This window comes from Arachis hypogaea, chromosome 2, assembly GCF_003086295.3.
Source record: "Arachis hypogaea cultivar Tifrunner chromosome 2, arahy.Tifrunner.gnm2.J5K5, whole genome shotgun sequence".
NCBI lineage: Eukaryota > Viridiplantae > Streptophyta > Magnoliopsida > Fabales > Fabaceae > Arachis > Arachis hypogaea.
In genome coordinates, this window is record NC_092037.1 from 57,072,937 (window position 1) to 57,145,025 (window position 72,089).

Genomic DNA, 72,089 nt, shown 5'->3' on the forward strand with positions numbered 1-72,089 from the left:
ACGTTCAAATACATCCTGGTAGCAGTGGAGTATGTCTCCAAATGGGTAGAAGCAATAGCCACCACCACATGTGATACCAACGTGGTCTTGCAATTCCTCAAGAAGAACATCTTCACTAGATTTGGAGTGCCCAAAGGACTTATAAGTGATGGGGGAAGCCACTTTTGCAACAAGCAACTCAATTCTTTGCTCCACAAATATGGTGTTACTCACAAAGTGGCCACACCATATCACCCTCAAACCAATGGGCAAGCTGAACTTGCCAACAAAGAGCTAAAAAGGATCTTGGAGAAAACTGTGGGAACAACAAGAAAGGATTGGGTTAGGAAGCTGGATGATGCACTTTGGGCATATAGGACAGCCTTCAAGACACCCATAGGAAAATCTCCATTTCAGCTGGTGTATGGAAAAGCATGCCACCTCCCTGTAGAGCTTGAACATAAGGCCTTTTGGGCCACCAAACTTCTGAATTTAGATGCTCAAGCAGCAGGAGAGAAGAGGCTGCTACAACTCAATGAACTTGAAGAGTTCAGGTTGGAGGCATATGACAATGCCAAGATATACAAAGAGAGAGAAAAGAGATGGCATGATAAGAGGATCTCTCAAAGAACATTTGAACCAGGCCAAAAGGTGTTGCTATTCAATTCAAGATTGAAGATCTTCCCTGGGAAGCTGAGGTCTAGATGGACTGGTCCATACACCATCACCAAAGTATCACCTCATGGCTATGTTGAATTACTTGATGAAGCCTCAAAGCAAACCTTCACAGCTAATGGACATAGGGTGAAGCACGATTTTGGTGGCCCTTGGAGCAAGGAAGAGAGTGTGCAACTCTTAACATGAGCAAAGAAGTTGCAATGTCGAGCTAAGGACAATAAACAAAGCGCTTCATGGGAGGCAACCCATGCACAGGGAGTCTTTTATTTTCATGTTTTAGTAACCAATAATGATCAAGTAGACTAGTACATGGTGTATGCAAGGCACTAAGTTTGGTGTGGCCAATCTTGAAGAAATGGCAAATGTGTGTTCTACAACACTTAGCCACAAACTAAGTTTGGTGTCCATACATACACGAAAATGCTAGGCTATGAAAGTATTGTCATCTACTTTAGTTAAAAAAAAAAAAAAAAGAAGAAGAAAACGTGAAATAGCATCTAATGTAGGTAAATTACTAAGTTTGAGGTGGCTATCTTTGGAATTAATTCCATAGAACATTTAGTCACAAACTAAGTTTGGTGTCTTTACTTGCATTATTAATGCTAAAAAAAAAAATAGATTAGGGAATCTAATTTAGTCAATTTTGCATAGGAATTTCATCATAAGCTTTTAGCTATTAATGTCACTTTAAGAATCTTAAGCTTTTGGCATTTTGTTGCAGGAAAGAAAGAAAGAAGTGATGGGGAATCTTGGAAGCATATAATGAAAGAAAGAAAGAAATGATGGGGAATCTTGGAGGAAGGTCACGGATACACAAGGAAGGGAAGTCACATGAGTTTTGAACTTTATGCATGGGAAAAACAAATCAACATGCATTGGGCACAAGGAAGCATGCCATGACCGAGCCTTAAATGCCTTCCCACCAACTTTCACTTTAAATACTTCAACCACATTCATCAAACCTCATTCTTCATCACTCATTCCTCTACCCCCATAACCTCATTTCATTACCCGAACTCACACTCAACCTCCAACCTATTCCATGCTTCACAAATTCTAGCCTTGAACCTCACCTCTACCCAACAAAACTCTTGGAGCATCACATCTCTCACATAACCGAAACAGTCAACCTCCTTCACCATCATTTTCTATTTTCTATAAGTCACCGTGCTCATCTTATACCTCTCTCATTCACAATCATTTTCCTTGTGCTTGAGGACAAGCATTCATCTAAGTTTGGTGTTGGGGAGATTCAACCTTGCAAGTGAATCTCAATGGCCTCATCATCAAGGGATAGGAGAGAAGATGAATTTGATGAAAGAAGATTCAAATCCAAACACAATGAGCGGATCTTTAGTTGGATGTCAAGCAAAGATGTTGTTCCAGAGCTACCATTCAAGCTTAAAAAAGATGAATATCCTGAAATACAAAAAATAATCAGAAAAAGGGGATGGGAGCTTCTCTGTGACCAACTTCAAGAAGTGAGCATGCTTCTCATCCATGAATTCTTCACTAATGTGATAAGAGAATATGATGATGAAGAACCTTACATGAGTTATGTAAGAGGTGTGACTGTTGATTTTAGCCCGGACACCATCAACAGGGTGCTAAAAGTCAAGGCAAAACAGTTCAAACGACCTAGCTATGAAGAAAGGGTTGAAAATGACCCAAGATATGTGGATGTGGTGAGTGACTTATGCAGAATAGGCACGGATTGGGTATTGGATTCACATGGCCGACCACTCAAACTTCGGAGAGGTGATCTCATACCTCAAGCAAAAGGATGGCATGACATAGTGAGGAGGTCATTGATCTCTACTTCAAATAACTCTGAGGTAACGGTGAATAGAGCTATAATGATCCATTGCATAATGAAAGGAGGGGAAATCAATGTTGGAGACATTATAGCCAAGAACATCATTGAAATAGCTCAAAAGGTCAAACAGGACAGCTGGCTAGGATATCCTAGTACTATTCTGCGCCTATGTGAAGAAGCTGGAGTGCCTCTGGGAGAATTTGAAGAAACTGATGTGGTCTCTGTTGGGAAACCTCTTACCAAAGAAAGGTTGGAGTTCATCACCACAACCCAATTGGAAAGGCAACCTTTAGCAAGAAGGAAGAAAAGGAAAGAAGTAAGACAAGAGGAGGAGCCTCAAGAAATGGATGAATCCCACACCTTGAACATGAACCAACTCCAAGCCGCCTTGGAAGGAATTTCTGGGCAATATTCACAAATTCAAAGAAGCCAAGAGGAACAAGCACAACAACAAAGGGACCTTTGGCAGTTGATGGACCAACAAAGAGGGGTTCAAGTTCAATGGATGAACCAACAAAATGAGTACCAAGCACACATGATGGAGTTACAACAAGAACAATATGCCAAGATGCAGGAAGCCATCAACAATTCAACTATGGAACATGAAAAAGCCATGGAGAAAGTGATACGAGAACAAGCTCAACTAAGGATAGAGCAAGCTCAGCAAAGAGAACTTCTCCATAGGTTGGATGCTAGACATGAAACACTCTACAGAGATTTCAATGAAAATAGAATGTTCAGGGAAGCCAGGCACAAGGACAGACTTGACTATGATATATGCACCCAAGAAACGCTCAGTTACCTCTGTTCCACTCCCCCATTACTCAATCCACAAATCAAAACCTTCAATGAAGCTCGCAAGATATTTGAAGAGCAGGAACTAGCAAGGGTGAGATTCAATCAACAGAGGCTACAGGAGACAATGATAAGCTCAGGAATTTGGCAAAAAGAAGATCCAAAGGGGAATTCAACAACAAAGCAACAAGGAGAGCTAAGAAGTAAAAAGAAAGAAGATCCAAAGGGAGATTCAACAACAAAGCAACAAGGAGAGTTAAGAAGCAAAAAGAAACAAGATCCAAAGGGCAAAGGAAAGCAAGGAGAATCAAGCAAAGGAAAAGGGACATGAAGACTAAAGGTGGTGAAGTTCCTATGTTTTTTCTTTATGTTTTATTAAATAAAGAAGATGTATGTCTGAAATATGGTATACCTTCTAGGATGCATTTTCTTTTTGAAGCATTGTCTTTTATGTTGCCCATTCCATGCATCACCACTCACAGATTTGGAATGGTTGCTTGTCTTTAATACTTTTACTTGTCATTGGAATAAAAGATGTAGTTTGAGCAAGAACAGAGAGAAATCTAGCTAAAAAAGGATCATGTTACCCCATAGGAAAAGTGCTAGTATATTTATTGTGAAAGAATCAAGGTTCAATGAACTCAAAAGAATGCTTGCTATACAAGACTAGTTTGGTTAAGGATCACAATGACTTTAACAGTAAAAGCACAAATAACCTTGACAATAAAGAAAATAGAGTACAAAGAATGAAAGGCTAGGCATCAATGACAAAATTTGGATATGTGTCTGTGGTGATTGATGTTAAGAGACATACTTGGGCTAGTAAATCCGAGGGGTGCTTCATCACCCGGTAACTTGAGTTAACTAACTCGGGATTATCGATTGAAAACCCACAATCAAGAGTAGCTCTATAACAGAACATTTAGCAACCCAAAGAGGTGCTGGACACCACTATCCAAACAAAGTTTCAATGTTATATGCCTGTGACTGAATGTGTTAAGGAAAGAGGCTTGGGTGAGTAAATCTTTAAGAGTGTCTCAACACTTAACAACTTGAACCAACTGGTTTGGGATTGTTGATTGAAAGCTTATGCTAAAGAGCCGCCTTAAGACAAGATTTCGAGCTTAATTGAAAAAAAAAGGGAAAGAAAAAAGAAGGAAAAAGAAATAAGCAGAAAAAAATTGGTTCAAGGATCATGTGCTAAGGTATGAAAGAAGTCTAGTGAAGTTAACCAATTTAGTAGTGAAGCAAGCATTTTAATTGAAAAAGTTGAATAGTTGTGTTCAATTACAATGAATTAATGACCACACAAGTGAGGATGACATGCTCAATGAGAAATTACTCTCTGGAAGAACATTCAAGTCTTACATCTTAAATTCTTGTGACAAAGTCCTTTATATTTTGCTTGAGGACAAGCAATACTTTAAGTTTGGTGTTGTGATGCAAGTGCATATTTGCTTTATTAGTTAGTTAGTTTAGATAGTTTTAGCTTAAATTCACTTATTTTCTCTAAATAAACAAGTCCTTTTATGAGTTTTGTTTCCATGCATGATGATATCAATGAACATGTTAATTCTAGCCAAATTCATGCAAATGATTTAAGGAATGCATATATGAATGAGTATGAATGAATATCATGAAATTTATTGCTTGAATTGGTAAGACTTTGAAGCTATTTCCCTTGTTGATGATAGGTGATGAAACAAGGATGCATGGAAGCAAGAATGACACAAGCAAGGCAAGCTTGGCCCTGGAGGCAACCAAGGAGCAAAGTTGGCGTTGCCAACTTGAGATCCACGTTGCCAACGCCACAACACAAGGCAAGCTTGGCCCTGGAGGCAACCAAGGAGCAAAGTTGGCGTTGCCAACTTGAGATCCACGTTGCCAACGCCACAACACAAGGCAAGCTTGGCCCTGGAGGCAACCAAGGAGCAAAGTTGGCGTTGCCAACTTGAGATCCACGTTGCCAACGCCACAACACAAGGCAAGCTTGGCCCTGGAGGCAACCAAGGAGCAAAGTTGGCGTTGCCAACTTGAAGCTGGCGTTGCCAACGCTACACACAACCATGCCAAGCAAGCTTGGCAACCCTGGAAGCAAAGTTGGCGTTGCCAACTCTATAACCAAGTTGCCAACGCCCACACAAGCAAGGAACTTAAGCCATGAAGGAGTGTCGAGGGCGTTGCCAACGCCAAGAACTATGGGCATTGTTGAAGGCAACGCCACACACACAAGCTTGGCCCTGGAGCAAGCTCAACCACGTTGCCAACTTGAAGAGGGCGTTGCCAACGCCACACAACCAAGCAACTTTGGCACCATAGGAAGCAAGCTCAACCACGTTGCCAACTCTAAATGGGCATTGCCAACGCCACACAAGAATGCTTGGCTAGGCACCAAGTCTTGGTGCCAGCCAGGTTGCTAACGCCAAATGATGCTGCCAGCCAGGTTACCAACGCCAAATGGTGCTGCCAGCCAGGTTGCTAACGCCAAATGGTGCTGCCAGCCAGGTTGCTAACGCCAAATGGTGCTGCCAGCGAAGTTGCCAACGCCAGAATCAAGTTGCCAATGCCAAGCCTTGCCAACCAAGTTGCTAACGTCCACAAGTGCACCAACCAACGTTGCCAACGCCCATAAGTGCACCAACCACGTTGCCAACGCCCAATGGCCTTGCCATGCACGTTGCCAACGCCAGAAAGCAAGCATGGAGCCTTGAGAAGGGCTCGGGCACGTTGCCAACGTGCTAAAGAGAAGGAGTTATTCACAACAACGCCAGGAAATTGTGGTGCACGTTGCTAACTTGAAATGTATGGGCGTTATTCACAACAACTCCAACAAGGCAGCCTGACCATGTCCTCTTCAATGGAAGATATCTTGAGCTACAGAGATCCAAATTGAGTGCTTCCAGTTGCATTAAAAAGCTGACATTCAGAGCTTTCCAACCATATATAATAGTCTATGGTGGAGCACAAAATTGAAGCCAAACCAGAGTCATCTTTAAGCCCTAAAAACAAGAACATGAAGTGAAATTCAAGAAGGCTAGAGATTAGCCTTGGGGTGTAGCTCAAGCACGTTGCCAACGTGCCACAAGGGGGGCGTGTTTTGCAACAACGCCAGCCCCAAGTCCTTGCCTTGGGAGAGTAAGGCACGGGCACGTTGCCAACTTGGGGTTGAAGGTGCGTTATTCATAACAACTTGGCAACAACTTGGCAGCTTGACCTTACCTTCTTTGAGGAACCATAACTTGAGCTAGGAAAGTCCAATTGAGGTGATTCCAGTGGCATTAGAAAATAGACATCAAGAGCTTTCCAATGATGTATAGTAGTTCATATTGAAGCAGAAGGTTGACACTCAAATTTTGGGCTACATTTAGCATGAAAGTAGAGCTAAGAAGAGGAGAAGCAAGTTGTTGGCAACAACTTGGGCTAGCAACGCCCAAGTCTCATACTTCACTTCCAGGAAAATGTCAAGCACGTTGCCAACGTGCATTTGGCCTGGAGTTAGTGCCAATAACGCCAAGCCAATGGGCCAGAAACATGATGAATGAACTCTTCCTTTCCAAGTCTAGCAACACTTCCAATTGAGCCAAGAATTCAACAATGAGAAAGCCCACATTGCTAACCCAAATTGGAGATCTCTGAAGAAGTTTTGGGAGTAGTATAAATAGAAGAGATTGATGTACTTGTAGAGGACTTTTGGACTTTTACACTTTTACTTTACTTTTTACACTTAGTCATTTTTACACTTTTTAGCACTGGTATTTGGAAACTCTTTTGGTACTTCCGAGAGAAGATCCAGAGAGCTAATTTTGGTTCATCTTGGAACTTCTCTTCTTCATTTTTCTGAATCTTCAAGCATTTACTTATTCTTCTTCATCTCTCTTTGCAATTTAGTTTAACTTTGAGTGATGGCAATTGTTGTTGAAATTGGAGCTATGATTCACTAAACCCCATTCATTAGGGGGAAGAGCTCTGTTGGTTGGAATGAATTGGTGAACCCATCTTCTCTTTCTCAATTTTAGTGGTTGATCTAAAGAGGGAACTCTTGTTCTTCAAAGATTCAACCACCATCGAGAGAGGGGTTAATCTATATGAATTATGTGGTGAATTTGATGAATGAGCCACATAATTCAGTTTAGAGTTCAACCTTTCATGATTTCCTCATTCAATATACCTTGGTTAGTATGTGAGATGTAACTCTCCTTGGTTGAGATTTTGGACATTGTGTGGCTGGATTAAAATTGAGCTTCATCTCTTCTCATGAACAATTAGATCACGAGAGTGGCAATTGGCTATGTTGAGAGAGATTGAATCACCAAGAGATTGGGATTCAATCACCCACTTGCCATAGATCTATACCCATGATTGAGAAGGATTTGACTAACATCAATTCATGAAAATTAACATCTCTAATCCCTAATGATCCTCTCTATCATTAATTCTCGTTTCTCTTGCTCTAGTTATTTGATTACCCATTTCCCAATCCCTTTCTACATTCTGTCTATTTACTACTCTTGTTATTTACATTCTGTTCATCTACTTCTTGCAATTTACTTTTGTGTTTAATTCCTTGCCATTTATCTTTAATGTTATTTAAGTTTCTTGCAATTTAAGTTTCAGTTATTTACTTCCATTTTATTTCTATATTCTTGTTCTTAATTGCCATTTAAATTCCTGTAATTATGCTCAAAAGTCACATTGCTCATAAAATCAAAATCATGTTCGCTTGACTAGACTTACCATTTAACTAAAGTTGCTCAATCTACCAATCCTCGTGGGATCGACCTCACTCTTAGTGAGTCTTACTACTTGATACGATCCGGTATACTTGCCGGTAAATACGTGAATTATAATTTTTACGTATCAGTGGGTCTCAAGGCTTGGCTTCCTCATGGTTCTTTGTTCGAACCTTGTGGCATGCATGGGTGACCTTTTTTTCTTGATTTCTTTCCTTGAGATGCCCGATTCTGCTCTCCACAAGGGCAGGGCAGAGTTTGCTTCTCTTGGCTCCAAGGCACTATTTTGTGCTCTGCCCTTGGAGTGGGCAGGGCAGGGTTGCCTATGCTTGCTTGGTCACCTAATGTTGCTCTCCTAGAGGGCAGTCTGCCCTTGTGGAGGGCAAGGTTGCCTCCCTCATTAGTTGCGACACGCTTCTCTCCTTTTTTGCCACGCTTTCCTTTTCTTGTGTCACGCTTCTTAGGCCACGCTTTTCATTTTCTTTTCTTTTCTTCACCTATAATAAACCAAACAACCACTCAAAGTATCACTAAATTCAAGAGGCTTATAAATCAATTAAAATGCAATTAAAATTAGCTCAAACCTCAATGATTAACATTAAATTCATGGTGGTTGCTTGATTTAAAGAAGTTATGCATTTTCACTCCAAATCACTTACTTAGGATGCAAGAAAGTGCATAAATGCTAACAAAACAAGTGAAATTAGCTTGAAAAATGGGTATATGATGACTTGTCATCAAGAAGCATCTCCATTGGAGCAAATAACTTTGAGCTTAAGCCTCAATTAGTTTCTCTAATGCAGCAGAACTGCAAGTTTCATGGACTTCCATCAGAAGATCCTCATCAGTTCTTAGCTAAATTCTTGCAGATATGTGATACTGTTAAGACCAATGGGGTTGATCTCTAGGTCTTCAGACTTATGTTTTTCCCCTTTGCTGTAAGAGACAGAGCTAGGACATGGTTGGACTCACAACCTAAATAAAGCCTAAACTCTTGGGAAAAGTTGGTCAATGCCTTCTTGACCAAATTCTTTCCACCTCAAAAGATGAGCAAGCTCAGAGTTGACGTCCAAACCTTCAGATAGAAAGAAGGTGAACCCCTCTATGAAGCTTGGGAGAGATACAAGCAATTAACCAAAAGGTGTCCTTCTGACATGTTTACAGAATGGAGCATCATATGTATATTCTATGATGGTCTGTCTAAAATGTCAAAAATGTTATTGGACCTTTTTGCTGGTGGATCCCTTCATCTAAAAACACTTGTAGAAGCCCAAGAACTCATTGAGATGGTTGCAAATAACCAGTACACATACACTTCTGAAAGAAATCCTATGAATAATGGGACGACTCAAAAGAGAGGAGTTCTTGAGATTGATACTCTGAAAGCCATATTGGCTCAGAACAAAATATTGACTCAGTATGTCAATCTGATTTCTCAGAATCTGACTGGATTGTAAGCTGCATCCGGTAGTGCTAAAGACGCCTCCTATGAAGGAGAAGCTTATGACCCTGAAAAACCTACAATGGAAGAAGTGAATTACATGGGAGAACCCTATGGAAACACCTATAATCCTTCATGGAGAAATCATCCAAATTTCTCATGGAAGGATCAACAGAAACCTCAACAAGGATTCAACAACAATAAGGGTGGGAGAAATAGGTTTGGCAACAACAAACCTTTTCCATCATCTTCTCTACAATAGACAGAGAATTTTGAGCAGAGCCTCTCTGGCTTAGCAAGCATAGTCTCTGATCTATCTAAGGCCACTCAGTTTCATGAATGAAACAAGGTCCTCTATCAGAAATTTGGAGGCACAAGTGGGTCAGCTGAGTAAAAGAGTTACTAAAACTCCTCCAAGTACTCTCCCAAGCAATACAGAAGAGAATCTAAAAAGAGAGTGCAAGGCCATAACCATACCTGGCGTGGCCGAACATGGAAAAGAGGAAGAGGCAGTGGTTCCCAATGAGGAAGACCTTAATGGACGTCCACTAACCACTAGAGAGTTCACTCATGAGGAACCAAAGGAATTTGAGGCTCATGCAGAGACCATAGAGATTTCACTAAATTTCCTATTACCATTCATGAGCTCTGATGAATATTCTTCTTCTGAAGAAGATGAAGTTATTGCTGAAGAGCAAGTTGCTCAGTATTTAGGAGCAATCATGAAGCTGAATGCCAAGTTATTTGGTAATGAGACTTGGAAGGATGAACCTCCATTGCTCATTAATGAACTAAACGCCTTGGTTCAGCTGAAGATACCTCAAAAGAAACCGGATCTCAGAAGGTTCTTAATACCTTGCACCATTGGCACCATGACCTTTGAGAAGGCTCTGTGTGACTTGGGGTTAGGTATCAACCTTATGCCACTCTCTGTAATGGAGAAACTAGGAATCTTTGAGGTACAAGCTGCAAGAATCTCATTAGAGATGGCAGACAGATCGATGAAAAAGGCTTATGGACTTGTAACGGATGTCATAGTGAAGGTTGAAGGCCTTTACATCCCTGCTAACATCATAATCCTAGACACTAGGAAGGATAAGGACGAATCCATCATCCTTGGAAGACCCTTCCTAGCCACATCAAAGGCTGTAATTAATGTGGACAGAGGATAGTTAGTCCTTCAATTAAATGAGGACTACCTTTTGTTTAAGGCTCAAGGATCTTCCTCTGTAAACATGGAGAAGAAGCATGAAAGGCTTCATCCAATTCTCTCCATACAGAGTCAAGCAGAGCGCCCATAATCAAACTCTAAGTTTGGTGTTGGGAGGCCACAATCATGATCTGAACAATTGTGAAGCTCTGAAAAGAGCTCACTGTCAAGCTATTGACATTAAAGAAGCGCTTATTGCGAGGCAACCCAATTTTATTTATTTATCTATGTTAGTTTATGTTTTCTTTAGGATGATGATCATGTAGAGCCACAAAAACAACTTCAAAAATTAAAGCAAAATAAAAAAAACATCAAAAATCCTTGGAAGACGAGCTTACTGGCGTTTAAATGCCAGTAAGGATACCAAAATGGGTGTTTAATGCCCAGCCTAGCACCATTCTGAGCGTTAAACGCCAGAACTGGCAGGTAAACTGGCGTTTAAACGCTAGTAAGGGTAGAAAAATGAGCGTTTAAACGCCCAGCCTGACACAATTCTAGGCGTTAAACGCCAGAACTGGCAGGTAGACTGGCGTTTAATGCCAGAAAAAGGCAGCAGCCTGGCGTTTAAATGCCAAGAATGGCACACAGAGGGCGTTTAACGCCAAGGAGGTGCAGGGTTAAAAAATCCTTGACAACTCAGAATCTGTGGACCCCACAGGATCCCCATCTACCCTACCTCACTCTCTCTCCTCTTCACACCTATCTATAACACTCTACCTAAAACACCACCCACCAATCAAATCTTACCCTATTCCCTATATTCTCTTTACCACTCACATCCATCCCCTAATTCCCAAAAACCCATCATAAAACCCCACCTACCTCACCATTCAAATTCAAACCATTTCCTTCCCAAACCCACCCAACTTCACACGAACCCACCCCTCCTCTTACCCTATATATACCCCCACTTATTCCTCCACTTTTACACATCACAAACTTTTTCCCCCTTGGCCAAAACCCTCTCACGCCTCCATCTCCCACTTCTCTTTTTCTTCTACTCTTTTCTTTCTTCTTTTTCTTGAGGACGAGCAAACCTCTTAAGTTTGGTGTGGAAAAAAGCCTTGCTTTTTAATTTTCCATAACCATTAATGGAACCTAAGGCCTGAGAAACCTCAAGGAAGAGGAAAGGGAAGGCATTTGCTTTCACCTCCGAGTCATGGGAGATGGAAAGATTCATCTCAAAAGCCTATCAAGACCACTTCTATGAAGTTGTGGCCAAGAAAAAGGTGATCCCCGAGGTCCCCTTCAAGGTCAAAACGAGCGAATATCCGGAGATCCGACATGAGATTAGGAGAAAAGGATGGGAAGCTCTCACCAATCCCATTCAACAAGTCAGAATCTTAATGGTTTAAGAGTTCTATGCTAATGCATGGATCACTAATAACCATGACCAAAGTATGAACCCGGACCCAAAGAATTGGCTCACAATGGTCCAAGGGAAATACTTAGATGTCAGTCCAGAAAATGTGAGATTGGCGTTCAACTTGCCAATCATGAGAGGAGATTCTCATCCTTTCACTAGAAGAGTCAACTTTGATCAAAGGTTGGACCAAGTTCTCAAGGACATCTGTGTGGAAGGAGCTAAATGGAAGAGAGATTCCAAACGCAAGTCGGTTCAACTAAGAAGGCCGGACCTTAAGCCTGTGGCTAGAGGATGGTTGGAGTTCCTCTAACGCTCTATCATTCCTACTAGCAATCGATCCGAAGTAACTGTGGATCGGGCTATCATGATCCATAGTATCATGATTGGAGAGGAAGTGGAAGTTCATGAGATCATACCTCTAGAACTATACAAGGTGGCTGACAAGCCCTCCACTTTGGCAAGGTTAGCCTTTCCTCGTCTCATCTGTTACCTATGCAATTTAGCTGGAATTGTCATAGAGGAAGACATCCTCATTAAAGAGGACAAACGCATCACTAAAAAGAGGATGGAGCAAACAAGAGAGCCCATTCATGGACCTCAATAAGTGCATGAGGAAGTCCCCATCAAGAAATCCCTGAGATGCCTCAAGGAATGCATTTTCCTCCACACAACTATTGGGAGCAACTCAACACCTCTTTAGGGGATTTGAGTTCCAATATAGAGCAACTAAGGGTGGAGCACCAAAGAGCCATGAGGGAGGAGCAACAAAGGCAAGGAAGACACATTGAGGAGCTTAAGCACTCCATAGGATCTTCAAGAGGAAGAACTAGCCGCCATCACTAAGGTGGACCCGTTCTTTAATTTTCTTGTTATTTGTTTTTTTTGTTTTTCATTTCTTATGCTTTATGTTTTGTCTATGTTTGTGTCTTTATTACATGATCATCAGTGTCTGGTGTCAATGCCTTGAAGTTATGAATGTCCCATAAATCCTTCACCTTTCTTAAATGAAAAATGTTTCTAATTGCAAAAGAACAAGAAGTACATAAATTTCGAATTCTATCTTAAAATTAGTTTAATTATTTTGATGTTGTGGCAATACTTTTTGTTTTCTGAATGAATGCTTAAACAGTGCATATTTTTTTATAGTGAAGTTTATGAATGTTAAAATTGTTGGCTCTTGAAAGAATAATGAAAAAAGAAAAATGTTATTGATAATCTAAAAAATCATAAAATTGATTCTTGAAGTAAGAAAAAGCAGTGAAAAAGAAAAGCTTGCGAAAAAAATGCAAAAAATAAAGCAAAAAAAAGAAAGAAAGAAAAAGCAAGCAGAAAAAGCCAATAGCCCTTTAAACCAAAAGGCAAGGGTAAAAAGGATCCAAGGCTTTGAGCATTAATGGATAGGAGGGCCCAAATGAATAAAATCCTAGCCTAAGCGACTAAATCAAGCTGTCCCTAACCATGTGCTTGTGTCATGAAGGTCCAAGTGAAAAGCTTGAGACTGAGTGGTTAAAGTCATGATCCAAAGCAAAAGAGTGTGCTTAAGAACTCTGGACACCTCTAATTGGGGACTCTAGCAAAGCTGAGTCACAATCTGAAAAGGTTCACCCAGTTATGTGTCTGTGGCATTTATGTATCCGGTGGTAATACTGGAAAACAAGATGCTTAGCGTCACAGCCAAGACTCATAAGTAGCTATGTTCAAGAATCAACATACTAAACTAGGAGAATCAATAACACTATCTTAATTCTGAGTTCCTATAGATGCCAATCATTCTGAATTTCAAAGGATAAAGCGAGATACCAAAATTGTTCAGAAGCAAAAAGCTACAAGTCCTGCTCATCTAATTAGAACTAAGCTTCATTGATATTTTTAGATTTATTGTATATTTGATGCGCGTGCGTCATTGCATACTTTTAGTAGTCATATCGGTAGATTTCTGTTTAGTTTTCGTACAAATTTTGCCAAAATATGAGTAATAGCATGAAAAATCTCTGCATGAAACAAAATCTCAAGCATATGTGAATTTTAGCTAATATACAAGTTAAATATGATAAAATAGATCATACTAAGTGAAGTTTTGATTTTGAGTATTATTAGCACACTTAACATATAAAGATCATCTTGTATGTTACCTTGATGCACTTTGTTTGTTTGATTTCAGGCAAAAAAAAAAAAGCAGAGAAGAGCCACGTTAGTGGCTACGTTAATCTAATTAACGTGACCACTAACGTGGAAGGAAGGAAAATTGGAACGTTAGTGGGAACGTTAATGGCATCAACTTTGAAGAAGGAGCAGCGTTAGTGGCAAAAGTGAGTGCCAATAACGCTAGCGAATGCCAAGAAGACCCACGTTAGCTTCCATGTTAGTTACATTAACGTGGGAACTAACGTGGAGGGAAAGGGAGACGCCAACGTTAGTGGAAAAGGTGAACGCCACTAACGCTAGCGAAGCAAAGGAAGACCCACGTTAATGGCCACATTAGTTACACTAACGTGGACACTAACGTGGGTAAAAGTCTCACCTGGCAACCTGACCATGCCTTCTTCAAACAAGAATAACTTGAGCCACAAAGCTCCAAATGAGGTGATTCCAGTGGCATTGGAAAGTAGGATTCCAGAGATTTTCAAGAATATAGGTACTACATGGTGGACACTAAATTTGAGGGAGAAAACCTGCCCCAAAAGTGCAAGGATGAATATGGTATCAACCTGTAGTAAGGCCATCTGACCTCTTCACCTTCCAAGAAGTGTAACTCGAGCTGTAGAGCTCCAAATGATGCGCTTCTAAAAGCTTTGGAAAGTAGACATCCAGGGCTTTCCAACAATATATAATAGTATGGGGTGGACATTAAGTTTGAGCTCCAGAACCTGGCAATATTAAGCCCTGATCGTTAGCGTTATCGTGACTCACCTTTTCCAGTAACGCTAGCGACTATGCCAGCGACCTTGTCCACTTCAAAGGAGCATAACTTGAGTTATTGAGGTCCAATTGAGGTGATTCTAATTGTGTTAGAAAGCTGACATTTAGAGCTTTCCAAAGATATATAATAGTCTGTAGTGGGCATGAAATTGGAGCACAAACAAGAGGCATCTTTTAAACCCCAAAAACACCAACTGGGTAGCAAGTGCAACGTTAGCCACAATAGCTTTAGCACTAACGCCACACTTGTAGCGTTAGTGTGGCTAACGGCAGCATTAATGCTAAGCACCTGGACCTCAACTTGATTCACTTCTCTCTCAAGTCCACTTCAAAGCTCAAGCAAGCAAGTCCACAATTGTCAACCAATCAAGGGCACAAGAAACATCTAGAATAGGAATTTTCATTTAATTGTAATTTGCTTTTAATTTCATTTTTGTAATTTAGGAGAGCTTATATAAAGGCTTTAGTCTTTACATTCAATTCATCCTGGAATAGAGAATTGAAGGAAGGGGGAGAGAGTGAAGACCAATTCGAATTTCTTTGAATTGGCACACTCCAAGGGGAGTGGGTCTTCAGACCCCTCCCTCAACCACTCTTCTTCCTTTTCTCTTCTTTTCTTCCTTAGGAGTAGTTTCATTTTAGTTGTAATTTTTATTTATGAATTTTAAAGTTTCAATTTTAGTTTTAATCTTCATCTTTACTTTTCTGCACTTTCTTTCTTTTCTATTTTGGTAGAGCAATGATCAACTAACTCTTTTCATTAGGTTAGAGAGCTCTATTGTGATTCAATAGATCAATTGTAGTTCTTATTCTTCTTCTTCTTTCTTTTCTCTTGATTTTACTAGAAAGCTTTCAATCTTAGTCTAATTGGTTAGTTGTCTTGGAAAAGAAACTCTCCATAATTGGATCTCCTCTGAGCCTTGGAAAAGGGATGAGGAGATCATGCTAGAAATGCTCTCTCACATTGGATTAGGTTGGGGGTTGGGCGGATATAGTAACATGTAATCCTCCCAATACTTTGATCTATGAATGTGTGTGGTATAATCAGTGACCAAACTTCATCTCTTCCCATGAGCAATTAAATCAAGGAATTGAGAAATTGTTCAAGCTTAGAGAGATTGGATTGCCAAGGAAGTGGGATCCAATCACTTAAGATTTCCAAGGATATCAATGAATGCATTGATTGAGGAAGAGATGAGAATGAACTTGATCCGGAGGATTGCAATATCTCTTGATCCCAATGTTCATTTTATTTTTAGTTCTTACATTTACTTTTCTTGCCATTTACTTTTCTGCACTTTATCTCTTTCTTTACTTTTGTGCAATTTACATTTCCTTGTTACTTATCACTCCAATATAATTTGTCTAACTAGGATAATCAATTAACCATTGATTGTTTAATTCGTTAATCCCAGTGGATTCGACCTCACTCTATTGTGAGTTTTTACTTGACGACAATTCGGTATACTTGCCGAAGGAAGATTTGTTGAGAGACAAGTTTCCATGCATCAATATTCTCTTCTTTTTATCCTATTTTGTTTTCAGTTACTTGGGGACAAGTAACAATTTAAGTTTTGTGTTGTGATGAGCGGATAATTTATACACTTTTTGGCATTGTTTTTAGGTAGTTTTTAGTATGTTTTAGTTACTTTTTAATATATTTTTATTAGTTTTTATGAAAAAATCACATTTCTAGACTTTACTATGAGTTTTTGTGTTTTTCTATGATTTCAGGTATTTTCTGGCTGAAATTGAGGGACCTGAGCAAAAATCTGATTCAGAGGCTGAGAAAGGACTGCAGATGATGTTGGATTCTGACCTCTCTACCCTCGAAGTGGCTTTTCTGGAGCTACAAAAGCCCAATTGGCATGCTCTTAATTGCGTTGGAAAGTAGACATCTTGGGCTTTCCAGCAATGTATAATAGTCCATACTTTGCCTGAGATTTAATGGCCCAAACTGGCGTCCAAACGCCCACCAGAGACCCTTTTCTGGAGTAAAACGCCAGAACTGGCACCAAAGCTGGCGTTTAACTCCAAGGATGGCCTATACACGTGAAAGCTTCAAGGCTCAGCCTAAACACACACCAAGTGGGCCCCGGAAGTGGATTTCTGCACTATCTACTCATTTTCTGTAAACCTAGTTTACTATTTTAGTATAAATAGCACTTTTTATTATTGTATTTAGAGTCTTTGACCTTTTGGAAGTTCTTCGAACCCATTTTAGAGGCTGGCCATTCGGCCATGCCTAGACCTTTTGTTCTTATGTATTTTCAACGGTGGAGTTTCTACACCTCATAGATTAAGGTGAGGAGCTCTGCTGTAACTCGAGTATTAATGCAAGTATTATTGTTTTTCTATTCAATTCATGCCTACTTCTCCTCCAAGATATACTCTTGTACTTAATTCAGTTAAGTTAGAATGAAGGGGTGACCCGTGACAATCACTCAATCTTCGTCACTCGCTTAGCCAAGATCCGCGTGCCTGACAACCACAAAGCGGTCTACATGATGTTCAACATAGTTATTGGATGATAGATGGAGTATATTATCTTTGGTCTCTAACCCACGGATCTGAATCACCTTGCCTGACAACAGAGCATTCGAATCCGTGACGTTAGAACCTTCGTGGTATAAGCTAGAACCAATTGGCAGCATTCTTGAGATCTAGAAAGTCTAAACTTTGTCTGTGGTATTTCGAGTAGGATCTGGGATGGGATGACTATGACGAGCTTCAAACTCGTGAATGTTGGGCGTAGTGACAGTGTGCAAAAGAATAAATATATTATATTCCGACACGATCGTGAACCGACAGCTGATTAGCCATGCAGGAAACTGTAGAGGACATGTTTTCACCGAGAGGACGAATGGTAGCCATTGACAACGGTGATCCACCAACATATAGCTTGCTATGGAAGGGAGTACGCATGATTAGATGAGGACAGTAGGAAAGCAGAGGTTCAGAGCCAACAAAACATTTCCAAATGCTTATTTGAAATTCTCACCAAGGAACTACATAAGTGACTTTATTTTATCTTATGTTTTATTGTTCTTTTTACTATCAAACCTCATAATCATTTGAATCCGCCTGACTGAGATTTACAAGATGACCATAGCTTGCTTCAAACCAACAATCTCCGTGGGATCAACCCTTACTCACGTAAGGTATTACATGGACGACCCAGTGTACTTGCTGGTCAGCTATGCGGAGTTGTGAAAAGTGTGAATCACAATTTCGCATACCAATGACCGCCTTGTATTCGCTTGGAACCTTAAGCGTCCGCTCCCAATGGATTGTCCTTTTCCCAAATTTCTTATATCGAAACTCGGCTTTTTGGTTAACCAAAACATTTGGGTTACTACTTGGGCAATCCATGAAGTAAGGTCTAGATGGACAAGTTGTGGGTTGCACAATCGGTGAAGTGACCGGTGCCTTACCCTTCTTCCGCATCTTAAAATGAAAGCAAAAGATTTTCAAGATCATAGGGCAAAAACAACTTTAGATCAATGAGGAAGCACTAATAAAGTCAAGAAAATTGAATTCTTAATTGGAAGCGTGAAAACAGTGTGATCCACGAGAAAGACGGTGTGTGTATTCCAATGGTGCGCGCGGTTGGAAGACACACACCGGCCGGTTACAACGGCCATCACACTTTAACCAAACAAAGCTCAATGCTTCTTAATTAGGTGCTTAAGTTGTAAATGCCAACAATGCAACTTCAAGCAAGCACCAAATGATTCGAATTCTTTGAGTGGAATGGTCATTGAGGTTGTCGGTGTAAAAGCTCATTAGCAAAAGAAGTTGTACAACAACAATAACGATTCACCCAAAGTGACTTGCGAATTGTTCATTTTCAAGAAGTGGTAATCACATGTATAATGTTCTTGATTTAAAGCCAAAAGATGTTTGATCAAGACATCATTTATAATTCAACATTTGTAAAGTGACCACTTAGTCAAAATTTCAAGATGAACAATGAAACTTGAGTTCCACAAACATAATGCATTTATAACCAAAATCATCCAACAACAAACTACACAAGTCATGAAACGTTTGGGTGTTTGGAACTCCAAGCATACCAACAAGGAAATGCATTGGTAAATCCAACTTGACTATCTTCAAAAGTCATAATTGAAGTTGCACAAGATGATTTATAATTCTTGCTTGCCATCTCTTGATTTTTCATGAGTTTCTCCATCATCATCTCCAAGTTGGAGATTCTTTGGGATTCTGGGTGTGGTTGTGATTGTGTGTGGGATGTTGATGGTTGGTGGAAGTTGGTAAGGGTGTTTGAAGGGTTGTTTTGTGGGTAGTATGTGGATGTAGGGTTATTGTTTTGTGGTTTTCTGTACGGATTATTGTTAGTGGAGTGATGGTTTTGATTGCTTGTGTTGCAAAAATTGTTGGGGTTAGAATTCCTCTGCCATTGGTTCTAATTTTCTCCCCATCTCAAGTTGGGATGGTTTCTCCATGAGGAGTTGTATGTGTTCCCATGGAAGTCATTTTGGCCAGAACCTAGGTTGTGCATATATTGGACTTGCTCAGGCTGTTGCACAGTATTGTATCCTTCATAGCACTCTTCATTTTGCCCCCATACAATTGGAGGTTGGCTTGTTGTACTCATTGCAGCCAATTGCAATCCATCCATCCTGTTTGACATCATCTCCATTGTTATTGAAGTTGCTGGTGCATTAGCTTGTTCTAGTCTAGGATGGCATCCACACCCTCAAGCTCATAGACACCTCTTTTGGGAGCTGCTTGTCTTTTCGAGGAGTAAAAGTATTGATTGTTGGCCACCATATCTATGAGATCATTCGCCTCCTCTGGAGTCTTCATCATTTGCATGGATAGACCTTCATAGAAGTTTTAGAGCTTCACCCATTCACTAAACATGTCAGAATGACACTTTCTGATTAATGCCTTGTACCTTTCCCAAGCCTCATATAAGGACTCTCCCTCTAGTTATCTGAAAGTTTGTACTTCAGTTTTTAGCTTGATGATTCTCTGAGGGTTCTCTGAAAGGGTAGAACTTGGCTAAGAACCTGTTAACCAAGTCCTCCCAATTGGTGATGCTTTCCTTTGGGAAGGTTTCTAACCATTGAGTGGCCTTGTCCCTCAGAAAGAAGAGAAAGAGCAATAGCTTGTAAATGTCTAGGTGCACTCTATTAGTTTTGACATTGTCACAAATCCTTAAGAAAACAGAGAGATGTTGATTTGGGTCCCCTGAATTACTTCCTCCATATTGGCAATTGTTTTAAACCAATGTGATGAGTTGAGGTTTGAGCTCAAAGTTGTGAGCATGAACATTGGGAGTAAGGATACTGCTCCCACAATTCCTTAGATTAGGGATGGTGTAGGAGGTTAGCACCCTCCTTGAAGGTTGGCCATCATTGTTGGCAACCTCCTCAGGTGGATTATGTAGATTATCCTCTATCTCTTGGTCTCCTTCTTCTGAATCTTCTTCTCCAATTACTCCCTTCCCTCTAGCTTGTCTCTCTTCTAAGCCTCAGGAAGGTTCTTTCTGGTTCAGAATCAAAGGAGGTGGATGCACCTCTTCTTCCCCATGGCATACACAACACAAAACAAACCAAATGACAAAAGAGCATTCTATTGCTAGAGTGAAAGTTAGAGTTAGCAGACACAATTTGTCAAACAGTAAGTATGCTTTAAAGAAAACCAAAGAAAAATGCTTAATTAAAACTATCACATACTTAATCATTGTCAATCTAAATCAATCCTCGCCAACGGCACCAAAAACTTGATGACGCAAAAATTTTCACAACAGCAAATCCCTTCGGCAAGTGTACCAAATTGTCAAGTAATAACTCACAAGAGTGAGGTCGATCCCATAGGAATTGATGAATCAAGCAACTTTAGTTGGGTGATTAGTCTAGTCAAGCGAATATTGAAAGGTTTTGGTGCAATTTAATGAGCAGAAAGTAAATTGCAAGAAAGTAAAACAACAAAATGTAGAGTACTAGAAATCTAAATGCTGGAAAGTAAAGGACATAAACTTAAATGGCACAAAATGTAGAGTAATAGAAATTTAAGTGCTGAAAGGTAAAGGATAGAAACTTAAATGGCAGGAAATGTAAATGACTAAAACTTAAAGAGCAAGAAACTTGAATGAGATGAAGCTTAAATGACAAGGAAATAAAGGAAAGAATGTAAATGGCAAAGGAAAGTAAATAGCATGAAATGTAAAAGGGCTTTTGGGTGCTGAGAATTAAAGGAAGCAGTAAATTCAAAGCAAGTAAAGTGAACTCAAGGAAATCAAAGTGAAGAGTAACAAAGAGAAAGATTCATTAGGGATTGGAGATATGATAATCCATCATGAATCAATGGGTCTCAACTTCATTCTCAATCATATAAAGTAGATCTATGGCGGATTGTAATTAATTGAGTCCCAATTTCTTGGCAACATAATTTCTCTAAACACAAATAATTTGCCAATTCCTTGATCTAATTTTCATGAAAAGAGGTTAAGTGCATGTCTCTTATCTATTAGCCACACAAATTCTCAAGATCTCAATTCCTCCCGAATAGTGTTGATCAAGAGAATTGTGAGAGATTGAGCTTCAATATAATTTCTATGATTTCCCTTCTGAGGCACACAAAGAAATTCAATAGATCTAAACCCCTTCTGGAGTGAATAGATCACAATAAACATAGAAGTTATCCCTTAGCTACAACAAGCGGATTGAAAAGAAGAAGAATTTTATTCAATCATGTGAATTACAATGGAGCTCCTCCCCCTAATGATGTTGGGTTTAGTTCATCATTTCTCAGCAATATCAAAAGGAAAAGAAAAGTACATAAAAGTAAAACAAAGTACAAAATGAACGATTCAGGGTTTCCCAATTATGGTCCTTGCTTTCCAGCCTTTTTTAACTTCAAAATCTAACCTATTTATACACTTTCCAGATCAATCTTCAAGTCTTTGGATATGAGAATTGGCCATAGTTGAAGCAAGTTAGGAGTGGCTCTTTCTGACGTTGACATAGGCATTAGCTCACTAATGTTCAAAAGCTTGCATGGGTGCCATTTGGAATGAAAGTTGGTGCTGGAGTTAGTCACCAACGTTAGTGCACTAACGGTGGCACTGACGTTGCATGCATAAGCCACTTTGGGCGTTGCCACTGGCATTGATCACCAATGTTAATGCACCAGTGCTCTTCCAGTCACGCGTACGCGTCATCCATGCCTATGCGTTAAAGCTGTTTTTGGCCATATCACACGTATGCGTCGCCCATTTGTGCGCGTGACTGGCGTTAATGACACAACGTTAGCATGTTAACGCTCTTCTCACCCGTGTTCGTCGTCCATGCGCATGCGTGGCTTGTCAATTTTTTAATCTCACACGTACGCATCGCCCACGCGCACGCGTCGCCGTCGATTTTTCCAGCTTCAACATGAAAATTTATCGAAGACGTTAGTGTGCTAAGTTGATGCTCCGATTTACGTGCCGTCAGCGGCTACGCAAAGCTCTCGCCGAACCCGTTATTTTCATCTAACTTTCATAAGTAAGATTTTGAAATTTCTCTTCCTTCCTACTGCCCTAAGAATTTTGAGTTTGGTGAGTGATGATCTTGAGTAAACTTTGTGTTTCAGTGGTTTAGGTGCTAATCATTAGTGAGGAAATGTTGGGTTCTATCCCAAATTTCAATAAATAAGGTAAGGTTTCTCAAAAACACTTGTACATTGATTAATTTTGAGTGTTAGGTTTTGATTTATGTGAAATGAATGATGTTAGTTTGAATATTGGAGCTTGTTGAAATTGCTTTGGACATTTGGGAGCCTTTAGATTTTAGTTGGTGGCTTGTTGGTGAATTAAAGCTTGTTGGAGTTCAATTTTGTTGATTTAGTGCATATTAGGAATCGGCCAAGGTATGGTTTCAGTTTCCTCTATGTAATATATAATATTTCTGGACACTTAGGCTAGTGACCCATATGATATAGGTTTGGATTGATATGGTTATTGAATTTGGTTGGTTGATGATGTATGAGGAATTGATGTTGTTGATGTTGTTGAATAATATTGTAGATGTATGATGTGTGATGAATTTCGATGAGAAATATTTTTGATGTTGTTAAACAATGTTGATTATTGATATTGAGAATAAATGAGGTTGATGTTGATGAATTGAAAGTGGTAAATGTTTATTGTTAAGTTTGTTGAATGAGAAGGGGTTTTAGTGTGAAATCATGGATAATTGGGTTTGAGAATTTGATGATATGAGTAGTGGATTATAACATAAATGGTGAAATCTGATGTAGGATGGAGTTAATGTGGTTTTGGAAGTGAAAATGGAAAATTGAAAACTTTGTGAAATTTTAGTAAAAAAGGATTTTTAGTGAACTTTAACGGATCATAACTTGACCCCCAGTTTTCAAAATTTGTTGAAATTTGCTTTTAATTAAAGTTCATTTAAAAATCTTTAAGTGGATATAAAGTTTGTAAGAAATGGATTTTTGTAGAAAGAGTTATGACATTCAAAGTTTGGTGTCAAAATCTGAATTCTGTGCATGCTGCAGAATTTGTGATTTCTGGTTTGTGTGCGCACGCACAGTCTTGTGTGTACGCACACACAGGGGAAGGCTTGCTGTTGAGAGCGCTAGCACGACTTGTGCACACACATAACCAACAAATTTTGCAATCTGTGCGCACGCACAGCCTTGTGCGCACGCACACGTTGGAAGGTGCATTCTGTTGAGGGCGTTCGCACACCTTGTGCGAGCGAACAGAGTTGAAAAATTTTACACTTGTGCATATGCACACATCTTAAAAAATTTCCTGGGCGTGCGCACGCACACCCCTCTGCGTACGCATATGCCCTGATTTTCAACTAAAATTTTATTTTTAAGTATTTCACCTTTCCAACAAGCTTGTAAACTTCCGTGATGCCTATTTAAAACTCTTTGGCTTATTTTCGGGTATCAAAACATGGGAAAAGCCATCTGAAGTTTAATTTGGTATTATCTTGAAAAGTTAGAGAACAGAGGCATTGGTTTCCGGTGTACAGAGGATGGGTTTGGTGGAGTGAGAAGGGAGAATAGTATATGAATTAAAAAACTAAGGAACTAATGAGCTCAGAATGAATATTATAAATTGATAGTGGTTGAGATGAGTCGAGGACTCGAAATTGAAATGACGAGGCACTAATATATTGAAATAATGAATTTCTAAAAAACCACTGATGTAACACTTTTAAATTGATATTGTTGAGATGCTACGCGCCCGGCAGGGACGATGGTTAGATCCGGCCTGTCGAGGTAGCGGCGGCGGTGTAAGGGTGGTGGTTCATCCTGCTTGCGTTGAGATGTGAGGTCCGTGGCAAGAGTATCCCGCTCGCATCCATTCGGATCACTAGAGTGTGTAAGCAAAAAATCCTGGACGGTGTTCCGAGCACCATATCTCGGGGGTTCCCAATTATGATTCCGAAGGGCGACATCTCCATGAAGATATGACGGGTTGGCAGTTGAACCGACAATGTGATATTACAGCCAATAGGACAGGCATTCATCATGTGCATCTTTTACCTGTTTGCTTGCTTTGCCGACTTGTAATTGCTTGCCTAATTGTATAACATGCCTAATTGCCTACTTGAATTACTTGCCATATATGCCTATACTTGTGTTGTTCTTGCATTGATATTATCTGTGTTTTCTACTGGGATTGAGGAGGTTTGGAAGGCGGCAGCAATGGGATCGCATGTAGGATAGGTTGGTGAAGGCTGTGGGACAATGAAGAAATGTTAGATTAGAAAATCCCCTAAGTTAGACTACCCCTTTACTATATTGAGGTTTGAAGTTATGCTTTACTGATTTACTTATGTTTTAAGATGAATTTTGTGATGGATATGAAGTTCTAGGATTGCCTCTGGCATCCCGGGGTCTTATATCTTACATCACTGGGCACTGTTACCATACTGAAAACCTCCGGTTCTCATACTATATTCTGTTGTTATTTTTCAGATGCAGGTCGCAACCTACCTCGGTGAGTTGTTTTGATGGTGACAGAGCGGAGGATCCTGGATATGTTTTGACAGAGCGGTGAGTTGTTCTCATATTATATTGTGTTTTACTTTTGCTTAGAGGCTTACTTTGAGAGAGAAAACTTGTATAAGCTGTTTTAACTATCAGGTTCTGTATGGTCTGTGTATAGCTAGCCAGCTTAAACTCTGCGAGCTGTGGGTAGATCCTTATGCTATTATACTCTTATATTTTGTTATATTATATCTATATCTTGCGCGTTAAGTTTGTAGCTTCGTGAGTACGTTTTCCACTTTTCAAATCCTGTTTTTGAGATGTATCATTCATCGGACTTCTAGAATATATTACTTCTTCTATATATATGATATGTATAAGCTTTAGACTTGTCATAACCTTTGATTAACCTTTGCTTTACGACGCGAGGTAAGACTTAGATAATTAGGGTCTTACAAAGCTCACAAAGAAATTCAATAGATCTAAACCCCCTTCCAGAGTGAATAGATCACAATAAACATAGAAGTTATCCCTTAGCTACAACAAGTGGATTGAGAAGAAGAAGAATTTTATTCAATCATGTGAATTACAATAGAGCTCATCCCCCTAATGATTTGGGGTTTAGTTCATCATTGCTCAGTAAAATTAAAAGGAAAAGAAAAGTACATGAAAGTAAAACAAAGTACAAAATGAATGATTTAGGGTTTAGCAATTAGGGTCCCTACTTCCCAGCCTTTTTAACTTCAAAATCTATCCTAGTTATACACTTTCCAAATCAATCTTCAAGTCTTTGGATGTGTGATTTGGCCTTAGTTGAAGCAAGTTAGGAGTGGCTCTTTCTGACGTTGACATAGGCATTAGCTCACTAACGTTCATAAGCTTGCATGGGTTCTATTTGGAATGAAAGTTGGTGCTGGCGTTAGTCACCAATGTTTGTACACTAACGGTGTCACTAACGTTGCATGCATAAGTTAGTTTGGGTGTTGCCACTGGCGTTGATCACCAACGTTGATGCACCAACGCTCTTTCAGTCACGCGTACATGTCGCCCATGCGTACACGTCGCCCAGCGTATGCGTCAAAGCTGTTTTTGGCCATATCACGTGTATGCGTCGCCCATGCGTGCGCGGGACTGGCATTAATGACACAACGTTAGCGCGTTAACTTTCTTCTCATGCGTGTGCATCGTCCATGTGCATGCGTGGCTTTTCAATTTTTCAATCTGTGCGTATGCGTCGCCCACGCGCATGCGTTGCCTTCGATTTTTCCAGGTCCAACTTGAAAATTTTTTGAAGATGTTAGTATGCTAACTTGAAGTAACGTTAGCACACTTACGTTGGCACCATATTTTTCTAGAAACATTGGTGAGCCAACTTTGGGGCCACCAACATTGCTTGTTACCTTTGAAATGTTAGTGAGCTAACTTAGGCCACTAAAGTTTCTCCCCTCTCCCTTGGCAACATTGATGGGCAACGTTCGTGAGCCATCTTGGGCCACCAACGTTTCTTCCCCCCTTCCTTGGCAATGTTTATGGGCAATGTTGGTGAGCCAACTTGGGCCACCAACGTTGCTTCCCTTCTTTTTTGAGCCAACGTTGGTGAGCTAACTTTGGCATCTAACGATATGGCCTATGCTTCTTCTCTGCCCTTCCTTTGCTTCTTCTTACCTATCATCAACCAAACAAAATACATTAAAGCTTTGCCATAATCACAAGATAATGCATCATTCATTGTATTAAGTAATTCTTGCATCAATCTCATGAAAATGCTCCTAATTACCAATGTTTGATTGAATCAATACATGCATACATTTCTCATCCAAATGCTTACTTATTGCCTAAGAAAGTGCATAAAACCTAGTAAAAACTAATGAAAAAGGCTTTTGAAACTAGCCTAAGATGCCTAGGAATCATGGATGCAATAATATTGCGTTATTTGGTCAGTTTATCCGCATACCGTAAACTACATATGCATTTAATGGATGTGATAACATCCTACTCGTATGGATCATTAGATCGTGATATTTATTTGAAAGTCCCTGAAGGACTAAAGATATCTAAACCATCCAATGAATATTCACAAGGGTTATACTCAGACAAATTGCAAAGATCTTTATATGGTCTAAAGCAATCTAGACGAATGTGGTATAATCGTCTTACTGAGTATCTGGCCAAAAACGGATTTAAGAATGATGATATCTACCCATGTATTTTCATAAAGAATCTGCATATGGATTCATTATAATTGCTATCTACGCTGATGATTTAAATATCATTGGAACTCCTGAAGAGATTCTAACAATTATAAAAACTCTAAAAGAAGAGTTTGACATGAAAGATCTTGGAAAGACTAAATTTTGTCTCGGCCTGCAGATCGAGCATAAAATAATGGGATCTTCATTCATCAAATAACATACATAGAAAAGATCTTGAAGAGATTTTATATGGATAAGTTACATCTATTAAATACCCTAAAGAAGAAAATGAAGATATCTTTGGTCCTAAAGTATCATATCTTAGTGCCATTGGAGCACTAATGTATCTTACAAATAATACATGACCCGATATATTATTTGCTGTGAATTTACTAGCAAGTTATAGTTCCTCTCCATCCAGAAGATATTGGAGTGGAATCAAACAAATCTTTTAATATCTTTATGGAACGGCGGATATGGGATTGTTTTATCCATATAGATCAAAGTCAGAATTAGTTAGCTATGCAGATACTGAATACTTGTCTGATTCACAAAAAGAAGATCTCAAATAGGATACATGTTCACATATGATGGTACAAATATATCATGGAGGTCCACAAAACAGACAATTACAGCAACATCCTCTAATCATGCTGAAATACTAGCGATTCATGAAGCAAGTCGCGAGTGTTTTTGGCTCAGAAGTTTCATCCAATATATTCTGTCATCATGTGGATTGATTGATCATAAGATAGCTCCAACTGTCCTGTTTGAAGATAATACAGCATGCATTGCTCAAATTAAGGTGGATACATTAAAGGTGATAGAGCAAAGCATATTTCTCCTAAATTATTCTTCACTCACGATCTTCAAAATCAAGGGACAATTGATGTCCAACAGATCCGCTCAAGTGATAATCTGGCAGATTTATTTACAAAGTCACTCCCAAAATCCTCCCTTAAAATATTGGTACATCAGATTGGGATGCGCCGATTTTGAGACATTAAATGATGTCAACAAGAGGGGGAGACTGTACTATTTTTTCCTTAGTTAGGTTTTTTCCCATTGGATTTTTCTTGACAAGATTTTTAATGAGACAATCCCCATCACAAAGGATATTGTACTCTTTTTTCTTCACTAAAGTTTTTTCCATTGGGTTTTTCTTTAGTAAGAGTTTAATGAGTCATAATCCTAAATGGTCATCTAAGGGGGAGTGTTGTGATAAAGATGATAGTCTGGATGACCACGTATGACTTGGATGGCTTAACTTTCCTATCATGAAGTGCCATATTACCAAGGAAATTACATTTAATGAAAGAGGAAAAGGAAGACTCTGTACATGTATAAATAGGAGGTTAAGCCTCTGTTGATTACTACTACAATCAACAATAAAATCACTCTCTCCTTCTTCATATACTATTGTTCTCTCTCTTTTACTAATAAGTTGCTACATATATTAGTAGATAAATATATATAAACTATCTCTATTATATTGAGATAATTATATTGGTGAATATTAATACTAGGGTTATTTATTTACATCTCTTTATATTATATCTACTACATTTTCCTTATTTATTTATTTTACAACAACTTACAATTTTTTTCTATTTTTTATATTTTTCTCTATTTTATTTTTAATTTGTTATTATCATAGTTATTAGAATAGAATCGGTAATCGACCCAACCAGACTAATGGATCACTAGGTTATTAATTTAATCAGTTGATTATAGATTGAGCTGGTTTATCCAGTCATAATTATATAATTATATAAAATTTTATTTTATTTTTATTTTCATAATCAATATCTTTTTTATTTAGTTTTATTTTGTATTCAATTAATTATTATTTTTAAATATCATTTTTTATTTTATATTCAAAATCGTGACCATAGATACTTTTAGGTCTTCCTCTAAAACCATGACCATAGACCATTTTATGTAACTCTTCAAAACTGTAACCATCGATCTTTTAGGTCACCCTCCAAAACCGTGACCAGGGACCCCTTTTAGGCCGCTCTTTTGTAAAATCGTGACTGATGAGTTCGAAATTCACACCCCATAAAATTTTTAATGATTATGAATCCACTCTTTTGGTAAGCGAACCAAAATTATCGTCAAGTAATAACCCACAGTGGAGTGGGATCGTATCCATAGAGACTGGTAGTTTTGAGTAATTTTAATCAATTGGTGAATTAGTCAAGCTAAATAATTAAATGGTGATTGCAGAATTGTAAATGGGCAAGAAGTATAAATGACCGAAAGATAAGAGAAAGTAGTAAAGTGCTGGAATTAAAATGGCAAGGATATAAAGGACTGAAGATTAAATGACTTAATTGTAAATGGGAATGTGGATTTGCGGAATGTAAAGAAAAACTATAAAGAAAGTGGTAGATGAGAATAGGGGAATTCATTGAGATTAGGAGATGTTGTCTCTTTGGATTAAATTCATCTTATATCCTCTTCAATCATGCAACTCATTGACCTCTTGGCGATCATGATTGATTGAACCCCAATCCCTTGGTGACCCAATCTCTCAGATCTTGATCAATAGCCAATTCTTTGGTCTAATTTCTCATGAAGAGAGATATGCTTGGTTCCTGATTATACCACACATCATCATAGGTGCAGGTAGAGGGAGGATTATATGTCACCATATCCAAACACCAAAACCCAGATTCTACTCAAGTGTGAGAAGGGATTTCTGGCATGATTTCATGTTTCTTTTCCCAAGGTTCCCATGATACCCATTTTTCATTCAATCTCTTTTCCAAGATAATTAAACACTAGGCATGAAAAACGAAATTCTTTCTAGCAAATAAAAGAGAAGATAAAGAGAAGAAGAAATTCACTATCATTAATCCATCAAGTACAACAGAGCTCCCTCTCTAAATGAGATAAAATTTAGTTACTCATAGCTTAGAGAAAAGTACTCAAGATGGAGAAGATGAAGTGGAAAGTGATCTAACTGCTTAACCCCATTTTCAGTACTTCTTGGGGTTATTTATACTACTACTAACTCTCAAAATAAAAGAATTACAAAAGTGAAAAAAGAAAATTAGAATTTGGAGGAAAAATAAACTCAATAAGCGTGACTTCCCAGCTGGCGTGTGGCTGGCGCTTCAGTGGCGTGCCACTTCCTCCTCCAATTCTGGCTTGGGGTGCCACGCCTTCGAGCCAAAGTGGCATGCCCTGGCCTTTGTCCTCTTCTTCTTGCCTCTGGAAACTTGAACTAGCGTGGGAAGCCAGGGTCTGCTGTGCCACGCCCTCGCTACATGCTTGATCCAGCTCTCTGAAAAGTTGAACTAGCGTGGCATGCCCAGGGTCTGGCGTGCCACGTCCTTTGTGAGCACTTGATTCCTCTGTTTGGCATGCCATCCCACAAACTCAAGTGGCACGCCCCAATGGCTTTTGCTTCCTAAATGACACTGGTGTGCCACGCCTGAGGTTCAAGTGGAACGCCTAAGTGAGGAATAGTGGATGGCGTGCCACGCCTTCGACACCAAGTGGCACACCCACATGTTTTGGCCTCCTACATCCTCTTTGAAAACTTGTACCAGCATGCTATGCCCATCGTCTTGCCTTGGTTTCAGTAGCTGGCGTGCCACGCCCAACATTTAAGTGGCACGCCAAAGTGAGATTCTTGGACTGGCGTGCCACAACTTCGATACCAAGTGGGATGCCCAGCCCTTGCTTTGGCTTCTTTGTGTGTTGGCGTGCCACGCCTTGTTGCTCAAGTGGCACGCAAAAGTGAGAATGAGAGCCTGGCGTGCCATGCCTTCGATCTCAAGTGGCACACCCCATGGTGAGTGATGGGCTAGGCATGCCACGCCCAACTTGGCGTGCCACGCCCAACTTGGCGTGCCACGCCCCTTCAATGGCCTTCAATGTTGCTTTTTGGAAAGTTGTATTGGCGTGCCATGCCCATGTGATTGTTTGAGAACTCCTCTGTACTTCTGTACTGGCATGCCACGCCCATGTCCTGGCGTGCCACGCCAGTGTAATTTTGTGGCGTTTGCTCCGAGTGGCACGCCCATTTCACACGCCCAGCTTGTTTTGTTGTTTTCTTCGCATTTTTTATGTCTTTTTCACCTGAAATTCAGCACAACCTCATTTCAAAGCAATGCACTATACTATTCATCAAATAGTGCATGAATTGTAATGATCAAATGAGATTATGCTCTTTTGTGGTCCTTTTTATGCAAGAAAAAGGGTAGATGATGCAAGTCATCACAACACCAAACTTAAACTTTGCTTGCCCCAAGCAAATCATTGTGAGTAGTCTTTTTATGAATTGAGGCTTTGACCTCTAATGGATGCAAACATGACTAAAGGTAGGATTAAGTTTGTAACACATGCATGAATATTTTTGTCTTAATGTCATAGATAGCTTCTAGATCTTAGAGAGTTCTTTCAAATGTAGGCTTCAAGGGTCCTCTTTATTGATTGTCACCTTGAAGTAGTAAGAGTTATTTCATCTTCGTTTTGGCCGTTCTTTTCTTTTTGGTTATTGACCACGACTTTAAGTGTTTTGTCTCAAGACAACCCTTTAGTTAGGCTTTCAATTAGCACTCCCAAACCAGTTGGCTTTAGGGTACTAGGTGTTGAAACACCCCTAAGAATTTACTTTCCCAGGTCTCTTCTTGACACATCTTCACCACAAGCATCTACTAGGGTTTTCAACTCTTTTGAGCTTTTCAATGTCCTTTTTATCCTAGTAGTTGATGCTCAGAGCCTTGGATCTTTATTGCTTACTACTTCTTGGTTCTATAGATGTTCAAGGAATACCCTTTTACCTTCACTCGTCATACCTTCTAAGACTAGCTGCCTATCATGACTCATTTTCCTTTCAATTCATTCAAGATTCTACACTTGGTTCCTTATCCTTTAGTTTTTCTTGAATGATCTCTCTTGTTCTTGGCCTCTTTCACTATTGTTCTTGCGCAACTCGCAACAACTCTTTATAGACAAACTATTCTTTACTGATATTGAAAAAGACTTGAAATTAACATTTCATTTTCTTTCTTGTAATTCAAAGGACTCACAAAAGATTTCAGTCACAAACAACTAAAAATAAAACATAAACTACCCTAATGTTGCAATTTATTCTTGGACGGAGATTTAAAACAGATATAAAAACTTAAACATGATTCAGAAAATAGAGAGTGTCAACCATGGGACTTAACAACCTTGAGCAATTTCATCTTCAGTTCATTGGCCCATTTCCTTTGTCCTTCTTCTTGGGAGGGGAGGAGTCATCCTTTTTGGAGGATCCTTCTTGTGCTTTAGTGTCTTGGGGTTTCAAAAATCCTAGCCTTCGCATGTAGTTCTTCTCATCCTCTTTGTGCTTGGCCAGAATTTCTTCTTGTCTTGCACTCAACTCCTCCATTCCTTCCATGAATGTTAGGTATCCTAGGTTTAGAGCGGCTACAGCATTAGACAAGTGATTCAGCTTCACTTGTGTGTTTATGTCATATTGTCTCCTTGAGATGGTTCTGGCATCATAAAGATGTCTGAACTCAGCAAGGTTTCTCTGCTGCCATTTGTTTTGCTCCGCTATCTTGTTGAGTGCACTTTGCATTTCTCCCCAGTCAAACTGGTCTTGCTGCTCCTTCAGTTGCTCTATACTTCCTTGGAGTTATTGCATGTTCTCATTCATGTGGTCCCATTCTTGTTGTTGCTGTTTGAGTTGGTTGACATCTTCTCTCAAGTGGTGGATATCTCCCTTCATCTGGTGTATGTCTCCTTGCAGTTGTTCCCAATTGAATCCTTCAGGGAATTGTTGGTATTGTTGATATGGTGGTGGTGGTTGAAGTGCTAGGAATTGTGGTTGCTCCTCTGTCTCTTCTTCTTCCTCTTTTTGTTGTTGAGGCCCTTGTTGGGGTACATGAGCATGAGCTCTATGCTCTCTGGCCCTTTGAAGTGGGTTAAAATCTACCACTTTGGCCATTTTATTGGCGGTTATAGGCTTGTCTTGCTTCACTAGCACTTCATCAATGATCTTTTCAACTCCAGCTTCATCACACATCCTTTGTATGATGCTGGAAAATGAAAACCTTGTGTTGTCACTTGTGCTTTTCAGCATTTTGTTGATGTTGTTGGCAATTAATTCCCCAACATTGACATTCTCACCTTTCATTATGCTGTAGATGAGCACGACTCTCTCTTTGGTCACCTCCAAAGTGTTGGATGTGGGGATTGAGGATCTTCTTACAAATTCCAGCCACACTCTAGCTTGGGGGCTCAAATCCCTTCTTCTCAATTGGTTGGTATCCCATCCTTGTCATTTATCCATTGTACATTCAACACGCAGATTTCATTGAGGATTTCATCAAATTCTGGATCTTGTTGCTTCATCCTTTCCTCATAGCTCCAAGTGGAGCTTGTCTGCTTCACCATCAGCATCCTTTCAATGCTGGAGGGACTATAATCAATGGACTTCCCCCTCACATAGCTAATATAACCATAGGGTTATCCTGGCTAAGGCACAACATTAGCATAAAACTCCGTCACCAAGCTCTCTACTACCTTCCTTGGTGGATTGCATAGGAGTGCCCAGCCCCTATTGTTAATCTCAATATTGATCTCAAGATGCTCATTCCTCCCTAGTTGGAAACCATCTTCTGGGATGATTCCCCTCTCACTCACCCAACCATAAAATTGGTTTTGGTTGAATGAGGAAAGGAACTTGTACTCATTAAAGCCCGAACTTGAGGATCCAGAGGTTGGCTCCTTAGTCTTTCTTTTCTTTGAGGTTGAGGTTTTTGGTGGTGCCATTAGGGTGAGGGAGGGTGTTTGAATTAAAAAAATTGGGTAGTGTTGCAAGAGAAATGAAAGCAAAACAAAGTTTTACTCCAACACCAAACTTAGAGCTTGATTGTCCCAATCAAGAAGAAGAAAATGAGTAAGGAAATAGTGGTAAGGAAAGGATAAAAGAAATGAGAAGAAGAAAGGAAATGCTTGGGTTCTTTTCGTGTATGAAGTGGGGTTTGGAGTGAGGAAAGATGGGAGAGTGAGAGGCTTTTATAGGGGTTGAAAAGTGTGGTCCGGATAGTGGGAATAGAGTTAATTTAATGTTTTTCCACTTGGGGAGTGGCGCCTAGCGTGGGAAGAGGCGCCAACCCTATCCCTCTTTGCTTCCTGCATGTTGTGAGTTCCCATGTGCAAGTACATTTTGACTTCTTTGCTTTATGTGCTATCAATTATGTGGGCCATTTTCTCTCACCTGAAAATGAAACTGAAACCCCATCAGTAATACCAAAAGAACCCTCCATATTCCTTTTTAATATGAGTGAATGAATTTGCTACTGATGGGTGTCCCTTGGGACACGAAACTTAATCCGATTGCATCTTAATAAATTGGGTTCATCGTTGGGTTTTTAATGTGTTCATACGAGGTAAAATGATACTAATCCTTCTATATTCTTCTGATTTTAACCTCTTATGAACACAATTAAACCACATTCATGCTCCTACCAATGTATTAAATGCTTCCAAATTGAGTAATATTGGGCCTGCTTAGGTGATCCTTGTGTGGTGGTGGCAACACCAAACTTAATTTCTGGACTTACTCTTCAAAATTAATTGATCAAAATAGTGGTAAGCCTAGATTAAGTGGTTAAGTGGCCACACCACACTTAGCTTTTTAGCTAGTTCTCAGCCCAATTACTCATCATCAGTTAATGTATTCATCAAATTGTATTTCCCGAATATAAGGAATGAAGTGTAAGGGTCTTCTACCTATCAAAACTGACATTAAACTTCCTAATCTACCACTTGCGATCTACTTCTAAATGGCAATGCGACACAAATGTGAAACTAAACTAAACTATCTAAATAGACAAAATTAAGCTACTTCTAAGAAAGCAGTAAATCAAAAGGATATAGGGTGTTGGGGTGCCTCCCAACTAGTACTTCTTTATTGTCACTAGCTTGACACTCTTCCATCTTTAGTTGAGCTCGTAGCTCACTCTCTGCTCCTCCAAAGAGCCTCCCAAGTAGTGTTTGAGTCTATGGCCATTGACAGTGAAAGTTCTCTGAGTCTTGTCCTCCATAAGCTCTACATGACCATAGGGAAACACCTTGAGTATGGTGAAGGGTCCTGACCATGGAGACTTAAGTTTCCCAGGGAAGAACTTGAGTCTTGAATTGTACAACAACACCTTTTGTCCTTCAGTGAACTCCCTTCTCGCTATCCTCTGATCATGCCAATTTTTCTGTGTTCTCTTTGTAGATTTTTGCATTCTTATATGCTTGGTTCCTAAACTCTTCCAGTTCATTGAGTTGCATAAGTCTCCTTTTTCTAGCAGCTTGCTCATCAAAGTTTAGCATTTTTAGAGCCCAGAATGCTCTATGCTCAAGCTCAACCGGTAAGTGACAAGCCTTGCCATATACTAGTTGGTATGGAGACATCCCAATGGGTGTCTTGTAGGCTGTCCTATAGGCCCATAAGGCATCGTCCAGCTTCTTGGACCAATCCTTTCTTGAGCTTCCAACAGTTTTTTCAAGAATTCTTTTTAGTTCTCTGTTTGAAATCTCGGCTTGCCCGTTGGTCTGTGGGTGGTATAGAGTTGCCACCTTGTGCTTGACTCCATACTTGAGAAGGAGTGTCTCAAGTTGTTTGTTGCAAAAATGTGTCCCTCCATCACTAATGAGGGCTCTAGGAACTACAAATCTGCTGAAGATGTTCCTTCTCAAGAAGCATATTACAATCTTGTTATCATTTGTTGCAGTGGCTATGGCTTCTACCCATCTTGAAACATAATCAACAGCCACCAATATGTAACTATTTGAGTGGGAGGATGGGAAGGGTCCCATAAAGTCAATTTCCCATACATTAAATAGTTCAAGCTCTAATATGAATTGCTGTGGCATCTCATTTCTCTTGGTTAGGTTACCAGTTCTTTGGCATTCATGACATCTTGACACCAATTCCTTAGCATCCTTGAACATTGTTGGCCAGTAAAATTCGGATTGAAGCACCTTTGCTGTTGTTCTTTCGCCACTGAAGTGGCTTCCATATGCGGATCCATGGCACTGCCAAAGCACTTCCTACCCTTCCTCATGGGAGACACACCTTCTCAAGATTCCATCAGCACACTTTTTGAACAAATAGGGGTCATTCCAGATGTAGTGTTTGGCATCTTTGATTAGCTTTCTCCTCATGTGTTTGTTGATGCTGGTCGGTAGTTCCTCAATAGCCTTGAAGTTAGCTATGTCTGCAAACCAAGGGGCTACTTAGATCATCATCAAGTGCTCATCAGGGAAACTTTCATTTACTGCAACTTGATGCTTCTCTTCTTCTTCTTGTGGAATCTTGAGAGGTGGTCAGCTACCTTGTTCTCTATTCCGCTCCTATCTTTAATCTCAATGTCAAACTCTTGGAGTAGCAGGATCCATCTTATTAATCTGGGCTTAGATTCTTATTTGGTAAGTAAGTATTTGAGGGCTGCATGATCAGTGAATACAACTACTTTAGAGCCAATAAGATATGACCTAAACTTGTCAAAAGCAAAGACTATGGCTAAAAGTTCCTTCTCTGTAGTGGTGTAGTTCCTTTGATTCTCATTAAGGACCTTGCTAGCATAGTAAATAACATGTACTAGCTTGTCTTTCCTCTGTCCTAGAACGGCACCAACAGCAAAATCAGATGCATCACACATTAATTCGAAGGGAATATCCTAGCTAGGTGGTGCTATAATAGGTGCAGAGAAGAGTCTATTCTTAAGTTCATCAAAGGCTACCATGCACTCTCTATCAAAAACAAAGGGAGTATTTGAGACAAATAGGTTGCTAAGAGGTTTTGCAATCTTTGAAAAATCTTTAATAAACCTCCTATAGAACCCAGTGTGTCCTAAAAAGCTTCTGATTGCCTTGACATTACAAGGTGGAGGTAACTTCTCTATTACTTCCACCTTTGCCTTGTCCACTTCTATGCCATTTTTAGAATTATTGTGACCAAGTTTAAAATGGCACTTCTCCCAGTTTAAAACCAAGTTGGTTTCCTGGCACCTCTTTAGCACTAGGGCAAGATGACATAAGCAATCAGAATATGAATTTCCAAACACGGAAAAGTCATCCATGAATACTTCTATGAACTTATCAACCATATCTGAAAAGATGGAGAGCATGCACCTTTGGAATGTTGCAGGTGCATTGCACAATCCAAAGGGCATTCTCCTATAAGCAAAGACTCCATAGGGACAAGTAAAAGATGTTTTCTCCTGGTCCTTGGGATCTAAAACTATTTGTTGTAGCTAGAGTAACTGTCCAGGAAGTAGTAGTATTCATGCTCTGCGAGTCTTTCAATCATCTGGTCCATGAAGGACAGGGGAAAGTGGTCTTTCCAGGTAGCTTCATTGAGTTTCCGATAGTCAATGCACATACGCCATCCGGTCACTGCCCTTGTGGATATCAGTTCATTCTTTTCATTTGGCACAATAGTGATCCCTCCCTTCTTTGGGACTACTTGCACCGGGCTTACCCAAGGGCTGTCTGAGATGGGGTAAATCACCCCTATTTGCCACAACTTCAACACTTCTTTTTGAACCACTTCATTCATGGTTGGATTCAGCCTCCTTTGTTGTTGCCTTGAAGGTTTGGCATCTTCTTCAAGTAGGATCTTGTGCATGCACATTGAAGGACTGATCCCTTTTAAATATGAAAGTGTCCAGCCTATAGCATCCTTGTGTTGTCTCAGCACTTGGATAAGTTCCTCTTCTTGTTCTTTACTCAAGCTTGAATTGATGATCACTGGGTAAGTATTGTTGTCAGCCAAGTATGCATATTTCAAGCTTGGTGGTAGGGTCTTCATCTCTAATTTAGGTACCTCCACTTCCTTGTTATCCTTATGGTTCAGCATGTCCGAATTTTCCCTGGTTCCTTATGGTAGTTCTCCACTTGATGCTTGTTGTTCTAACTCCATCGTTCCTTCACATTGTTCTTCTTCCAAAACTCCTTAAACTATCTGTTTGATGGTGTCTACCATCATGCACTCTCCTATGGATTCCTTGGGGTAACTCATTGCCTTAAAGACGTTGAAGACCATCTTTTCTTCATGCAATCTCAAGGCTAGTTCCCCTTTTTGCACATCAATAATGGCTCCAACGGTAGCTAGGAATGGCCTTCCTAGGATGATTGATGTGTTAGCTTCTTCTTCCATATCTAGCACAACAAAGTCGGCTGGGAAAATAAATTCTCCCACTTTCACCAACAAGTCTTCCACTACCCCATGTGGAAACTTAAATGTTCTGTCAGCCAATTGGAGTGCCATTCTTGTTGGTTTGGCTTCCTCAATCTTCATCCTCCTCATCATGGTTAGAGACATGAGATTGATGCTGGCTTCTAGGTCACACAAGGCTTTTTCAATATTGATATCCCCTATGATGCAGGGGATTTGAAAGCTTTCTAGGTCCTTGATTTTCTGAGGAAATTTCTTTTGTATGATGGCACTACACTCCTCTGTTAGCACTATGGTATCTTTTTCTCCCCAGTTTTCTTTCTTGTCATGAGCTCTTTCAAAAATTTGGCATAAAGTGGCATTTGCTCTAATGCTTTAGCAAATGGTATGTTGATTTGGAGCTTCTTGAAGATCTCTAAGAATCTAGAGAACTGGCTATCCTTCCCATCTTTCCTCAGCCTCTGTGGGTATGGTGCCTTTGGCACATAAGGCTTCAAGGTTGGCTTTGGCTTCTTGTTTCCATGTTTTTCTGCAACCTCTTCTACTTGGTTGCTCTTGCTTATGGTTGCTTCTTCTGTAACTTTTTCGCTTTTGAGTGCAATGGCTTTGCATTCCTCTCTTGGGTTGGCCATTGTGTCACTGGAAAATGTATGTGTGGGCATTGGGATCTGCTTGGATAGAATTCTCACTTGTGCTTCCAGCTTTGATATTGTTGCACCTTGATTCTTCAGATTTGATCTGTATTCTTCTTGATTGGCGTCTATCCTTCTATCAGTCTGCATCTGTCTCTCCATAAGAGTGGAGACGACTCCTGCAAGCTCTGATGATAGTTGTACTATTGCAGCCTCCATCCTCTCAAAGTTGCTCTTGATTTCACATGGTTGCATGGTTGAGGGTGGTGTGTCTTAATGGTGGTTGTTGTGTGTTTGTTGGTTGCCATGGTATGATATGTTTTGTGAGTTATGGTAAGTTCTATGATTGCCTGGTTGATGATTGGGGTTGTGAGTGTTGTGTTAATTTGATGGATAAGGTTTGTTGTGGTCCTGGTTATGGCTTTGTTGGTTTCTGGTAGCGCGAAATTGTGAACATTACTTTTTCACAACTCTCATAATCCCCGGTAATGGCTCCAAACACGTGGTGGCTCAATACCATGGCATTACACAACTTCGCACAACTAACCAGCAAGTGCACTGGGTCGTCCAAGTAATAAACCTTACGCGAGTAAGGGTCGATCCCACGGAGATTGTTAGTATTGAAGCAAGCTATGGTCATCTTGTAAATCTTAGTCAGGCAAACTCAAATGGATATAGTGATGAACGAAAATAACACAAAGGTAAAGATAGAGATACTTATGTAATTCATTGGTAGGAACTTCAGATAAGCGTATGAAGACGCCTTCCCTTCCGTCTCTCTGCTTTCCTACTGCCTTCATCCAATTCTTCTTACTCCTTTCCATGGCAAGCTCGTGTAGGGTTTCAATGTTGTCAGCAGCTACCTCCCATCCTCGCAGTGAAAACTAATGCTCATGCACTCTGTCACAGTGCGGCTAATCACCGGTTTGGTTCCCTCCCCTACCGGAATAGAATCACTCTTTTGCGTCTGTCACTAACGCCCAGTAGGTTACAGGTTTGAAGCACGTCACAGTCATTCAATCATTGAATCCTACTCAGAATACCACAGACAAGGTTTAGACCTTCCGGATTCTCTTGAATGCCGCCATCAGGTCCTGCCTATACCACGAAGACTCTGATCTCACGGAATGGTTGGCTCGTTTGTCAGGCGAGCGCTCGGTTGTCAGGCGATCAACCATGCATCGTGCAATCAGGAATCCAAGAGATATTCACCAAGCCTCAAATGCTTGTAGAACAAGAGTGGTTGTCAGTCACTTTGTTCATGAGTGAGAATGGTGATGGGCGTCAATCATCACCTTCATCAAGTTGAAGAACAAGTGATATCTTGGAACAAGAACAAGTGGAATTGAATTGAAGAACAATAGTAATTGCATTAATACTCGAGGTACAGCAGAGCTCCACACCTTAATCTATGGTGTGTAGAAGCTCCACCGTTGAAAATACATAAGCATAAGGTCTAGGCATGGCCGAATGGCCAGCCTCCCAATGATCTAAGATAGCATAAAAATGAAGATAGCTACCAAAGTCTCCTAATATAATAGTAAAAGGTCCTACTTATAAGAACTAGTAACCTAAGGTGTACAGAAATGAGTAAATGACATAAAAATCCTCTTCCGGGCCCACTTGGTGTGTGCTTGGGCTGAGCAATGAAGCAAATTTCGTGCAGAGACTCTTCTTGGAGTTAAACGCCAGCTTTGGTGCCAGTTTGGGCGTTTAACTCCCATTTGGGTGCCAGTTCCAGCGTTTAACGCTGGGATTTCTTGAGGTGACTTTGAACGCCGGTTTGGGCCATCAAATCTTGGGCAAAGTATGGACTATCATATATTGCTGGAAAGCCCAGGATGTCGACTTTCCAACGCCGTTGAGAGCGCGCCAATTGAGCTTCTGTAGCTCCAGAAAATCCACTTCGAGTGCAGGGAGGTCAGAATCCAACAGCATCTGCAGTCCTTTTTGGTCTCTGAATCAGATTTTTGCTCAGGTCCCTCAATTTCAGCCAGAAAATACCTGAAATCACAGAAAAACACACAAACTCATAGTAAAGTCCAGAAAAGTGAATTTTAACTAAAAACTAATAAAAATATACTAAAAACTAACTAGATCATAACAAAAACATACTAAAAACAATGCCAAAAAGTATACAAATTATCCGCTCATCACAACACCAAACTTAAATTGTTGCTTGTCCCCAAGCAACTGAGAATCAAATAAGATAAAAAGAAGAGAATATGCAATGAATTCCAAAAACATCTATGAAGATCAGTATTAATTAGATGAGCGGGGCTTTTAACTTTTTGCCTCTGAATAGTTTTGGCATCTCACTCTATCCTTTGAAATTCAGAATGATTGGCTTCTTTAGGAACTCAGAGTCCAGATAGTGTTAATGATTCTCTTAGTAAAGTATGATGATTCTTGAACATAGCTATTTATTGAGTCTTGGCTGTGGCCCAAAGCACTCTGTCTTCCAGTATTACCACCGGATACATACATGCCACAGACACATAATTGGGTGAACCTTTTCAGATTGTGACTCAGCTTTGCTAAAGTCCCCAATTAGAGGTGTCCAGGGTTCTTAAGCACACTCTTATTTGCCTTGGATCACAACTCTTACTTCTCTATTTTTTTTTTCGTTCTCTCTTTTTTTTTTTTTCGAAAATATTTTTTTTTTTTGCTTCAAGAATCATTTTAATGATTTTTCAGATCCTCAGTAACATGTCTCCTTTTTCATCATTCTTTCAAGAGCCAACATTCATGAACCACAAATTCAAGATACATATGCACTGTTTAAGCATACATTCAGAGAACAAAAATATTGCCACCACATCAAAATAATTAAACTGTTATAAAATTCAAAATTCATGCAATTCTTTCCTTTTTTCAATTAAGCACATTTTTATTTTAAGAAAGGTGATGGATTCATAGGACATTCATAACTTTAAGGCATAGACACTAAGACACTAATGATCACAAGACACAAACATGGATAAACATAAGCACTAAAAATTCGAAAAACAGAAGAACAAATAACAAGGAAATCAAGGAACGGGTCCACCTTAGTGATGGCGACTCTTTCTTGCTCTTGAAGATCCTATGGAGTGCTTGAGCTCCTCAATGTCTCTTCCTTGTCTTTGTTGCTCCTCCCTCATGATTCTTTGATCTTCTCTAATCTCATGAAGGATGATGGAGTGTTCTTGATGCTCCACCCTTAGTTGTCCCATGTTGGAACTCAACTCTCCTAGGGAGGTGTTTAGTTGCTCCCAATAGTTTTGTGGAGGAAAGTGCATCCCTTGAGGAATCTCAGGGATTTCATGATGAGTGGGATCTCTTGTGTGCTCCATCCTCTTCTTAGTGATGGGCTTGTCCTCATCAATGGGGGTGTCTCCCTCTATGTCAACTCCAACTGAATAACAGAGGTGACAAATGAGATGAGGAAAGGCTAACCTTGCCAAGGTAGAGGACATGTCCGCCACCTTATAGAGTTCTTGGGCTATAACCTCATGAACCTCTATTTCTTCTCCAATCATGATGCTATGGATCATGATAGCCCGGTCTATGGTAACTTCGGACCGGTTGCTAGTGGGAATGATTGAGCGTTGTATGAACTCTAACCATCCTCTAGCCACGGGCTTGAGGTCATGCCTTCTCAATTGAACCGGCTTTCCCCTTGAATCTTGCTTCCATTGTGTGCCCTCTTCACATATGACTGTGAGGACTTGGTCCAACCTTTGATCAAAGTTGACCCTTCTAGTGTAAGGATGTTCATCTCCTTGCATCATAGGCAAGTTGAACGCCACCCTCACACTCTCCGGACTAAAATCCAAGTATTTCCCCCGAACCATAGTAAGATAATTCTTTGGATTCGGGTTCACACTTTGGTCATGGTTCTTGGTGATCCATGCATTGGCATAGAACTCTTGAACCATCAAGATTCCGACTTGTTGAATGGGGTTGGTAAGAACTTCCCAACCTCTTCTTCGGATCTGATGTCGGATCTCCGGATATTCACCCTTTTTGAGTGAAAAGGGGACCTCGGGGATCACCTTCTTCAAGGCCACAACTTCATAGAAGTGGTCTTGATGCACCCTTGATATGAATCTATCCATCTCCCATGACTCGGAGGTGGAAGCTTTTGCCTTCCCTTTCCTCTTTCTAGAGGTTTCTCCGGCCTTGGATGCCATAATGGTTATGGAAAAACGAAAAAGCAACGCTTTTACCACACCAAACTTAAAATGTTTGCTCGTCCTCGAGCAAAAGAAGAAAGAAGAGAGTAGAAGAAGAAGAAATGAGGAAGGGGGAGATGGTGGTGTGTTCGGCCAAAGAGGGGGAGAAGTGGTGTTTAGGTTGTGTGAAAATGAAGGGTTGAAGAAGGGTATATATAGGAGAGAGGGGGGGTAATGGTTCGGCCATAATGGGTGGGTTTGGGAGGGAAAGTGGTTTGAATTTGAAGGGTGAGGTTGGTGGGGATTTATGAAGGATGGATGTGAGTGGTGAAGAGAAAGATGGGATTTGATAGGTGAAGGGTTTTTGGGGAAGAGGTGTTGAGGTGATTGGTGAATGGGGGAAGAAGAGAGAGAGTGATGGTAGGGTCCTGTGGGGTCCACAGATCCTGTGGTGTCAAGAAAAAGGCATCCTTGCACCAAATGGCATCAAAATCCACGTTTTGAGTCATTTCTGGCGTTAAACGCCGGGCTGGTGCCCATTCCTGGCGTTTAACGCCAGGTTCTTGCCCTTTACTGGCGTTTAACGCCAGTCTGGTGCCCCTTTCTGGCGTTAAACGCCCAGAAGGGTGCCAGACTGGGCGTTAAACGCCCAACTGCTAGGCTGACTGGCGTTTAAACGCCAGCAGCATCTTCCTCCAGGGTGTGCTGTTTTTCTTCCTGTTTTTCATTTTGTTTTTGCTTTTTTTCATTGTTTTTGTGACTTCTTATGATCATCAACCTACAAAAAAGATAAAATAACAAAAGAAAATAATTAATTATAAAACATTGGGTTGCCTCCCAACAAGCGCTTCTTTATTGTCATTAGCTTGACAGAGGACTCTCATGGAGCCTCAGAAATTCTCAGAACCGTGTTGGAACCTCCCAACACCAAACTTAGAGTTTGAATGTGGGGGTTCAACACCAAACTTAGAGTTTGGTTGTGGCCTCCCAACACCAAACTTAGAGTTTGGTTGTGGGGGCTCTGTTTTGAGAGAAGCCCTTCATGCTTCCTCTCCATGATGACAGAGGTATATCCTTGGGCCTTAAACACCAAGGATTCTTCATTCACTTGAATGATCAACTCTCCTCTATCAACATCAATCACAGCCTTTGCTGTGGCTAGGAAGGGTCTGCCAAGGATGATGGATTCATCCATGCATTTCCCAGTCTCTAGGACTATGAAATCAGTAGGGATGTAATGGTCTTCAATCTTCACCAAAACATCCTCTACAAGTCCATAAGCTTGTTTTCTTGAGTTGTCTGCCATCTCTAGTGAGATTTTTGCAGCTTGTACCTCATAGATCCCTAATTTCTCCATTACAGAGAGGGGCATGAGGTTTACGCTTGATCCTAAGTCACACAAGGCCTTCTTGAAGGTCATGGTGCCTATGGTACAAGGTATAGAAAACTTCCCAGGGTCCTGCCTCTTTTGAGGCAATTGCTGCCTAGACAAGTTATCCAGTTCTTTGGTGAGCAAAGGGGGTTCATCCTCCCAAGTCTCATTTCCAAATAACTTGTCATTTAGCTTCATGATTGCTCCAAGGTATTTAGCAACTTGCTCTTCAGTGACATACTCATCCTCTTCAGAAGAAGAATACTCATCAGAGCTCATGAATGGCAGAAGTAAGTCCAATGGAATCTCTATGGTCTCATCTTGAGCCTCAGATTCCCAAGGTTCCTCATTGGGGAACTCATTGGAGGTCAGTGGGCGTCCATTGAGGTCTTCCTCAGTGGCGTTCACTGCCTCTTCTTCCTCCCAGAATTCGGCCATGTTGATGGCCTTGCACTCTCCTTTTGGATTTTCTTCTGTGTTGCTTGGAAGAGTACTTGGAGGGAGTTCAGTAATTTTCTTGCTCAGCTGACCCACTTGTCCTTCCAGATTCCTAATGGAAGATCTAGTTTCAGTCATAAAACTTTGAGTGGTTTTGATTAGATCAGAGACCATGGTTGCCAAGTCAGAATTATTCTGCTTGGAACTCTCTGTCTGTTGCTGAGAAGATGATGGAAAAGGCTTGCTATTGCTAAACCTGTTTCTTCCATCATTATTGTTATTGAAACCTTGTTGGGGTCTCTGTTGATCCTTCCATGAAAGATTTGGATGATTCCTCCATGAAGGATTGTAGGTGTTTCCATAGGGTTCTCCCATGTAATTCACCTCTTCTATTGAAGGGTTCTCAGGATCATAAGCTTCTTCCTCAGATGAAGCTTCCTTAGTACTGCTTGGTGCATTTTGCATCCCAGACAGACTTTGAGAAATCATATTGACTTGTTGAGTCAATATTTTATTCTGAGCCAATATGGCATTCAGAGTGTCAATCTCAAGAACTCCTTTCTTCTGACTAGTCCCATTGTTCACAGGATTTCTTTCAGAAGTGTACATGAATTGGTTATTTGCAACCATTTCAATCAGTTCTTGAGCTTCAGTAGGCGTCTTCTTTAGATGAAGAGATCCTCCAGAAGAGCTATCCAAAGACATCTTGGACAGTTCAGAGAGACCATCATAGAAAATACCTATGATGCTCCATTCAGAAAGCATATCAGTGGGACACTTTCTGATCAATTGTTTGTATCTTTCCCAAGCTTCATAGAGGGATTCTCCTTCCTTCTGTCTGAAGGTTTGGACTTCCACTCTAAGCTTACTCAATTTTTGAGGTGGAAAGAACGTTGCCAAGAAGGCATTGACTAGCTTTTCCCAAGAGTCCAGGCTTTCTTTAGGTTGAGAATCCAACCATGTTCTAGCTCTGTCTCTTACAGCAAAAGGGAATAGCATCAGTCTGTAGACCTCAGGGTCAACCCCATTAGTCTTGACTGTGTCACAGATTTGCAAGAACTCAGCTAAAAACTGATGAGGATCTTCCAATGGAAGTCCATGGAACTTGCAATTCTGTTGCATTAGAGAAACTAATTGAGGCTTAAGCTCAAAGTTGTTTGCTCCAATGGCAGGGATAGAGATGCTTCTCCCATAGAAGTCGGGAGTAGGTGCAGTAAAGTCACCCAGCACCTTCCTTGCATTGTTGGCATTGTTGTTGTTTTCGGCTGCCATTTGTTCTTCTTCCTTGAAGAGTTCGTTCAAGTGCTCTAAAGAGAGTTGTGCTTTGGCTTCTCTTAGATTTCTCTTCAAGGTCCTTTCAGGTTCAGGATCAGCCTCAACAAGAATGCCTTTGTCTTTGCTCCTGCTCATAAGAAAGAGAAGGGAACAAGAAAATGTGGAATCCTCTATGTCACAGTATAGAGATTCCTTTAGGTGTCAGAGGAAAAGAAGAATAGAAGACAGAAGTGGAAAATTCGAACTTAACAAAGGAGATGGAGTTCGAATTTTGCATTAAGGGATAGTGTTAGTCCATAAATAGAAGGATGTGAGAAGGAGGGAAGTCATTTTCGAAAATTAAGTGGAAAATTTAAAAAAATATTTTTGAAAAACATTACTTAATTTTCGAAAATGAAAATGGAAAAGAAATCAAGTGATTTTTGAAAAAGATTTTGAAATTAGAAATCAAAAGGATTTGATTGAAAACTATTTTGAAAAAGATGTGGTTAAGAAGATATGATTGATTTTAAAAAAAATGTGATTGAGAAGATATGATTTGAAAAACATTTTAAAAAGATTTGATTTGAAAAAAAAACTTGACTTAACAAGAAAAGATATGATTCAAACAGTAAACCTTTCTCAACAGAAAAGGCAACATACTTGAAATGTTGAATCAAATCATTAATTGATAGTAAGTTTCTTTGAAAAAGGAAAGAAGTTAATTTTGAAAAAGATTTGATTGAAAAATTGATTTGAAAAAGATTTGATTTGGAAGAAATTTTGAAAACTTAGAAAAAAATTGATTTGAAAACAAAATCTTCCCCCTTTAGCCATCCTGGCGTTAAACGCCCAGAATGGTATCCATTCTGGCGTTTAACGCCCAAAATGCTACCCTTTTGGGCGTTAAACGCCCAACCAGGTACCCTGGCTGGCGTTTAAACGCCAGTCTGTCCTTCTTCACTGGGCGTTTTGAACGCCCAGCTTTTTCTGTGCAATTCCTCTGCTGTATGTTCTGAATCTTCAATTCTCTGTATTATTGATTTGAAAAGACACAAATTAAAAATATTTTTGGATTTTTAATAATAAGGACAAACCAAAATGCAACAAGAATCAAATGACAATGCATGCAAGACACCAAACTTAGCAGTTTGTATACTACTGACACTAACAAAACGAAAATGCATATGAGACACACAAAACACTCAAGTCAATAGAATTCAAAGATCAGATCAAGCAAATCATCAAGAACATCTTGGAGATCAATAAGACATATGAATGCATGCAATTGACACCAAGCTTATGATGAGACTCTAGACTCAAACAAGAAATATTTTTGGATTTTATGATTTTGTAAATTTTTTTGTGTTTTTCGAAAATTAAGTGAAAAAAAGATATCAAAATTCTTAATGAGAATTCCAGGAATCAGTGCAATGTTAGTCTAAGACTCCGGTCCAGGAATTAGACATGGCTTCACAGCCAGCCAAGCTTTCAAAGAAAGCTTCGGTCCAAAACACTAGACATGGCCAGAGGCCAGCCAAGCCTTAGCAGATCACTGCTCCAAAAGCAAGATTGATAAGAAATCAACAAGCTCTTGTGATGATGAGTTGAAACCTCGGTCCAATGAAATTAGACATGGCTTCTCAGCCAGCCAGATTTCAACAAATCACCATGAAACTCTAGAATTCATCTTCAAGAATTTCGAAAAAAATAAATACCTAATCTAAGCAACAAGATGAACCGTCAGTTGTCCAGCCTAAACAATCCCGGGCAATAACGCCAAAAAAATTTGGTGTTGCTGCCGGATCTTGGCACTGATGTTACCAAAAGCTTGCTCAAAACTTGAACAATCCCCGGCAACGGCGCCAAAAACTTGGTAGCGCGAAATTGTGAACATTACTTTTTCACAACTCTCATAATCCCCGGTAATGGCTCCAAACACGTGGTGGCTCAATACCATGGCATTACACAACTTCGCACAACTAACCAGCAAGTGCACTGGGTCGTCCAAGTAATAAACCTTACGCGAGTAAGGGTCGATCCCACGGAGATTGTTAGTATTGAAGCAAGCTATGGTCATCTTGTAAATCTTAGTCAGGCAAACTCAAATGGATATAGTGATGAACGAAAATAACACAAAGGTAAAGATAGAGATACTTATGTAATTCATTGGTAGGAACTTCAGATAAGCGTATGAAGACGCCTTCCCTTCCGTCTCTCTGCTTTCCTACTGCCTTCATCCAATTCTTCTTACTCCTTTCCATGGCAAGCTCGTGTAGGGTTTCAATGTTGTCAGCAGCTACCTCCCATCCTCGCAGTGAAAACTAATGCTCATGCACTCTGTCACAGTGCGGCTAATCACCGGTTTGGTTCCCTCCCCTACCGGAATAGAATCACTCTTTTGCGTCTGTCACTAACGCCCAGTAGGTTACAGGTTTGAAGCACGTCACAGTCATTCAATCATTGAATCCTACTCAGAATACCACAGACAAGGTTTAGACCTTCCGGATTCTCTTGAATGCCGCCATCAGGTCCTGCCTATACCACGAAGACTCTGATCTCACGGAATGGTTGGCTCGTTTGTCAGGCGAGCGCTCGGTTGTCAGGCGATCAACCATGCATCGTGCAATCAGGAATCCAAGAGATATTCACCAAGCCTCAAATGGTTGTAGAACAAGAGTGGTTGTCAGTCACTTTGTTCATGAGTGAGAATGGTGATGGGCGTCAATCATCACCTTCATCAAGTTGAAGAACAAGTGATATCTTGGAACAAGAACAAGCGGAATTGAATTGAAGAACAATAGTAATTGCATTAATACTCGAGGTACAGCAGAGCTCCACACCTTAATCTATGGTGTGTAGAAGCTCCACCGTTGAAAATACATAAGCATAAGGTCTAGGCATGGCCGAATGGCCAGCCTCCCAATGATCTAAGATAGCATAAAAATGAAGATAGCTACCAAAGTCTCCTAATACAATAGTAAAAGGTCCTACTTATAAGAACTAGTAACCTAAGGTGTACAGAAATGAGTAAATGACATAAAAATCCTCTTCCGGGCCCACTTGGTGTGTGCTTGGGCTGAGCAATGAAGCAAATTTCGTGCAGAGACTCTTCTTGGAGTTAAACGCCAGCTTTGGTGCCAGTTTGGGCGTTTCACTCCCATTTGGGTGCCAGTTCCAGCGTTTAACGCTGGGATTTCTTGAGGTGACTTTGAACGCCGGTTTGGGCCAGCAAACCTTGGGAAAAGTATGGACTATCATATATTGCTGGAAAGCCCAGGATGTCTACTTTCCAACGTTGTTGAGAGCGCGCCAATTGGGCTTCTGTAGCTCTAGAAAATCCACTTCGAGTGCAGGGAGGTCAGAATCCAACAGCATCTGCAGTCCTTTTTGGTCTCTGAATCAGATTTTTGCTCAGGTCCCTCAATTTCAGCCAGAAAATACCTGAAATCACAGAAAAACACACAAACTCATAGTAAAGTCCAGAAAAGTGAATTTTAACTAAAAACTAATAAAAATATACTAAAAACTAACTAGATCATAACAAAAACATACTAAAAACAATGCCAAAAAGTATACAAATTATCCGCTCATCAGTTTCCCCATCCAAAATTTGGGTGGTTCTTCCAACCTGGATTGTATATCTTGGAGTTGGGGTCATATGGTGGTTTGGATGAGTTGTTCATATAATTTTCTTGCTCCCATTCACCTTGAGCTTCTGGTGCATCTTCTTGGGGTGGTGCTTAAGCTTGGACAACTGAGACTTGGCCAGCCTCCATCTTCTTGGTTAAGGTTGCTAGTTGTGCTGCAATTGCCTTATTTTGAGCTAACAAGGCGTCCACAGAATTGAGTTCTAGCACTCCTTTCTTCTGAGTTCTTTCTGAAGCATAGAAATACTCATTCTCAGCTACAGTCTCGATGATATCTATGGCTTCTTCGATAGTCTTCTTCTTGTTGAGTGAGCCTTCTGAAGAGTGGTCCACAACCTTCTTTGCTTCATATGATAGCTCTTCATAAAGGATGTGTAGTTGAACCCATTCATTGAACATTTCTGGGGGGCACTTTCTTGTCAAATCTTTGAACCTCTCCCAAGCCTCATAGAGTGTTTCACCATCTTACTGCCTGAATGTTTGCACCTCAGTTCTCAATCTGTTGACTCGCTGTGGAGAGTAGAATCTTGTTAGAAATTTGTTCACAACGTCATCCCATGTGGTTAAACTTTCCTTGGGAAATGCTTCTAACCACTTTACTGCCTTGTCTCTGAGTGAGAAAGGGAACAAGAGTAGCTTGTAGGTGTCAGGGTGTACACCATTGGACTTTACAGTGTCGCATATCCTCAAGAATATAGTGAGATAGTGATTTGGATCCTCTTGAGCACCTCCTCCATATGAACAATTATTCTGGACAAGTGTGATGAGTTGAGGTTTCAACTCAAAGTTATTGGCATGGATTGTTGACTTTAGGATGCTGCTGCCACAGTTTCTTGGATTTGGGTTGATGTAGGAGCCTAAGACTCTCCTCTCTTGACCAACATGATTGCCAACTTCCTCTCCAACATGGTTATGTGCTTCTTCCTCCATGGTGGTTTCTAGATCTTCCCCCACTTCTTCCTCTCCAACTATGTCTTTGCCTTTTGCTTCTCTCCTTAATCTAAGTAAGGTCCTCTCAGGTTCACTATCGAAGGAGGATACAGTTCCTCCTCTTCTACCTGTCATACACTCAGCAAATAGCCAGCAGAGAACAAGTGAAGTGAAAAAATTCTTGTTAAAATTAGTGGTTAGCTTTGTTGGTGCAATTAATCAAACATTTAGAAGGATGGAAATATGGACAATGGATAACTAAAATGATTCCAGCAAATGGATAGAAATAATAATAAAAAAATGGAGAAAAGAATTTAGGATCAATAAAAAAATAACAAGTTAATTAAAATCCTTAATCTAGCTCTCCAATCAATTTAATCCTTGTCAAATTCAAACCAACTCCCCGGCAATGGTGCCATAAAACTTGATGAGTTCAGAATTTACACCCCATAAAATTTTTAATGATTATGAATCCGCTCTTTTGGCAAGCGCACCAAAATTATCGTCAAGTAATAACCCACAGTGGAGTGGGATCGTATCTACAGAGATTGGTAGTTTTGAGCAATTTTAATCAATTGGTGAATTAGTCAAGCTAAACAATTAAATGGTGATTGCAGAATTGTAAATGGACAAGAAGTATAAATGACCGAAAGATAAGAGAAAGCAGTAAAGTGCTGGAATTAAAATGGCAAGAATATAAAGGACTGAAGATTAAATGACTTAATTGTAAATGGGAATGGGGATTTATGGAATGTAAAGAAAAACTATAAAGAAAGTGGTAGGTAGATGAGAATAGGGGAATTCATTGAGATCAGGAGATGTTGTCTCTTTGGATTAAATTTAGCTTATATCCTCTTCAATCATGAGCCCCAATCCCTTGGTGACCCAATCTCTCAGATCTTGATCAATAGCCAATTCCTTAGTCTAATTGCTCATGAAGAGAGATATGCTTGGTCCCTGATTATACCATACGTCATCATAGGTCCAGGTAGAGGGAGGATTATATGTCACCATATCCAAACACCAAAACCCAGATTCTACTCAAGTGTGAGAAGGGATTTCTAGAATGGGTTCATGATTCCTTTCCCAAAGTTCCCATAAAACCCATTTTGCATTCAATCTCTTTTCCAAGATAATTGAACACTAGGCATGAAGAACGAAATTCCTTCTAGTAAATCAAAGAGAATATGAAGAGAAGAAGAAATTCACTATCATTAATCCATCAAGTACAAGAGAGCTCCCTCTCTCAATGAGAGGGAATTTAGCTACTTATAGCTTAGAGAAAAGTACACAAGATGGAGAAGATGAAATGGAAAGTGATCTAAATGATTAACCCCATTTTTAGTACTTCTTGGGGTTATTTATACTACTCCAAACTCTCAAAATAAAAGAATTACAAAAGTGAAAAAGGAAGATTACAATTTGGAGGGAAAAGAAACTCAATAAGCGTGACTTCCCAGCTGGCGTGTGGCTAGCGCTTCAGTGGTGTGCCACGTCCTCCTCCAATTCTGGCTTGGCGTGCCACACCCAGTCCCTCAAGTGGCACGCCCTTCTTCACTAACATCCCTTGCGTGCCACGCCTTCGAGCCAAAGTGGCACGTCTTGGCCTTTGTCCTCTTCTTCTTGCCTCTGGAAACTTGAACTAGCATGGGACGCCCAGGGTCTGGCGTGCCACGCCTTCGCTGCATGCTTGATCCAGCTCTCTGGAAAGTTGAACTAGCGTGGCACGCCCAGGGTCTGGCGTGCCACGCCCTTTGTAAGCATTTGATTCCTCTGTTTGGCATGCCACATCACGAACTCAAGTGGCACGCCCCAATGGATTTTTCTTCCTAAATGACACTGGCGTGCCACGCCTGAGGTTCAAGTGGCACGCCTAAGTGAGGAATAGTGGATGGCGTGCCACGCCTTCGACACCAAGTGGCACGCCCATGTGTTTTGGCCTCCTTCATCATCTCTGAAAACTTGTACCAGCGTGCCATGCCTAGAGGCTGGTGTGCCACGCCTATCGTCTTGCCTTGGTTCCAGTAGCTGGCGTTCCACACCCAGCATTCAAGTGGCATGCCAAAGTGAGATTCTTGGACTGGCGTGCCACGCCTTCGATACTAAGTGGCACGCCCAGCCCTTGGGTTGGCTTCTTTGTTTGTTGGCGTGCCACGCCTGGTTGCTCAAGTGGCACGCCAAAGTGAGAATGAGAGCCTGACGTGCCACGCATTCGATCTCAAGTGGCATGCCCCATGGTGAGTGATGGGCTAGGCGTGCCACGCCCAACCTGGTGTGCCACGCCCCTTCAATGGCCTTCAATGTTGCTTTATGGAAAGTTGTATTGGTGTGCCAGGCCCATGTGATTTTTTGAGAACTCCTCTGGACTTCAGTACTAGCGTGCTACGCCCATGTCCTGGCGTGTCATGCTAGTGTACTTTTGTGGCATTTGCTCCGAGTGGCACGCCCATTTCATACGCCCTGCTTGTTTTGTTGTTTTCTTTCCATTTTTGATGTCTTTTTCACCTGAAATTCAGCACAACCTCATTTCAAAGCAATGCACTATACTATTCATCAAATATTGCATGAATTGTAATGATCAAATGAGATTATACTCTTTTGTGGTCCTTTTTATGCAAGAAAAAGGGTAGATGATGCAAGTCATGAGTGACCATAGATCCTTTTAGGTCACTCTTCAAAACCTTGACCATAGACCTATCCATGAGCATAGACCCCTTTAGGTCACTCCTCAAAATCCTAGCCAAAGACCCATTTTAGGTCACCTTTTTGAAAAATTGTGACCATAGATCCTTTTAGGTTAATATGCAAAATCGTGACTATAGATACCTTTAGGTCACCCTAAAAACATGTGACCATAGATTCTTTTTTGTCACTCCTCAAAATCATGATCATAGACCCTTTAGGTCAACCTAAACCATAAACCCTTTTAGGTGACCCATGAAAATAGTGACCATAGACCTTTTTAGGTCACCCACAAAAATCGTGACCATAGATCCTGCTAAGTGATGAGCGGATATTTTAAACGCTTTTTGGGGGTAATTTCATGTAAATTTTAGTGTGTTTTAGTTACTTTTTAGTATATTTTTATTAGTTTTTAGGCAAAATTCATATTTCTGGACTTTACTATGAGTTTGTGTGTTTTTTTGTGATTTTAGGTATTTTCTGGCTGAAATTGAAGGAGCTGAGCAAAAATCTGATTTAGGCTGAAAAAGGACTGCTGATGTTGTTGGATTCTGACCTCCTTGCACTCGGAATAGATATTTTGGAGCTACAGAAGTCCAATTGACGCGCTCTCAATTGGGTTGGTAAGTAGACATCTAGGGCTTTCCAGCAATATATAATAGCCCATACTTTGTGCAAAGATAAACGATGAAAACTAGTGTTTAACACCAGTTCCATGTTGTATTCTGGCATTGAACGCCAGAAATAGGTTACAAGTTGGAGTTAAATGCCAGAAACAGGTTACAACCTGACGTTTAACTCCAGAAATAGCCCAGGCACGTGAGAAGCTTAAGTCTCAGCCCCAGCACACACCAAGTGGGCCCCAGAAGTGGATTTTTGCACTATCCATCTTAGTTTACTCATTTTCTGTAAACCTAGGTTACTAGTTTAGTATTTAAACAACTTTTAGAGACTTATTTTGTATCTCATGACATTTTAGATCTGAACTTTGTACTCTTTGATGGCATGAGTCTCTAAACTCCATTGTTGGGGGTGAGGAGCTCTGCAGCGTCTCGATGAATTAATGTAATTATTTCTGTTTTCTATTCAAACACGCTTGTTTCTCTCTAAGATGTTCATTCGTACTTAACCATGATGAAGGTGATGATCCGTGACACTCATCACTATTCTCAATCTATGAACATGTGACTGACAACCACCTCCGTTCTACCTTCAATTGAATGAGTATCTCTTAGATTCCTTAATCAGAGTCTTCGTGGTATAAGCTAGAATCCATTGGCAGCATCCTTGAGAATCCGGAAAGTCTAAACCTTGTCTGTGGTATTCTGAGTAGGATTCAGGGATTGGATGACTGTAACGAGCTTCAAACTCGCGAGTGTTGGGCGTAGTGACAGACACAAAAAGATCAATGGATCCTATTCCGACATGATCGAGAACCAACAGATGATTAGCCGTGCGGTGACAGCACATTTGGACCATTTTCACTGAAAAGACGGATGGTAGCTATTGACAATGGTGATCCACCAACACATAGCTTGCCATAGAAGGAACCTTCCATGCATGAAGAAGATAATAGTAGGAAAGCAGAGATTCAGAAGACAAAGCATCTCCAAAACTCCAACACATTCTCCATTACTGCGTAACAATTACTCAATTCATGCTCTTTTATTTTTTACAATTGAAGCTAAAGAACCCTATTGGTATCCTGACTAAGAATAATAAGATAACCATAGCTTGGACCCTTACTCTGTGGGATCGACCCTTACTCACGTAAGGTATTACTTGGACGACCCAGTGCACTTGCTGGTTAGTTGTGCGGAATTACATAGTGTGAATGTAATTGTCGTGCACCAAGTTTTTGGCGCCGTTGCCAGGGATTATTTGAGTTTGAACAACTGACGGTGAATCTTGTTCCTTAGATTAGGAAAAATTTGTCTTTTTGGTTTAGAGTCACTAGAATTGCATCTTTTATTATTCCTTTTAAAAAAAAAAATTCTTCAAAAATATTATTTTTCCTTATTAATTGTTAGTTTTTCATCGAGTCTAGTTACATGTTTTAAGTTTGGTATCCTTTGTGTTTTTCTCATCAAAAAATAGTTTTTATCTGTTCAATCCTTGCAGTTGTTAAATGTGTCTATTTTCTTGGGAATAGTTACCCCTTTGAGTTTTCCTTTTTAAAATCTTTTAAAAAATAATTTTTCTTTGATTAAATCTTCTGCCAAACTTTAAGTTTGGTATTCTCTTGTTAATTTTTCTTTAATTTTCGAAAATTTATTGTGGTTTTCTAAAAAATTTAAGTTTGGTGTTCTATCTTTTGTTCTTGTTGTTCTTGTGAGTCTTCAAGGTGTTCTTGAGTCTTCTTTGTGCTTTGATCTTAAAATTTTTAAGTTTGGTATGCCTTGGTGTTTTCCCTCCAAAATTTTCGAAAACAAGGAGCATTGGATTTAAAAATTTTAAGTCTTGTGTCTTTTGTGTGTTTTTCTCTTTCATAATAAAATTCAAAAATAAAAAAAATTATCTTTTCTAACTATTTTTAAGCAATTATTTCGAATTTTTTTTAAATTAAGATTTCAATTTCAAAATTTTTCAAATCTTATCCTTTTTAAAAATCACATCTTTTTCAAAAATATCCTAACCACTTTCTCTCTTCCTACTTTTTCTAAAATCTTCATAAAACATTTTTTTAAATTTTTATTTTAGTTTTTATTTTATTTTATTTTATTATTTCGAAAATTATTTTTCTTATATAATAAAATAAATAAAATAAATCCACATCATCTCCCTTTCTCCATCATGGATCTAAGTGGAAATGAACAGTCCAGAAGGACTCTGGGGTCATATGCTAACCCCACTACTGCTTCATATGGGAGTAGTATATGTATACCCTCTATCGGAGTTAGTAGTTTTGAGTTGAATCCTCAGCTCGTTATCATGGTGTAGTAAAGTTGCCAGTATTTCGGTCTTCCACAGGAAGAATCTACAAAGTTTCTGGCACAATTTTTACAAATTGCGGACACAGTATATGATAAAGAAGTAGATCATGATGTCTACAGATTATTACTGTTTCCATTTGCTGTAAAAGACCAAGCTAAAAGGTGGTTAAATAACCAACCTAAGGCTAGCATAAGGACATGGAAATAGCTGTCAGAAAAATTCATGAATCAATATTTCCTTCCAAAACGGATGACACAGCTAAGGCTGAGCATCCAAGGCTTTAAACAAGGAGATAATGAATCCCTTTATGATGTCTGGGAGAGATACAGAGAGATGCTAAGAAGATGCCCCTCTGAAATGTTTTCAAAGTGGGTGCAATTAGATATCTTCTATTATGGGCTTACAGAGAAAGCTCAGATTTCTCTAGACCACTCAGCTAGTGGATCTATCCACATGAGAAAGACAATTGAAGAAGCTCAAGAGCTCATTGATATAGTTGCTAGAAATCAGCATCTGTACCTAAGGAGTGAACCTTCCATGAAAGAAGAGGCTAAAACAGTTACTGCTGAACTCAGTCCTACAGAACAAGTTACTGAATTCAATCAGCAATTAGATTTTCTAACAAAACAGCTAGCCGAATTCAAGGAGATACTACAAGACACAAGAATGGCTAATATGAATATGGAAGTGCAGTTGAAGCAAACAGAACAGCAGTTATCAAAACAAATAATAGAAGAGTGCCAAGCAATTCAATTAAGAAGTGGGAAAACATTAAATACCTCACTTCAAGGCAGCAGGAAGTCAAGAAATGAACAAAATGCTACCCCAAATCCCTCTGAGGACAATAAGAGCCCAGAGAGGAATAATTCTGGTGCTCAAACGCCAAAAAAGGGTGGAGAACTGGCATTAAACGCCCAACCCATGCTCAGTCCTGGCGTTCAAACGCCAGAAATAGGCAAGGCGTTAGCGTTGAATGCCCAAAGGAAGCTCAGTTCTGGCGTTCAGACGCCAGAAATAGGTAAGGAGTTGGCGTCTAACGCCACTCCAGCTTCCACCCCTGGCATTCAAACGCTAGTGGGGGATCAAACACATACAAGTGCTGATAGCAACCCCTCTAAAAAGGCTTCTCAACCCACATCTGTAGGCAATAAACTTGTAGTAACTAAGGTTGAGGAATACAAAGCCAAAATTCCTTATCCTCAGAAACTCCGCCAAGTGGAACAGGATAAGCAATTTGCCCGCTTTACAGACTATCTCAGGACTCTTGAAATAAAGATTCTGTTTGTAGAGGCACTTGAGCAAATACCCTCTTATGCTAAGTTTATGAAAGAGATCTTAAGTCATAATAAGGATTGGAGAGAAACTGAAAAAGTTTATCTCACTGAAGAATGCAGTGCAGTCATTCTGAAAAGCTTACCAGAAAAGCTTAAAGATCCCAGAAGCTTTATGATACCATGCACATTAGAGGATACTTGCACCAAGCAAGCTCTATGTGATCTTAGGGCAAGTATCAACCTAATACCTGCATCTACTATCAGAAAGCTTGGTTTGACTGAAGAAGTCAAACCAACCTAGATATGTCTCCAACTTGCCGATGGCTCCATTAAATACCCATCAGGCGTGATTGAAGACATGATTGTCAAGGTTGGGCCATTTGCCTTTTCTACTGACTTTGTGGTGCTGGAAATAGAGGAGCACAAGAGTGCAACTCTCATTCTAGGAAGACCTTTCCTAGCAACTGGACGAACCCTCATTGACGTCCAAAAAGGGGAAGTAACCCTGAGAGTCAATGAGGACGAGTTTAAGTTGAATGTTGTCAAAGCTATGCAGCATCCAGACACCCCAAACGACTGCATGAGCATTGATATTATTGACTCTCTGGTGGAAGAGGTCAATATGATTGAGAGTCTCGAATCAGAGCTAGAGGATATCTTTAAAGATGTTCAGCCTAATCTGGAGGAACCAGAGAGAATAATAGAACCTCTGAAAATCTCTCAGGAAGAGGAAAACCTCCTAAACCTGAGCTCAAACCATTGCCACCATCCCTGAAATATGCATTTCTGGAAGAAGGTGACACTTTTCATGTAATCATAAGCGCTACCTTAGAACCACAGGAAGAGAAAGCACTAATTCAAGTGCTGAGGACACATAAAACATCTCTTGGGTGGTCCATAAGTGATCTTAAGGGCATTAGCCCAGCCAGATGCATGCACAAGATCCTATTGGAGGATAATGCTAAGCCAGTGGTTCAACCACAAAGGCGGCTAAAGCCAGCCATGAAGGAAGTGGTGCAAAAGGAGGTCACTAAATTACTAGAGGCTGGAAATATTTATCCTATTTCTGATAGCCCCTGGGTAAGCCCTGTCCAAGTCGTCCCCAAGAAGGGTGGCATGTGATATAGCCATAAACTTGATAGCTACGATTTAGGAAATTGCACAATCGGCAAAAATTCCTTCCGGCAAGTGCACCGGTTATCGTCAAGTAAAAACTCACAATAGAGTGAGGTCGAATCCCACAAGGATTGGTTGAATGAGCAATTCGGATTAGAAGTTTGTTCTAGTTGAGCGGAATCAAGATTTAGATGAGAATGGCGGAATCTTAAATTGCATGAATTAAAGAGCGAGAAATTAAAGTGCTGAAATTAAAAAGGGATGGGGGTATTTGCATGAAATTAAATTGCAGAATGTAAAGAGAAAGTGTAGATCAGAAATGGGGAGTTCATTGGGTGTTAGGAGATATTGAGATCTCCGAATCAAAACATTTTTATCTCTTCCTCAAGCAATGCATTCATTGAATTTTGCTTGGCAATCTTATATGATTGGATCCCAATCCCTTGGCTCACCAATTCTCTCTAAAAACAAACAAATTCCCAATCCCTTGGTTTAAATGTTCATAAGAAGAGATGATGCTCGATCACTGATTATACCACACAGTTTCATGAACCACAATTTGGTAGGATTACATGTCACAATATCCATCCAAACCCCAATCCAATTCACTGTGAGAAAGCTTCTCTAGCATGAATACTCCATTCCTTTCCCAAGGTTCCGAAGGATTCCAATTATGGGTAGTTTCTTTCCCAAGACAACTACCCAATGGAATTAGATCGAGAAGCTTTCTAACAACATTCAAGAGAAAAGATTGAAGAAGAAGATAAAACTATTATTGATTCATTGAATTACAATAGAGCTCCCTAACCCAATGAAAGGGGTTTAGTGAGTCATAGCTCCGAATTCAAAACTAGAAAAATTGATGAAAAGTTCTCCAAGTGTCAAAAAGTGTCAACTAACTTAAATTCTATCCTATTTATACACTTTCTAAATTGAGCTTCTGTTGTGTTTCTTGGGCTTTGAGGCTTTTCCTTGATTTCCTTTTTGCTTTGGGTTGATGATCCATAATCCTGATGAGGTTGTTGATCCAATTCTGTAACATTCATTGAGCCAACTGATACGTAAAAATGAGATTTCACGTATAACCGGCAAGTATACCGGGTCGTATCAAGTAATAAAACTCACAAAGAGTGAGGTCGATCCACGGAGATTGGTAGATTAAGCAACTTTAGTTAAATGGTAGATTTAGTCAAGCAAACATAGTTTTGATTTCATGAGCATTTTGATTTTTGAACATAATAATAATTGCAAGAATTTAAATGGCAAAGAATGCAATGAAAGTAAATAACGGAAACTTAAATTGCAAGAAACTTAAATGACACAAAAAGTAAATTGCAAGAAAATAAAGAGCTGAATTCTAAAGAGCAACAAAGTAAATAGCAAGAAATAAAGAAACAGAATGTAAATGACAATAATAATAAATTGCAATAGTGTAAGAGGGAATTGGGCAATGGGTATTCAAGCACTAAGAGCAAAAGAAATGAGAATTAATGATAGAGAGAATCATTAGGGATCAGAGATGCTAGTTTTCATGAATTGATGTTAGTCAAATCCTTCTCAATCATGGGTATAGATCCATGGCAAATGGGTGATTGAATCCCAATCTCTTGGTGATTCAATCTCTCTCAACATAACCAATTGCCACTCTCGTGATCTAATTGTTCATGAGAAGAGATGAAGCACAAATTTAATCCAGCCACACAATTCCCATAATCTCAACCAAGGAGGGTTACATCTCACATACTAACCAAGGTGTTTTGATTAAAGGAATCATGAAAGGATGAACTCTAAACTGAATTATGTGGCTCATTCCTCAAATTCACCACATAATTCATATAGATTAACCCCTCTCTCGATGGTGGTTGAATCTTTGAAGATCAAGAGTACCCTCTTTAGATCAACCACTAAAATTGAGGAGGAGAAGATGAGTTCACCAATTCATTTCAACAAGCAGAGCTCTTCCCCCTAATGAAAGTGGGGTTTAGTGAGTCATAGCTCCAATCTCAACAACAATTGCCATAAACCAAAATTAAACTAAGTGCAAAGAAAGATGAAGAAGAATAATGAAATGCTTAAAGCTTCAGAAAATGAAGAAGAGAAGTTCCAAGAAGAACCAAAAAAAATGCTCTCCGGGTATCCTCCCGGAAGTACTAAAAGAGTTCTCAAAATAAAGTGCTAAAAGTATGAAAAAGTTCTAAGTGTCAAAAAGTGTAAAAAGTCCCTTACAAGTACACCAATCTCTTCTATTTATACTACTCCTAAAACTCTTTCAAAGATCTTGAATTGGGTTAGCAATATGGGCTTCTCTTTGTTGAATTCTTGGCTCAATTGGAAGAAGTGTTGCTAGACTTGGAAAGGAAGAGTTCATTCATCATGCTTCTGGCCCATTGGCTTGGCGTTTTTGTCAATAACGCTGGCCTTAATGCACGTTGGCAACGTGCATCACAATTTCCTGGAAATGAGTTTGAGACTTGGGCGTTGCTAGCCCAAGTTGTTGCTAACAACTTGCTTTTCCTCTTCTTGGCTCTACTTTCATGCTAATTGTAGCCCAGAATTTGAGTGTCAACCTTCTGCTTCAATATGGACTATTATACATCATTGGAAAGCTCTTGATGTCTATTTTCCAATGCCACTGGAATCACCTCAATTGGACTTTCCTAGCTCAAGTTATGCTTCCTCAAAGAAGGTAAGGTTAAGCTGCCAAGTTGTTGCCAAAAATGCACCTTCACTCCCATGTTGGCAACGTGCCCGTGCCTAGCCTCCCAAGGCAAGGATTTGGGGCTGGCGTTGTTGCAAAACACGCCCCCTTGCTAGCACGTTGGCAACGTGCTCGTGCCCACCTCCAAGGCTCATCTCTAGCCTTCTTGAATTCAACTTCATGTTCTTGTTTTTAGGGCCTAAAGGTGACTCTGGTTTGGCTTCAATTTTGTGCTCCACCATAGACTATTATATATGGTTGGAAAGCTCTGAATGTTAGCTTTCCAACGCAACTGGAAGCACTCAATTTGGATCTCTGTAGCTCAAGATATCTTCCATTGAAGTGGACATGGTCAGGCTGCCTTGTTGGAGTTGTTGTGGATAACGCCCCTATATTCCAAGTTAGCAACGTGCATCACCATTTTTCACCATCCAAAGCTTCCTGGAGTTGTTGCCAAACATTCCAAGGCTTTCTTGAGTTGGCAACGTGCTCGAGCCTTCTTTCCTAGCTCCAGGCATTGCTTCCCACGTTGCCAGTGAACACGCCCATAGAAGCTGGCGTTGGCAACGTGGTTGGCACTATCCCCTGGCGTTAGCAACGTGAATGGTGCTCCTCCCTGGTGTTAGAAACGTGAATGGCACTCCTCCCTGGCGTTAGCAACGTGAATGGTGCCTTGATTGGCGTTAGCAACTTGGTTGGCACCCAAGATTTGGTGCCTAGCCAAGTAACCATTCCTGGCGTTGTTGATGAACACTCCTTCTCTTCAGCACGTTGGCAACGTGCTCGAGCCTTCCTCAAGGCTCCATATTTGCTTCCTGGCGTTGCCTTGAAACACGCCAATGATAATGGCGTTGGCAACGTGGTTGAGCTCCAAAACTTGGTGCCTAGCCAAGCATTCTTTCCTGGTGTTGCCTTGAAACACGCTAATGGTTCCTGGCGTTGGCAACGCCCTCGAGCTCCTCTTCAAGGCTTCATTCTTGTTGCTTGGCGTTGCCTAGGAACACGCCAGTGAAGTAGCACGTTGGCAACGTGCTCAAGCTCCTCCATGGCCCAAGTTCCTCTAGCTTAGTGTGCGTTGCCCATAACAACTCACTTCTTCCTCCAAGTTGGCAACGCCAACATTTGCTCTCCAGCGCTGCCTTGGCGTTGCCTTCAACAACGCACCCTCTTCTCCAAGTTGGCAACGCCAACTTATGCTCTTCCAAGGCTGCCAAGCTTGCTTCACAAATTGGCGTTGGCAACGCCCTTCTAGAGTTGGCAACGCCCAAATTTGCTTCTCCAGGGCTGCCTGGCGTTGCCTTCAACAACGCCCCCTTTCTTCAAGTTGGCAACGCCAACTTTTGTTCTTCAAGGTTGCCTGGCGTTGCCATGAACAACGCCCACTATCTCCAAGTTGGCAACGCCAACTTCTTCTTTCCCAGCTTGCATCATTCTTGCTTCCATGCTTTCTTGTTTCATCACCTATCATCAACAAGGGAAATAGCTTCAAAGTCTTACCAATTCATGCAATAAATTTCATGAGATTCATTCATACTCATTCATATATGCATTCCTTAAATCATTTGCATGAATTTGGCTAGAATCACATGTTCCTTGGTATTCTCATGCATGAAGATAAAACTCATAAAAGGACTTGTTTATTTAGAGAAAATGAGTGAGATTAAGCTAAAACCAACTAAACTAACTATCTAATATAACAAATATGCAATTGCATCACAACACCAAACTTAAAGTGTTGCTTGTCCTCAAGCAAAATATAGAAACTTTGTCACAAGAATCTAAGATGTAAGACTTGAATGTTCTTCCAGAGAGTAATTTTTCATTGAGCATGTCATCCTCACTTGTGTGATCATTAATTTATTGTAATTGAACACAACTATTCAACTTTTTCAATTAAAATGCTTGCTTCAATACTAAATTGGTTAACTTCACTAGACTTCTTTTATACCTTAGCACATGACTCTTGAACCATTCTTTCCTTGATGCTTCTCTTCTTTTTTATATTCCCCCTTTTTTTTTATTTCCAATGAGCTCGAAATCTTGTCTTAAGGCGGCTCTTTAGCATAAGTTTTCAATCAACAATCCCAAACCAGTTGGTTCAAGTTGTTAAGTGTTGAGACACTCTTAAAGATTTACTAACTCAAGCCTCTCTCCTTAACACATTCAATCACAGGCATATAACATTGAAATTTTGTTTGGATAGTGGTGTCCAGCACCTCTTTGGGTTGCTAAATGTTCTGTTATAGAGCTACTCTTGATTGTGGGTTTTCAATCAATAATCCCGAGTTAGTTAACTCAAGTTATCGGGTGATGAAGCACCCCTCGGATTTACTGGCCCAAGTATGTCTCTTAACATCAATCACCACAGACACATATCCAAATTTTGTCATTGATGCCTAGCCTTTCATTCTTTGTACTCTATTTTCTTTATTGTCAAGGTTATTTGTGCTTTTACTGATAAAGTCTTTGTGATCCTTAACCGAACTAGTCTTGTATAAGCAAGCATTCTTTTGAATATCTTTAACATTGATTCTTTCACAATAAATGTACTAGCACTTTTCTTATGGGACAACATGATCCTTCTTAAGCTAGATTTCTCTCTGTTCTTGCTCAAACTACATCTTTTATTCCATTGACAAGTAAAAGTACTTAAGACAAGCAACCATTCCAAACTTGTGAGTAGTGATGCATGGAATGGGCAACATAAAAGATAATGCTTCAAAAAGAAAAAAAAATGCATCTTAGAAGGTATACCATATTTCAGACATACATCTTCTTTATTTAATAAAACATAAAGAAAAACAAAGGAACTTCACCACCTTTAGTCTTCATGTCCCTTTTCCCTTGCTTGATTCTCCTTGCTTTCCTTTCCCTTTTGGATCTTCTTTCTTTTTCTTTCTCAGCTCTCCTTGTTGTTTTGTTGTTGAATCTCCCTTTGGATCTTCTTTCTTTTTACTTCTCCGTTCTCCTTGTTGCTTTGTTGTTGCATCCCCCTCTTCTCTTTGCCACACTCCTGAGCTTATCATTGTCTCATTTAGCCTTTGTTGATTAAATCTCACCCTTGCAAGTTCCTGCTCTTCAAATATTTTGCGAGCTTCATTAAAGGTTTTAATTTGTGGGTTGAGTAATGGGGGTGTGGAGCAGAGGTAACTGAGCTTTTCTTGGGTGCATATATCATAATCAAGTCTGTCCTTATGCCTGGCTTCCCTAAACATTCTGCTTTCATTAAAGTCTTTGTGAAATGCATCATGTCTAGCATCCAACCTATGGAGAAGCTCTCTTTGCTGAGCTTGCTCTTTCCTTAGTTGAGCTTGTTCTTGTATTACTTTCTCCATGGCTTTCTCATGTTCCATAGTTGAATTGTTGATGGCTTCCTGCATCTTGGCATATTGTTCTTGTTGTAACTCCATCATGTGTGCTTGGTACTCATTTTGTTGGTTCATCCATTGAACTTGAACCCCTCTTTGTTGGTCCATCAACTGCCAAAGGTCCCTTTGTTGCTGAGCTTGTTCCTCTTGGCTTCTTTGAATTTGTGAATATTGCCCAGAGATTCCTTCCAAAGCGGCTTGGAGTTGATTCATGTTCAAGGTATGAGGTTCTTCCATTTCTTGAGGCTCCTCCTCTTGTCTTGCTTCTTTCCTTTTCTTCCTTCTTGCTAAAGGTTGCCTTTCCAATTGGGTTGTGGTGATGAATTCCAACCTTTCTCGAGTAAGAGGTTTTCCAACAGAGACCAAATCAGTTTCTCCAAATTCTTCCAGAGGCACTCCAGCTTCTTCACATAGGCGCAGAATAGTACTAGGATATCCTAGCCAGCTGTCCTGTTTGACTTTTTGAGCTATGTCAATGATGTTCTTGGCTATAATGTCTCCAACATTGATTTCTCCTCCTTTCATTATACAATGGATCATTATTGCTCTATTCACCGTTACCTCATAATTATTTGAAGTGGACATCAATGATCTCCTCACTATGTCATGCCATCCTTTTGCTTGAGGTATGAGATCACCTCTCCGAAGTTTGAGTGGTTGTCCATGTGAATCCAGCACCCAATCCGTGCCTACTCTGCATAAGTCACTTACCACATCCATGTATCTTGGGTCATTTTCAACCCTTTCTTCATAGCTAGCTCGTTTAAACTGTTTTGCCTTGACCTTTAGCACCCTGTTGATGGTGTCCGGGCTAAAATCAACAGTCACACCTCTTACATAACTCATGTATGGTTCTTCATCATCATATTCTCTTATCACATTAGTGTAGAACTCATGGATGAGAAGCATGCTCACTTCTTGAGGTTGGTCACAGAGAAGCTCCCATCCCCTTTTTCTGATTATTTTTTGTATTTCAGGGTATTCATCTTTTCTTAGCTTGAAGGGTAACTCTGGAACAACATCTTTGCTTGACATCCAGCTGAAGATACGCTCGTTGTGTTTGGATTTGAATCTTCTTTGATCAAATTCATCTTCTCTCCTATCCCTTGATGATGAGGCCATTGAAGTTCACTTGCAAGGGTTGAATCTTCCACACCAAACTTAGATGAATGCTTGTCCTCAAGCACAAGGAAAATGGTTGTGAATGGGGGAGATATATGATAACAACGTGACTTAGGCAAGCTAGAAAATGATGGTGAAGGGGGGTGGGGTGTTTCGGTTATGTGAGGAGATGTGATGCTTCAAGAGTTTTGTTGGGTAAAGATGAGGTTCAAGGCTAGAATTTGTGAAACATGGAATAGGTTGGAGGTTGAGTATGAGTTCGGGTAATGAAATGAGGTTATGGGGGTAGAAGAATGAGTGATGAAGAATGAGGTTTGATGAATATGGTTGAAGTATTTAAAGTGAAAGTTGGTGGGGATGCATGGTTCTAGTGACATTTAAGGCTCGGTCATGGCATGGGGAGCATGCCTCCTTGTGCCCAATGCATGTTGAGTTGTTTTTCCCCATGCACAAAGTTCAAAACTCATGTGACTTCCCTTCCTTGTGTATCCGTGACCTCACTCACCAAGATTCCCCATCATTTCTTTCTTTCTTTCATTATATGCTTCCAAGATTCCCCATCACTTCTTTCTTTCTTTCCTGCAACAAAATTCCAAAAGCTTGAGATTCTTAAAGTGACATTAATAGCTAACAACTTATGATGATATTCCTATGCAAAATTGACTAAACTAAAATTGCAATTTATGAATTGATTCCCTAATCTATTTTTTTCTAGCATTATTAATGTAAGTAAAGACACCAAACTTAGTTTGTGACTAAGTGTTCTATGGAATTAATTCCAAAGATAGCCACACCAAACTTAGTATTTTACCTACATTACATGCTATTTCAACGTTTTTTTTTTTTAACTAAAGTAAATGACTATACTTCCATAGTCTAGCATTTTCGTGTATGTATGGACACCAAACTTAGTTTGTGGCTAAGTGTTGTAGAACACACTTTTGCCATTACTTCAAGATTGGTCACACCAAACTTAGTGCCTTGCATACACTATGTACTAGTCTACTTAATCATTATTGACTACTAAAATATGAAAATAAAAGACTCCCTGTGCATGGGTTGCCTCCCATGAAGCGCTTGTTTATTGTCCTTAGCTTGACATTGCAGCTTCTTTGCTCATGTTAAGAGTTGCACACTCTCTTCCTTGCTCCAAGGGCCACCAAAATAGTGCTTCACCCTATGTCCATTAGCTGTGAAAGTTTGTTTTGAGGCTTCATCAAGTAATTCGACATAGCCATGAGGTGATACTTTGGTGATGGTGTATGGACCAGTCCATCTAGACCTCAGCTTCCCAGGGAAGATCTTCAATCTTGAGTTGAATAACAACACCTTTTGGCCCGGTTCGAATGTTCTTTGAGAGATCCTCTTATCATGCCATCTCTTTGCTCTCTCTTTGTATATTTTGGCATTGTCATATGCCTCCAATCTGAACTCCTCAAGTTCATTGAGTTGTAGCAACCTCTTCTCTCCTGCTGCTTGAGCATCTAAATTCAGAAGTTTGGTGGCCCAAAAGGCCTTATGTTCAAGCTCCACAGGGAGGTGGCATGCCTTTCCATACACTAGCTGAAATGGAGATTTTCCTATGGGTGTCTTGAAGGCTGTCCTATATGCCCAAAGTGCATCATCTAGCTTCCTAACCCAATCCTTTCTTGTTGTTCCCACAGTTTTCTCCAAGATCCTTTTTAGCTCTCTGTTGGCAAGTTCAGCTTGCCCATTGGTTTGTGGGTGATATGGTGTGGCCACTTTGTGAGTAACACCATATTTGTGGAGTAAAGAATTTAGTTGCTTGTTGCAAAAGTGGCTTCCCCCATCACTTATAAGTCCTTTGGGCACTCCAAATCTAGTGAAGATGTTCTTCTTGAGGAATTGCAAGACCACGTTGGTATCACATGTGGTGGTGGCTATTGCTTCTACCCATTTGGAGACATACTCTACTGCTACCAAGATGTATTTGAATGTGTAGGATGGAGGAAAAGGTCCCATGAAATCTATTCCCCACAGATCAAAGAGTTCAACTTCCAAAATGAACTTCTGAGGCATCTCATTTTTCTTTGACAAACCCCCTGTTCTTTGACATTCATTGCATTGGCTCACAAACTCTCTAGCATCCTTGAAGATTGAAGGCCAGTAGAAACCACTTTGAAGGACCTTTGCAGCCGTTCTTTCAGCCCCAAAATGACCACCATAATTAGAGTTGTGACAATGCCATAGTATGTTCTTCATCTCATCCTCTGACACACATCTTCTTATCATTCCATCTGGGCATCTTTTGAACAAGAATGGGTCATCCCAGAAGAAGAACCTAGCCTCATGTAGCAGCTTCTTAACTTGTTGTTTTGTGTACTCTTGTGGAATGATTCTTCCCGCCTTGTAGTTGGCCATGTCTGCAAACCAAGGGACATGTTGAATGTGCAAGAGGTGTTCATCTGGAAACTCTTCATTTATTGATGGAAGGTTGTCTTGGTATGCATCTTGTGGTACCCTTGATAAGTGATCAGCAACTTGATTTTCACTTCCCTTTCTATCTTTGATCTCAATGTCAAACTCTTGTAGGAGTAGCACCCATCTGATTAGCCTTGGTTTGGCATCCTGTTTTGACATAAGATACTTAATAGCAGCATGGTCAGTATACACTAAGACTTTAGACCCAATCAAATATTGTCTAAACTTATCAAAAGCATATACCACGGCTAGTAACTCTTTCTCTGTTGTGGTGTAGTTTCTTTGAGTTTCATTCAATACCTTACTTGCATAGTAGATAACATGAAGCTTCTTTTCCTTCCTCTGCCCCAACACAGCACCAATTGCAAGATTACTTGCATCACACATGAGTTCAAAAGGTAGTCCCCAACTTGGGGGTGTGATGATTGGTGCTGTGGTGAGCTTAGCCTTTAGAGTTTCAAAAGCATGTTTGCATTCATCATCAAAAATAAAAGGGTTGTCTACCACCAACAAATTGCTTAGTGGCTTTGCTATTTTGGAAAAATCTTTGATGAATCTCCTATAGAAACCAGCATGTCCTAAGAAACTTCTAACGGCTTTCACACTAGTTGGCAAATGAAGTTTTTCTATAATTTCTACTTTTGCCTTGTCAACTTCTATCCCCTTTCTTGAAATTTTGTGACCAAGAACAATGCCTTCGGGTACCATGAAATGGCACTTCTCCCAATTCAGAACTAAATTGGTTTCTTGGCACCTTTTCAAGACTAGGGTAAGATGATGCAAGCAAGTATTGAAAGAGTCACCAAAAACAGAGAAATCATCCATAAAGACTTCAATAAATTTTTCTACCATGTCTGAGAAGATTGATAGCATGCACCTTTGAAAGGTAGCTGGGGCATTACACAGTCCAAATGGCATTCTCCTATATGCAAAGACTCCAAAGGGACAAGTAAAGGACGTCTTCTCTTGATCCATGGGGTCAACCACTATCTGATTATACCCAGAGTATCCATCAAGAAAACAGTAATAGGCATGGCCAGCCAACCTTTCAAGCATCTGATCAATGAAAGGTAGAGGGAAGTGATCTTTCCGTGTGGCATCATTCAGCCTCCTATAGTCTATGCACATCCTCCACCCTGTCACTGTTCGTGTTGGAATAAGCTCATTCTTCTCATTAACAATGACAGTCATCCCCCCTTTCTTAGGCACTACTTGCACTGGACTGACCCATGGGCTGTCAGATATAGGGTAGATGATCCCAGCCTTACACAACTTCAGGACTTCCTTTTGAACAACCTCCTTCATTGTGGGATTCAATCTTCTTTGAGGTTGTACCACTGGTTTGGAATTCTCCTCTAGAAGTATCTTGTGCATGCATACAGCAGGGCTTATGCCTTTCAAGTCATCAATGGTCCATCCCAACGCCTCTTTGTGAGCTCTCAAAACCACAAGGAGCTTTTCTTCTTCCTCTGCCTTCAACGTGGAATTGATGATTACTGGGAAGCTATCCTTCTCACCAAGGAATGCATATTTAAGATGAGGGGGTAGTGGTTTCAACTCTTGTTGTGGTGCCTCTTCTTTGGTAGCTTCACTTGGTTCCTCTGATGCTTCCAATTTGTTTCCTTCTTGTCCCTTGATGTTATGGACTTCCTCTTGTTTCATTTGATGGTTTGTGTCAAGCACTTCTTCAACCAAAGAATCTACTACATCAATCCTCATGCAATTTTCTTTCTCAACAGGGTGTTGCATTGCTTTGAAGACATTTATGGTCATTTGCTCATCATGCACTCTGAAAATCATCTCTCCTTTTTCCACATCAATGATTGTTCTAGCTGTAGCCAAAAAGGGTCTACCAAGAATGACTGAATTGTTTCCCTCTTCATCCATGTCTAGGACCACAAAATCAGCTGGGAATATGAAGTTTCCCACCTTCACCAAGAGGTTCTCAACTACTCCATTTGGTATTTTGATGGATCTGTCAGCAAGTTGGAGCGACATCCTTGTGGGTTTAAGCTCTTCAATCATCATTTTCTTCATCATGGTAAGGGGCATTAGGTTAATGCTTGCTCCCAGATCACAAAGTGACTTGTCAACAGCCATGCTCCCAATCGTGCAAGGTATGAGAAAGCTGCCAGGGTCTTTGAGTTTTGGAGGTAGCCCTTTTTGAATGATGGCACTACACTCTTGATTGAGAATCACCGTTTCTTTTTCTTGCCAACTTCTTTTCTTTGTGATCAATTCCTTAAGAAACTTTGCATATAATGGCATCTGTTCCAGAGCTTCTGCCAATGGGATGTTGATTTCAAGTTTCTTGAAGATTTCCAAGAACCTTGGGAATTGTTGGTCCTTTGCTCCTTTGTGTATCCTAGTTGGGTATGGAAGCTTGGGTACATAGGCTTTTACTCCTTCATTTTTGTTTTCTTGTTGTGGATTCACACTCCCATTGCTATCATGGTTGCTCCTTTGTCTGGGTGGATTGCCTTGTGGCTTGACAACTTCTTTGCCTTTGTTAGATGTTGAAGCCTTTTCTTCATCTTGCCTTTCCACATTTACTTCCACTGTGTCTTGCTCTTTGGGTTTTATTGCTTCTTTATTCGAACTTTCACCAACTACCTTGCCACTCCTTAACTGCAGAGCTTTACATTCTTCTCTTGGGTTGGGTATTGTGTCACTTGGGAGAACATTGGTTGGTCACTCAGCTTGTTTGGCTAATTGTCCCACTTGTCTCTCAATATTCTTCATGATGACCTCATGTTCCTTGTGTCCCTTAGCTAAGGCTTGAGTGGTTTGAGCAAGTGCTTGCAAGGTTGCTTTAAGACTTGAGATTCTAGTTTCATGATGGTCAATTGGGGGTATGATGGGGGTTGATTGTTGTTGGAAGTTGTTGGGTGGATTAGTGTGGTAATTTTGTGAGTTGGATGATGGTGCAGAGAAGTTATTTTGGTGAGTTTGTGAGTTATGATGGGGTGGTTGATATGTGTTTTGTGTTTTTCTATATTGGTTAGTGTTGTTGGCATGGTGATTTTGGTTGTTTGGGTTACGGGTTTGATTGTGGTTGCTATTCTTTTGCCAATGGTTTTCACCCCACTTTAGATTGGGATGATTTTTCCAAGATGGGTTGTATGTATCACCATGAAATTCATCCTGAGAATTTGAAGTATTCTGCATGTATTGAACTTGTTCTTGTGGTTGTTCAACATTGGTCCCTTCACCTTGGTTCCATTCAAGCAATGGTTGATTTGTTGTGTTCACTGCTGCAAGTTGCAAACCATCCATTCTCTTTGTTATCATCTCCATTTGTTGTTGGATTTGTTGGTGCATTAACTTATTTTGTGCCAAGATAGCATCAACACCTTCAAGCTCCATTACACCTTTCTTTGGGGTCGGATTGTGCTGCCTCTCTGATGAGTAGTAATATTGATTGTTTGCCACAATCTCAATGAGGTCTTGAGCCTCCTCTGCAGTTTTCATCATGTTGAGTGATCCTCCTGATGAGTAATCTAGTCCCTTCCTTGCTTCTAAGCTTAAGCCTTCATAGAAGTTTTGGAGCTTAACCCAATCACTAAACATATCAGGGGGACATCTTCTCATTAGTGCCTTATATCTTTCCCAGGCTTCATACAATGACTCCCCTTCCATTTGCCTGAAAGTTTGAACCTCTGTCTTCAACTTGATGATTCTTTGAGGTGGGTAGAACTTTGCTAGAAATCTGCCCATCACATCATTCCAAT

The 72,089-nt window shown here is 40.1% G+C and overlaps 2 non-coding genes across 2 annotated transcripts; one reads left to right on the forward strand and one right to left on the reverse strand.

Annotated features, from left to right (window-relative positions):
• Positions 1 to 9,050: 9,050 nt before the first annotated feature.
• LOC112765923 (small nucleolar RNA R71) lies at positions 9,051 to 9,154 on the reverse strand. The gene has a single exon (XR_003183969.1). It is a non-coding gene; the product is annotated as a small nucleolar RNA R71 (small nucleolar RNA).
• A 36,493-nt stretch (positions 9,155 to 45,647) lies between these two features.
• LOC112764985 (small nucleolar RNA R71) lies at positions 45,648 to 45,755 on the forward strand. The gene has a single exon (XR_003183423.1). It is a non-coding gene; the product is annotated as a small nucleolar RNA R71 (small nucleolar RNA).
• Positions 45,756 to 72,089: the final 26,334 nt, after the last annotated feature.